This window comes from Triticum dicoccoides, chromosome 2B (genome assembly GCF_002162155.2).
Source record: "Triticum dicoccoides isolate Atlit2015 ecotype Zavitan chromosome 2B, WEW_v2.0, whole genome shotgun sequence".
NCBI lineage: Eukaryota > Viridiplantae > Streptophyta > Magnoliopsida > Poales > Poaceae > Triticum > Triticum dicoccoides.
Window position 1 is genome coordinate 624,521,766 of NC_041383.1, and position 68,296 is coordinate 624,590,061.

The window sequence follows — 68,296 nt, forward strand, 5'->3', positions numbered from 1 at the left end:
GGAGCAATGCATCTCTGGAGGAACTCCTTCACCACCTTGGGTGCCGTCACACCGAGCGCCCTCAAGTTCCCGAAGCGACACCAGACGAAGGCGAGCTGGGGGCTCGTGAGCGTCTCATGGCCCCAGCCCGAGTTGGGGACAACGGGCAAGGTTGGCTCCGAGAGCAGGGGGTTGGGCATGACATCCACGTACAAACACCGCTCTCGGAACCCAGTCACAGACGGAGGAAGGCTGAAATCAATCCCCGAGGCTGTCGCTTCGGGAGCGGCGAGGAAGCTCACGCACCCCGAGCATTGGGTGGGGTCGCTGAGGAGCAAAGAGAAGAAATGGCGCAGCAAGGCAACTGAAGGAGGAATGCCCACCATCGCCTCGCAAGCAAAAGCAAAAACGGCAAGGAGAGCAATGGATTCGGGACCCAAATGCATCATATGGATCTGATAATGAGAAAGTACAGCATTGAAGAAATCGGAAAAGGGGGGAACCAGTCCCGCCCAAAGGGCGTCGGCGAAGTACCGGACCTCGGTGACTATTCTGTCAATGGAGAAGTGAGACGCGGGCCAGACCGTCATCCTCCCACACTCGTTGAAGATGGTGGCGAGGGCGGAACTGACCTTGTCCAAGGCTTCCAGGTTGAGTATGATCGACTGATCGACAGCAGGAGTCGCTGACGGCGGCGAGCGGGGCGAGGGCACAGGCTTCTTCCCTTTCCCCTTCTTCGTTGGCGCCATGGCGACAGGAAGGGGGAAGGTTCGAGATTGGATTGGAAGCGGAGGTTGGAGCTCAAGGGGAGGAAGAGCAGGAGACACGTGAGCGGCGAGAAGAGGGATGACTGTGTGCAACCGCGGGTCCGCCTAGCTGGGCGCAAAATAAGGAAGCATGGGGAAACAGGGACGCCCGCGTCCAATCAACCGCCACGCGGCGCCCAAGGCCGCAGGCTGTTGGGGCCCGCGGTGCTTCGCACTTGCCCATTCGCTTCTCTGCTAAGCCTAGTCCAGGCGCGCCTTGGGCCCGGGGGCTACTGTCGGCGTTCTGGGAATGGGGGTACCTAGACTTGCCTGCATGCGGCCTACGGCGTGGCTCAAGGAGTGGCCCAGTACGGCCCATCTTCATCAACACATGATCAAGACCCTCGCGAGGGGCCAAGCCTCACGGGGCGGACGACAGGAAGCTTCCTCGGGCACAGCCTCGTCAGGATGGCTCGCGAGGAGGCGGAGAGATCAAGGCAGGGTGCCTCACGAGGTGCCCATGACGCAAGCCATGACGATCGAAGCCAGGCGGGCGCCGGCCTGCGCAGAGTCCTTGTTTCCTCTTTGGTGCAAAGGAGGCAAGCGCGGGCGAGAGTATCAAGCAAAGGCAACCATTTCAGTGCAACGAGACCAAGACCAGCAGAGCGGCAGGATGGAGGTCATCGTGGAGCCCAAGCCGGCGTCACCGTCAGAGTCTTTGGCAGGCGAGGACCGACTTTAGCCAGGATAAGTGTACTAGATGTTCCCCTTCAAAATGGCCAATTGTTGGCGCCCTTCCCGCTCAATATTTGGGAAGAGGACCAGGGCCTCGCTCTATAAATAGGGCTAGCCACCACAGAAGAAAGGGATGTGGATTGAATCCTTCCCAAGAGGCATCACCTCCACAAGAACTCCTCCCCTCGCGTGGCAGTTCTTCCTTTGTATTGTTCATCATCAGCCCCTAAGGCAATCCACCACACCACAAACTAGAGTAGGGTATTACACCATAATGGTGGCCCGAACTAGTATAAACCTCGTGTCCCTTGTGTTGTTCTTCGTGTAGTTTAGATCCTTGCGAGGCGACGACACGTGAGTAGGTAGGAGGTTTGATCTCTGCGCGCACCCCAGAGTTCGAACCTTAAGGGTCTGCCGGAACCCGAAATCCGATAGTTACAGAGTTGATCTACCATGAGATCGGATGAATTCGGATGAACTAAACCCTAGATGGGTAGGATGATGGTTCTAGCCTCTACGGACTAAGCCCTCTAGTTTATATAGACACCAGGGGTGCCTAGGGTTACATATGTCGGTTGCCATCAGGAGACAAATACGCCGGCTATGCTAAATCTTCCTTGGAGAAGACGAAGTCTTCGGAGGTTTCCTTCTCTATTATGGAGTTATCTGAAGCTCGACCTTCCTTAACAGAATCCAGAGTAGCCCACCAGGCCGGCCCATGAGAGATAGGCCGGCAGCCCGAGGACCCCCTAATCCGGGACACCCTTAGCGACCAAGTTTGAAGTAGAGAGCTGGGCGGCTGGCTCATGCCAGTGAGCAAATAGGAGAAGACCCCAAGTCTAATCAGGTGTTCGCGCGGAGATGACTACTTTAAAATGGTGAAAACATATTTGTCAAGGTGAAGTGTTAAAATTAGAGTTAAATACATGGGAGGTGCCTCAACTTGTCTTGCGCGGTCAGTTTAGTACCTAAAGTTGCGAAATACATGAAACTGGTGCTCGAACTTGTCCGACCATGCAAATACGGTGCCTCCTTTTGTATCCGTAGGTACGTCTAGCCCACGTGGCGTGCCAGCATGGCGGTGACCCACCTGTTAGTGATTGAGAGCGAGGAAAGTGCTGAGTACTATGTGCATGAGGATTTTTTCATCGTATTTTATTTAATCACATAAAAAAGACCTCAAATAGTGTATGCTAGTGAGAAATAACATGGAAAATAAACCATCATGCAGCGGTTTGGAACCTGACACTTCGATCAACTAAGACTCGATCTGTCCACTCGGCCAAAACATGCCATGCGTTCACCTTTTAGTTAGAAAGCTATGTAGATGCTTTCCACGTATCTCTGCAATTTTCCTAATGTGTTATCTACAAGGTTTTTTTTAGTTCCTGTTTAGTTTCATGGCATGCAAATTTTCCCATATAAAAAAATATGCAATTATTCTTTATTTTAAATTCTATATCATTATTGCGCACTTTAAAGAGGTAGACATGAATTTTTTCCAAAAATTTATGGGGATTGAAATAGTTCAACTATATTAGAAATTATCATGTAAAGATATGTATGTTCATTCTGGACCACACGTACACACTATTATTGTTTATCTTTATTGTATTTTTAAAATACCTAATTACTAACAAATTGATAACTTTCTATTCTGTAAACTATTCAACATGCATTAAATAGTATTGTGTTGAGTTTTTTAATACAATTATTCAAAATGTAATAGAATAATTTTTTAATACATGTTGAACTGTCTTTAAATACACATTGCCAATTTTTAAATGCAAGCAGAACATTTTTCAAAAACATGTTATAATTTTTAATACATGTGGAACATTTTTCCAAAAACATGTTGAACATTTTTCAAATGTACTAACTTACTATAATTTTATGGAATTGTAAATTTTTATTACATTTCTTTTTTTCTGAAAGGTAAAAATAATATGAAAAATAAAAATAAAGAACTTGAAAAAGATAAAAATAAAACTTGTGCGGGTCAATAGAAGCGTCATATATAAAAAGGATCACATGAAGAGTTACATAGCAACCAAAGTGGATTTTTGGAGCACGGTGGCCATTAAGCACGCTTCTAAAACTGGCACTTAAAAGTGTAAAAAGAGTTGATTGTTTTCACACAAAAACCTATGTATGTGCTCTAAGTGACTTTCAAATTTTGTTCAAAATTATTTGGCTTTTTTATCTCGCACATAAAAGCTTAGATTTTGATTAAAAAACACAGAAATGTTACACTTCTATGTGTGCATGTACAGAAAATTTAGAAATCCTTTAGCTGTAAAAGTCCATTTCTTTGAACTTCATAAAAAAGGGCACAATATGCCCATGCTCCAAAGTTACGTTTTGCATACCAATGAAATATACAGAGTTCGATATCTTAAATATGAACTGAGCAGAGTATGGTAAGGTGGAGAGTGTCTGCTTGTAATGCATTCGGTGATCACGAGGGCTCATGTTTGATCATGCATCACACATCTTTTTTCAATGTGATTAAATAAAATATGTGGGGGTTTTGTAAAAAAAAATCCTCACGGTAGGGCCACCCAGCGCCTTCCCAACTCTGAGCCACTCGCAGGTGGGCCACTGCCACGATGGCATCCCACGCTGGCTGGACGCACGTCCTGATACGGATGGAGGCATCGTATTTGCACGTCCGGACAAGTTAAAGCACCAATTTCGTGTATTTTGCAACTTTAGACACTAAACTGACCGCTCATGACAAGTTGAGGCACCTTCAGTGTATTTAACTCTTAAAATTATACTTCTATTAAATATTTATATTGGACTACAGTGTTAGACTTGGAGTACACATGCAGTTAGCTGTTTAAAGCTCATTATTATGATTATATAAAGGCAGGGCGGGTATCCAAAATAGAATGCGAACAGCCTGACGAATGCAGCCACGTACCTCCTCGACCATAGAATTTTACATGCGGATACGCTAGTAAACGACAATGCGCTCGGCCTCGATGTAGCTAGCGCCGAGGGCGCGCCGACCACGTCCCACTCGTCCCCGAGATATTCTATACACTCCTTCGCAGTGCCAGCTAGGCAGCTCGCCATCCTCGGGGGGACGTCGCGTCTCGGTTTTGGTCCAATTTGTACGTATGCATGCACTCGTCTTCCCGACCGCAACAGGCCACCGGCTCGCAACCGCTCACTGGCTGAAGATCCAATCCCGGATTACTCTTCTCCACTAGCAGGCGATTCAAAGTTCTTCACTAGTCACTACCATGGATACCCTGGCATATAGTAAGAACTGAACTACTAAGAAGTAGAGTTAACAATGGTTAGCACGACTGAGAAACACATGCGGGAAGATGAACCGCTTCTGCGCTACGGAACAAGCAGCATATCCCGTCGGATCGCTGACTGCGGCGAAGGATTCGAAGATACTGCCGCGGGTAGCCAATCGTTGCATCTCCTTTTGCTTATTATACTCGTGTCATTCTTGGCGCCGTCCCATCATTCCTCGAATCGTCCTGGGCGCACGGTGTATATATAGGCATGCTGATACCACGTACCAATGCCCGCTCGTATTGTGGAAGCGAAGAGGCCGTGCGTGCGGCAGAGGCGCGAGGTAAGGAGAGCTCCATCGGTCCAATGGCCGGCCGCGGCGGGGCGTTCGCGCTCGTTGCGCTGTGCATGCTCGAGCTCGCGCTGTTACATGGCGCCGGCGCCGGCGCTGGGGAGCGGCTCGTGCCGGCCATGTTCGTGTTCGGAGACTCGACGGTGGACGTCGGCAACAACAACCTGCTGCCGGTCTGCAAGCCCGAATGCAGGGCCAACTACCCGCAGTACGGCGTCGACCACCCCTCCCACGCGCCCACCGGCCGCTTCAGCAATGGATACAACCTCGCTGACCAGATAGGTGCCGTCAAAAATTTCCCCGTTCATGATCCATTGAGCATCAACGACTGAGCTAATTTTTGGCTTTTTGTTGAAGGGGGATAACCCCGGTCTCTACATCAAATGATGCACACAGTTAATTTTTTTATTTATTGTGATTCATTCACTATTGGCCAAGTAATTATACAAGACAATCAAGTTTTTTTTTAAAAAAAGGGAGGATGACCCCGGCCTCTTCATCTGGGAGATGCATGCGGTCATTTTATTTATTATTTTCGAGAACCTTACAAAATAGAACAACAATATGCCTGAATCCAACATCTTGGCAACATCTGCCCCTACTTCTATCCATATGATAAAGGGGTGCAAGCCGGGCCATATACCCAGACCTCTCACATAAGCCTAACATCTAAAGCCGGAGGCCCCGACCAAGCCATCTACCGGGTCCGGGGCACAAACCGGTCCGACGCACTCACATGTGTCGTCGCCGTCATCTTCCATTGGTCCATATTCAGAGCAGATTGAGGTGTCAACCTTGAAAGGTCCTCCGCCATCGACGCCACCACGCCACCAAACGACGACCTCCACCTACGCGAGCCTTAAAAGGTCCTCCGCCATGGACGCCACCACGAAGCCAAACGACAACCTCCACCTGCGCAGGTCCATCTCCAAGCAACGACGTGGATCCATGCTAGGATAGGTCCGCACCACAGCCGTCGCCCATCACCCTCAAGCACCACCCAACCCCAAGGTTACCAAAGCGGCGCCTTCAAGAAGTGAACGGCGCCGTGAGCGCCACCGCCGCCCAACAAAGTTAGGGTTTTCGCCCAGGAGACCTAGTGGAAGGGGAAGTGAGAAGATCAGTCCATGCCGACGCCTCCAATGAGGGGAACGGCGCCCTAGACGTCGCCGTCGGCGCGGCCGGCCATGGCCGGCCAGGGATTTCGTCCGAACTAGATCCCCGCCACCACCAGTGCCTCCTGTACAGAACCGGCGAACAAGAGAAGCGCGGCCCGACCAGGCTGGCCAACATGCCGGACAGGGGAGGCGCCAGATCGCGCTCACCGACCGCCGCGGAAGCCGCCGCCAGCCGCCAACGATCACCGGGATCCCGCCGCCCGCGCAGCCAGGACGCCAGATCCACCGCCCGCACGGCTGCTTGCAAGAGTCTGCCGTGCCTCGCCAAAAGAGCCGCCGCTCCAGATCCTGAACTCCTCGTGCGGGAGCAGGGCAGCTGAGACCCTGCCGCCACCATCCTTGGCGTCCCGGGCTTGCCCGGCGGCTGCCTCAGACGGTGGCGAGAAGGGGGGCAAGGTGGGGAGGGGGCCGCGGCGGCGCGGCTAGGGTTTCCCGGCCGCCGCCGGGGGAGGCGACGCAGGGGTCGCGTTTGCGTGTGTGCGGGTCTTTACCCCAAGCAGAGATGCTTGACGCACCGTCCGTTTTATGGAGTTGACCAGCTTGTTGTATATGTATATACCCCGTATAATATAGGGACTGTCTATTTGACGTGCAGCTAAATTACTTGGATTCAACGAGAGCCCACCCGCTTTCCTCTCCCTCCAGGCCGAGGGCATCATTCCACGTATGAATGACGGCATCAACTTTGCATCGGGAGGGTCAGGGCTGCAGAACCAAACGGGCGAACATGTACGCACACCGTCTAGACTTTATTTGGCCCCAACTAAATGGCTCGATTCCTGCATCAGTAACCACGTAAGAGGCTGGCTTCCTCTGTGCAGTGCGGAGGAGTCTACAGCATGGCCGACCAACTGGAGGAGTTCACGTTGGTCGTCAAGATGATGGGGAACAGCTCGTACGACCTCATCTCCAGATCACTCTTCTTCATCAGCGTCGGCAGCAACGACCTGTTCGAGTACGCCCATGCAAAGAACCCGCCCCCTAACCGCAACGATACCGCCTTCCTGAAATGCCTCGTCGACTCTTACAAGACCTATTTGCAGGTGCGACCGCGTGTTTTCCCGTAATATAAGAGCGTCTTTTACACTTGGGCGAGTATGTGCACTATCTGGTGCTGCTGGTCAGAACCTCGTAATCAGGGACGTTGTTTTGTTGCAGGAGCTGCATGCGCTCGGGGCGAGGAAGTTCAGCATCGTCAGCCCGTCGCTGGTGGGGTGCTGCCCGTCGCAGAGGGCGGCCGCGCTGCAACATCACAATGACTTCGACGAGCTCCACTGCTTCCGCCCGGCGAACAACCTCTCCAAGCAACTCTACGCATTGCTAGCCTCGAAGCTCCAGGAGCTCGGCGGTGATCTGGACGGCATGCACTACTCCATCTGCGACTCGGCGGGGATGGCCGAGATGGTCTTCACACCCGGCGGCGCGAAAGGCATGTCAGCAATACCCTTTTGTCATGCGGTAACGTGTCGGGATATTTATTTTAATAATGTGTCGTTACCTTTTTTTGGCAGACCCAACGGTGGTGGATACGGCCTGCTGCGCCGGCCCAGGGCCGTTCGGGGTGGGCCTGTGCAACACCTCCGCCACGCTATGCCCCAACCGCACCAACTTCGTGTTCTGGGACAGCTTCCACCCGACGGAATATGCGTCGGGTTTGGCCGCGTCTGCGCTCTTCATCGACAACGGCAAATTCGTCCGCCCGATCAACGTGGGGCAGCTGGCGGCGCTGTAGCGTGGAGAATCGCAAGCGATCTATCTGGCGACGGACGACTTGGTACTACCGACTACGGAATAAGTAGTGGTGTGGAACTACAGAGACTTTTTTTTTATGAAGGGAGACAACAAAGACTCAGGGTCTGGAGTTTGATTGGGGGATGAGTATAGACTATAGGGGGTTTGTTGTCCACGTCCAAGAATTTGGTGAAGCCGGCGTGCTTGTTGTTATCCGAGATCGTTCTGTAGGATTTGTTTCCCCTTTATTCACTAGTGTGTGTTTTTTTTCACACAAGACATAAGCACGGTTTGCACGAATGATTACGATTGGCAAGAGCAATGAGCAATGTGACTATTTGAAGTATACTATGACAATGTCCGTGCGTTGCAACTGGACATAAATATATCGAAATGACTCCTCTAAAAACGGTTGTGGCAACGCTCGATTTCCAGAGGGGCACGGACCAAAATCTCTCCCCTCCTTGAATTTAAATCTAGAGTTTCGTAATTAATTTCACCCCCCCCCCCTTCATTATAACTATCGGAGGCCACTAATTAATACACACCCCTTAATTTTAACTGTGGAACCTGCTAATTAATTCCCTCCCCCTAATTGCCCCTTTATTAATAGTTTCCAGCCTCGTCATGATACTTGGCCATGTAAATGATGAACCAGGCTTTAACTTTGCTTTAAGAATCTGCCCATCTCCGTAATATTTACTTCTCAGTACCCTTGCACATAAACTATGAGGCTCAGAAATCAGCCTCCAGATTTGCTTTGAAAGCATAGGCTTATTAAAACAGTTTGAATCTCTGAAACCCATTCCACCTCTATCCTTTGGGACACAAAGTTTCCACCGTGAACCAATGCATCCTTTTGTTACTGACATCGTCACCCCACCAACACTACAAAATTGCATCAGAATTCCTTGGCAAATTTTCTTTGGGATCCTAAATACACACATCACAAATGTCGGCAATGCTTGAGCCACGACCTTTAGAAGCACATCCTTTCCTCCAATGGACAAAGTTTTCTCCTTCCATCTTTGCACCAACTAACAAATCCTATTAATCAAATATTGGAAGTTATCACTTTTATCAGCCCTATCATCATTAGCAAACCTAAATATTTATCTGACAGAGCTTCAACCATGATGTTCAACACAGTGCACACTTCCACCCTTTTTTCGACAACAATATTTGGAGTGAAATAGATATTACACTTACTTTCACTAACCATTTTTTCGGCGTACTGGGAACAAGAGTACCGAGACTTGCCTGCCTGCGGCCCATGGCGTAGCTCCATCGACGGCCTGGTACGGCCAATCTTTAGCGACGATGAGAAAAGACCCTCGCGAGGGGCCAAGCCTCGCGAGGCGGACGACGTCAAGACCTCCTGAAGGAGCAGCCTTTCCAGGCGGCCTCCTAAGGAGCGGAGATTTCTATGCAAGCACTCACCTCACGAGGCTGAGGTGACATCAGCCGTGACGACCAAGGACAGATGTCGGTGTCAAAACCGGCGGATCTCAGGTAGGGGGTCCCGAACTGTGCGTCTAGGCGGATGGTAACAGGAGACAAGGGACACGATGTTTTACGCAGGTTCGGGCCCTCTTGATGGAGGTAAAACCCTACGTCCTGCTTGATTAATATTGATGATGTGTGTGTTACAAGAGTGGATCTACCACGAGATCAAGGAGGCTAAACCCTAGAAGCTAGCCTATGGTATGATTGTTGTTCGTCCTACGGACTAAAGCCATCCGGTTTATATAGACACCGGAGAGGGCTAGGCTTACACAAAGTCGGTTACAATGGTAGGAGATCTACATATCCGTATCGCCAAGCTTGCCTTCCACGCCAAGGAAAGTCCCATCCGGACACGGGACAAAGTCTTCAATCTTGTATCTTCATAGTCTTGGAGTCCGGCCGATGATGATAGTTCGGCTATCCGGACACCCCCTAGTCCTGAACTCCCTCAGTAGCCCCTGAACCAGGCTTCAATGACGACGAGTCCGGCGCGCATATTGTCTTCGGCATTGCAAGGCGGGTTCCTCCTCTGAATAATTTATAGAAGATTGTGAACACCAGGATAGTGTTCGGCTCTGCAAAAATAAATTCCACATACCACCGTAGAGAGAATAATATTACACAAGATCAATCTGCTGACGTATTCTGTGGCGTGACGTCACACCACTTCCAAGCCTTTACTCGAATTGTTTTTATTGTTCCACCTCAGCGCATTTAGCGAGGCTGTTTCCTTGGCACGTCTTGTCGAAGCAGAGATCGTGTTACCCTTATTCCGGGATTCCCATCAATACGGGCGTGGGTAACCCAACCGCGCCCGTTGCCACGCCCCCTCCATCGAAGGCGGGTTCCAAACGGTCACGGGGACGACTCTTGGTATTCTTCCTCTTTATAATGAGACCAAGGCCTGTTCTTTTTATTCAATCCTCTATCGAATCCGCCCCTCTCCCCGAGTTCCAACACCCAGGGCTCCAAATTCAGGTACCTTCGATCTTCGACAATGTCCGGTCCTAACCTACGAGGCCGGTGGATGCCCTCCTCCGTCACGGAGGAGGACGTGCTAAAGCTGAGAGATGCCAGGTACTTAACCTACGAAATTTCGCATAGGCTGCCTGCCCGAGGGCAAGTTATCCCAACTCCCGAGCCTGGCGAGAGCGTCGTGTTCGTGTCTCACTTCCGTCGGGGTTTAGGCTTCCCGACGGATCCCTTCATGAGGGGGCTCATGTTTTACTATGGGCTGGAATTCCACGACCTGGCTCCGGAGTCCATCCTCCACATCTCATCATTCATTGTCGTCTGCGAAGCCTTCCTCCGTACTACCCCTCACTTCGGCTTGTGGCTCAAAACGTTCAACATGGAGCCGAAGACGGTTGAGGGGCGTCAGGCAGAGTGCGGCGGGGAGGTTATAAGCAAAAGGGCCGAAGCTCCATGGCCCAAGGGCTCTTTCCAGGAGGAGCTCGGCTTGTGGCAACAGGAGGGGTTTTATATCACCGCTCCCCGGGGCAGCAGGCAGAAGCCGCCGCCCGTCTTTCGCTCGGGCCCTCCACATCAGCTGACGTCATGGGTCAACAAGGGGCGTGACTGGGGGCCGCCCAAAGACGTCCCCCTATTGCAGGACCGGATTCGAGGCCTCCAAGAAAGGGAGATCAATCTGGTCGCAGTGGTGCAGGTCATGTTGATCCGGCACCTACTGCCCTGCAAACGTCGCCCCCTCCGCCTGTGGGAATTTAATCCGGAGGGGCCACGAGCTCTTCAACACTTCATGGGTTTGACTCCCATGGAGATGTATAAACTGTTCTTCGGATCGCAAGAGACGCATCCGGAATTGACCGAGGACGCTGGCCTAAGCTGCAATCGCCCAGATACTCAAGTAAGTAGCCCCTTGTCCGGACACACCGTCCATTTATTTATCGTGAGCTTGCCTTTTAACCAGCTATCCCTGGACAGGAGTGGATAGCGCAAGCAAAACTGATACGGTGTCCGGCCCCCCTCCCTGAGACCACGCAGGATCCCGTGTTAATCAAAATGTTGGAGGTCGCACCTTCGAATGAGGGCGAAGGGGGGCACGGGGAAACTGTCACCTCTACCAAGCAGGTTTTTAGTAAGGGAGGAATCGAGAGTCCCTCCCTCCAGGGGGAGAAGAGGAACGCTTCCGAAGACCCGGAGGCCAAGGCCTCAAAGCGGGAAAAGAATCTGTACCGGAAGGTCCTATGCCAGAAAGCGCCCCGGCCGTACTGTCTCCTCGGAGGAATCAGCCCTCTAACGAGCCGTAAGTGAAAAAGGGGGATTTTATAATTATCTGACACCCCTGCTTAATGTCTAAAGGTAACCGAAGTTTTTACCTTGTAGTTCGGATCTCAGCCCATCTCAGCACAGCTCATCTTTGGGATACCTTCGTCCGGAGATGATGGAAAGCGAAACGCCTCCATCTGCCGCCCCATCGCGTGGGGCGGACGACCCTGAGGTGTCGTCGCGGAGGGTCACCCCGAGTCCGGCGGGGCCGGAGAGTTCGGCGCCCATTGGAATACGGCCGGTGGAGCTGCAGGATTTGCTTAAGAGGGCGTCCATCTCAGAAGATCACCGCACATTAATGGGTGGTGTGATTGATAGGATCTCGTCCGCCGAAACCGGCTTGTATGAGGCCGTCGGAAGTTTACTGACGGGATTTGAGGTACGCAAAAAATGACATACCTGTTGACAGTTTTGCACATGAAGTGCGCCCTGTATAGATAGTAGCCCCTGAGACTTGGTATGCTGTCGAAAACGACAGCGTGCCTAGGATCATAATCTCAGTTATTAATTGTCGCCTTTCCCATGCAGGTGGTGAAACGTTCGGTGGCCAGCCGGACTGATGAATTTGCCGAGCTGAAGAAGTAACTCGACACTGCGGATGCGGACATCTCGCTGGTCAATAGATGACTTGATGAGTCACAAGGTATGTGGTTGCTCCGCGGTTGCTTAGTAAGGGAGCTGACGCCCATTCCTTACAAATTGTATGCTAGATGCAGATGGTGCCGCTGCTGTGGAAGACCTTCGAGCAGAACTTGCTCGGGCCAAGGAGCAAGCCAGAAAAAGCGAGGCGGCTGCCTCAAAGGCAGCAGAAGAGCTAGAAGCCGAGAAGGCTGCTCACTGCCGAAGCAGGGAGGAGATGGCCGGAATGGCCGCGAAATTAAAAGTTGCTACCGACCGCCAGGAGGTTCTTGAAAGAGAACGTCGAGCGAAACAAGAGGACCTGAAGAAGGCCGACGCCGAAGCCAAGGATGCCCGTAGTGCGATGAGGGCTATGAAGGAGGAACTGCGTCAAATCCGAGACATTGTGGCTGGAAAGCCCTTTATGCTGCGCAGGAAGTTCACGGATCCGAAGTATGCTCAGCTTGGCCGATTGTATGGTGCGGAGGATCCTTATCTGGACTTGGCAGCGAGTGCGGCGGACGCAGTCGGGCACTTCCAAAGCCAGAAGGGTCACGAAATGGAAGAGCTTTTCTGGTCTCAATTCCATAGTCCGGAGCGTCAACTTCCGCTGGGTGATCGGCTGGTTGAGTGGGCTGAGCTAAATAGATTGTCCGGACTTGCCATGACGGATGTGGTCACTCATCTGTGGCCGGGAAGACCCAAGCCGAAAAGTTATTTTGGCTTGTTGCAGCAATTCCTTGGGGCAGTGCCGCATATTAAGGCGATGAAGCGGTCGACATGCATAGAAGGTGCACGGATGGCTCTCGCCCGTGGTAAGACATACTGGGCGGAGATGGATGCCACCACTGTTGCATCCCGGGGTTCGGACAAAAGTCGATTCCCCACCGAGCACTATTTTGAGGAAGTCCTGCCGGGCGCTCGTATAATAGAGGCACAGTGCTCGAAAGATGTTATGTTTGAATGATATGTATGATTTCTGAGATTATATTTATAATGCAATAACTTTTTATACTTGTGTGCTCAAGTATTGAACTATCTCCTGTGCGGCCGTATATGTATGAATAACCTGAAAGTTGCAGTCTTTGGCTTCAGCCCCCACGCACATGGTGCGGGGGTGTTTGCAAAAATAAAAAGGCGCTTTTTCACACTTAATACAACGTCTTGGTCCTTTTAGGGAGGTGATAGCGTAGCAAACTAGGCAACCGGACTATAATGCTTTATCACTTTCACTTAGCCATAGGAGCTCGAATGTGGGGCTACTATATAGCCCCTTGCGGCACCGTTCCTCTCCGAACTTCGGGGCGCGTATGTGCCTGACCGGGAAGCGGTTCTTCGTCAAAGCGGAGGAATTCTAAACATTCCAATGGTCGATCAAGTGGTTGACCAGTCTCTCGCTATATCATGACAGTCAGTTTTCGGCTTTCTCTACTGAGGCGCTCGCCCGGCCGAACCGGGGCACAGTCGCAGTAGTTCTCCTGGTGCCGCGTTAGCCGATGATACGGAACGTAAGGCAGCAAAACATAGGAGCCGGGCAAACCCAACATTTGACCAAAGACATGATTCGGAGCTGATGCATATAAGGCCTAACTCGAGACGCCGAACACTCCCTGAGGTGTTCGGTCTTTTTGATATTGGGCAGAATAATGCCCTAAGCCCCTAGTGTCCAGGTACGGGTGGGAACTTCTGGCGCGGCCGATGCCAAAACGCCAGCCTCCTTCTCGGCTATGGTGGGAAACCGGGGGATGTGTATCAACAAGAGACATTAAGAAAGGTTTACACAGGGTCTTAATCTGAAAAGAATCCTTGCAACGGGTCCCTGCTGCACGTCTGCGCCTGTGTCTCCGTTGTGCTGTATCCTGGACGGGTGTAGCACGTGCTTCATCTGTAAAAGAGAATGACTTAGTTTCGAAGAAATATCGTGCAAAAAATTGTATGAAATAAAGTATAATTTGGAGGATGAAGAAAATTGAGCTTTATTGGCTCTCATCATTTATACGCGCAGCCCCTTGTAAAGGGGATATGCGGCTGGAAGCCCCTTGTTAAGTTAAACCGGACTCGCCTAACCGTGTCCGGGGTCTGAATGACCTGTGGTTAGGGGCCTTGACCTGCAGGGTCGGAGTGGCTGTCAAGGCAGTCCCACGCTCTCTGTTGTCGAGGGACACTCGTAGTTGCTCTTTAAATGAGATTATGCCGCGTGGACCGGGCGTTGTAAAAATAAGAGGCGTGTAGTGTGGTATGGCGTTAAAGCGGGCGAAAGCTTTGTGCCCCAATAGTGCTTGATGGCCACTGTGAAATGGGGTGCTGCGAAGAATCTGTCTTTCGCGACGGAGGTTGTTGGATGAACCGACCACGACCTCTAGTGGTACAGAGCCCGTATGATTGGCTTGAAGGCCTGGCATCACTCCTTTAAGGGAAGTGCTGTTATGTTGAATGTTTATATGGTCTAACCCCATTCTGCGGATGGTCTCCTGGTATGGCAGGTGCCGCACTCTGTTTTCGTGTTATCACATGAAGTGAGTTCACTGTTTTGACTTCTAGTGGGAAAGTCTTCTGTTGTTTGGAGTGCTGCTTTTGGGGTTCGTCACTTCCACTTGGTGTATCGAGCCCCTTGTGTTCGGCATTAAGTCGGCCGGACTGCTTGAAGACCCAACAATCTCTGTGGGTATGGTTTGCAGGCTTTCCGGAGGTACCATGTATTTGACATAGCCTGTCCAGAATCTTATTTAGGTTCGATAGCTCGTCGCTGTTGTCCTTGAGGGGCAGTGTTTTGTTATTCGGCCGAGAGCTTTTGAATCCGGCGTTGACCGCCGTACTATTTGGGCCATTTTCCTTGTTCCGGCGCTGATCTTTTCTGCGTCGTGATTTCCCATTTCCATCCCTGACTTCGGATGTACTCGGGTCGCTGGTGCTACATCTAGCCAGCCAGCTGTCCTCGCCTGCACAAAAGCGGGTCATGAGGCTTGTTAGTGCGGCCATTGTTCTTGGTTTTTCTTGGCTGGGGTGTCTGGCGAGCCATTCGTCTCGGACGTTGTGTTTAAAGGCTGCTAAGGCTTCAGCGTCCGGACAGTCAACTATCTGGTTCTTTTTAGTGAGGAACCTGTTCCAGAATTTGCGTGCTGACTCTCCGGGCTATTGAGTTATGTGACTTAAATCGTCTGCATCCGGAGGCCGGACATAAGTCCCCTAAAAATTTGCTCGAAACGCATCCTCAAGCTCTTCCCAACTTCCGATAGTATTTTCTGGGAGGCTTTTAAGCCAATGCCGAGCTGGCCCTTTGAGCTTGAGGGGTAGGTATTTAATGGCATGGAGATCGTCTCCTCTGGCCATATGTATGTGTAGGATATAATCCTCAATCCAGACTCCGGGGTCTGTTGTTCCGTCATATGCCTCTATGTTTGTGGGTTTGAATCCCGCTGGAAATCCATGATCCAGCACCTCATCGGTGAAACATAGTGGGTGTGCGGCGCCCCTATATTAGGGTGTGCCGTTGTCTTCAGATGTTCGGCGGGTTATGTTGCTTCCTGGAGTCTTCCATTTTGGTCCATAAATAGATCGTACTGGGTAGTCTTTTTTCCGAGGATCTTGATGCTGATCGTGTGCCGGCTTGTGTGCGGCGCCCCTTGTTGCTCTTGGCCTGTCATCTGGTCGTCTATCCGGCCAGGCGGCTTCTTTCTTTTTTGACTGCGGGGGCTCTAAGGCCTCCCCGTCAAATTCGGGCAGCAGCTTGCGCTTCGGGTAGCTCTTTGTCTGGTGACTGGTGCCATGTTTATCTGCGCTGTTGAGTACTTTGCTCCATCTCATTCTGAGTGCGTCCTCCGTTGTTTTGAGCTTCCGCTTTTGCTTCTTCAAGCTTCTTGCCGTGGCGACGAGCCTTGTGTGCAGATTCGTGTGTTCTGGTGATGTGAGATCATCTTCGCCGGGGATGGGTTGCTTGTCCAGTTCACGTCCGGCTGGCTGCTTGGTGACGTGTGCGTCGTCCACTGCTTCGCCCTGCTCTAGGGCCTTGTCCGTATGGGTGCCGTTTTTATCGAGGCCGGTCTTCGGGCGGCGCTTGTGTCGCCGTTTTGGTTGTTTGTTGGGGGAGTTATCCTTCACCGCATCCCGTTTTTCTTCATTGTCGCTTCCTTTTGGTGTACCCACCATGTATACGTCGTGAGTAGGGGTGGCTTTCCAGTGCCCGGTGGGCGCAGGTTCTTGGTCGTCTCCGGCATCGTCGTCCATACCGTCGATGTCTTTGAAGTCGTAGTCTAGCATGTCGGTTAGATTGTCGACAGCGGCTACCAAGTGGGTGGTGGGTGGGTTTTGAATTTCTTCGTCGTCCGCATCCCAACCGTCCTGACCGTAGTCCGGCCAGGGCTCTCCCGATAACGAGAGATACTTTAGCGAACTCAAGATGTCGCCAAAAGGTGAGTGTTGAAAGATGTCCGCTGCGGTGAACTCCATGATCGGCGCCCAATCGGATTCGACCGGAGGGAGCGCGGGAGGTTCGGAGTCCGGCAAGGAGTCCGGCACCTCGGAGTCACAAGCTTCATGAGGGACAAGGTCACTGTTCGGCTCCATCACCGTAGAGGTTGCAGCCCCCGAGGCGGTGTCTAGCCATCCGTCCTCGATCTGCGCAGCCAGCTCCGAATTGAAGATCGGAGCGGGTTCTAGTGCGGCCTCCAGGGTATTGTCCGGCTGCAGTGCTAAATCATGCTCGCCGTGACAGTGCGGCACGCTCGGCTATGGCTCGGATCCGTCGAAGATCAAGTCCTTGCGGATGTCGGCTGTGAAGTTTAAACTTCCAAATCTGACCTGACGGCCAGGGGCGTAGCTTTCGATCTGCTCCAGATGGCCAAGCGAATTGGCCCGCAGTGCAAAGCCGCCGGATACGAAGATCTGTCTGGGGAGAAAAGTCTCACCCTGGACTGTGTCGTTGATGACGATCGAAGAAGCCATCGAGCCTATCGGTGATGACACAGAGGAACTCTCAATGAAAGCACCAATGTCAGTGTCAAAATCGGCGGATCTCGGGTAGGGGGTCCCGAACTGTGCGTCTAGGCGGATGGTAACAGGAGACAAGGGACACGATGTTTTACCCAGGTTCGGGCCCTCTTGATGGAGGTAAAACCCTACGTCCTGCTTGATTAATATTGATGATGTGTGTGTTACAAGAGTGGATCTACCACGAGATCAAGGAGGCTAAACCCTAGAAGCTAGCCTATGGTATGATTGTTGTTCGTCCTACGGACTAAAGCCATCCGGTTTATATAGACACCGGAGAGGGCTAGGGTTACACAAAGTCGGTTACAATGGTAGGAGATCTACATATCTGTATCGCCAAGCTTGCCTTCCACGCCAAGGAAAGTCCCATCCGGACATGGGACAAAGTCTTCAATCTTGTATCTTCATAGTCATGGAGTCCGGCCGATGATGATAGTTCGGCTATCCGGACACCCCCTAGTCCGGAACTCCCTCAACAGGCGGCAGGTTTCCTCTTTGGTGCTAAGGAAGCAAGCGCAGGTGTGGAGTACCAAGGAATCAACCAAAGGTTGCCGCTTCGTATAACAAGACCAGGACCGCTAGAACGGCAGGATGGATGTCATCCCGAGCCCACCATGACGTCACGATCAGAAGCTTTGCAGGCGAAGACCACCTTTCGTCAGGATCAGATGTACTACGTGTGCCCTTTCAAAATTGGCCACTGTGGGATCCCTTCCCGCCTAAGTTTTGGGGGAAGAGGACCGAGGCCACTATAAATATAGCCTAGCCACCAACATAGGGAGGGATCGAGTTCTTGATCGGACCCCCCGAGACCGAATCCCTAGAGCTCATCACAAGAACACGCCGCTTGGGGTTGTTCTTCCCCTTGTACTAGTTCATCCTCAGCCTCCGTGAGGCTAATCCACCACAAAGCAGGAGTAGGGTTTTACACCGCAAGGTGGCCTGAACCTGGGTAAACTATCGTTTCCATTTCCTTTCCATTCATCGAGATAGGTCATGAGAGCAGTGAGTCGATCGGCTTGAGAGGTCGAGTTCTTCGCACACGCCCCTGAGTTCGAACCTTCCTTGGGTCTGCGGAGCCCGGAATCCGACATTTGGCGCGCCAGGTAGGGGCGTGTCTAAGCCTCTCCCCCATTGGTTGTCTCGTCACCGCTTTGTTGTTCTCATGACGGAAGCTCCACGAGCTGGCGCCGAGCAATGGGTCACTCGCACCATCTAGGTGGCATTCCCGGCCACGAAGTCCGTCGTCACTCCCACTTGCCGCAGCAGGGGTAGGCATCGGCCACAACAGTCATCGGCGTTGTGGGCTGTTTCCATCCCGCCCACTCGACGCCGCGACCGAGCGGCAGCAAGATCCTCGAGCTACGCCGTGGTGTCGTCCCTGTGCACTTGCTGGGAGCAGGTAAACACGCGGGCCGTGCTCGTTGTGGCCCGCGAGCTGCTGCGTTGCAGGCTGGTTGAGGGTGGTCGCGACGCCCTGGTCTCCCGCGTCGCCGAGCTGGTCGATGCTGCCTGCAGGGGCACAACGCCTTTCCGCATCACGCCGGCTTCGCGGATGCCTCAGGAGGCTCGCGCCCACGCCGGCCACATCTACTCGCCCCTCCGGGAGGAGCCTAGGGGCCCCGTGGAGGCAGCTCGGCGTATGGCGTCGCCCACCCGACCCAAGGGGCACGTTCCCATGGAGCAGCTGGGGTAGGCGGTTTCCACTTCAACAACAGCGAGGAGTCGCTCTCGGGCCAGCAGGCCAGGGCCTCGGATATGGCGGGCGGCAGAGCATGGGGCACGGGGGCTGGTCTCGGGCCAATAGCACCTAGGGTCCTGGTACCACCAATGGCGGGTGTGCCGCACGAGCAAGGGAGAAGCCCGTTCATGCTTCCTGCACTAGCCCGGGTGTCAGGATCGCCAAGGTCGCGGGGGACGGGGACCCCTCACGAGTCGGCTCAGCACCACACAAACACCTTCGACCACAAGGGGCTGGCGCATCCCCCATGGCAGCCTCCCAAGTGGGGGAAAGGAAAGGGGGGATTCGACCTCCCCCTTCCTTCCCTCTTCCCCCTTTCCTTCCCCCCTCCGACAAATATGGTAAGGGGGCGCCACTTGGGAGGAACCCCAAGTAGGATTCAACCTACTTGGGGTGCCTCGTGGGTGCTCCCTCCTCCCCCGCCTATATATATGTGGGAAGGGGGCGCATAACCACGACAATTGCTTAGCCGTGTGCGGTGCCCCCCTCCACCTTTACACCCTCGGTCATATTTTCGTAGTGCTTAGGCGAAGCCCTGCGGAGATAACTTCACCATCACCATAACCACGCCGTCGTGCTGCCGAAACTCATCCACTACCTCGTCGTCTCGCTAGATCAAGAAGGCGGAGGACGCCACCGAGCTGAACGTGTGTTGAACACGGAGGTGCCGTAGGTTCGGTACTTGCTCGGTTGGAGCACGAAGATGTTCCACTACATCAACCGCGTTACTAAACGCTTCTGCTTACGGTCTACGAGGGTACGTAGACACACTCTCCCCTCTCGTTGATATACATCTCCTTGATAGATCTTGCGTGTGCATAGAATTTTTTTTGTTTTCCATGCAACGTTTCCCAACAATATGACAGTGATGATATGTGTCATATAAACGGAACAGTGGAAGTTGCATGGCAATATATCCCGGAATGGCTATGGAAACATCATAATAGGTAGGTATGGTGGATGTTTTGAGGAAGATATAAGGAGACTTATGTGTGATAGAGCGTATCATATCACGGGGTTTGGATGCACCGGCGAAGTTTGCCCCGACTCTCAAGGTGAGAAAGGGCAATGCACGGTTCCGAAGAGGCTAGAAATTTGCAAAAAGGTGAGAGTGTGTATAATTCATGGACTCACATTAGTCATAAAGAACTCACATACTTATGGTGAAAGTTTATTAGCCATCGAAGCAAAGTACTACTACGCATGCCCCTAGGGGATAGATTGGTAGGAAAAGACCATCGCTCATCCCCGACTGCCACTTATAAGGAAGACAATAAAAAATAAATTATGCGCCAACTTCTTAGCATAACTAGAGACTATACCTGCATGCTTCGGAAATCACAAACATTAGCACCAATATTCTTACTAAACCACAATCATTCACTGGTACCTCCCCCGTCATCTCAATATCTCAAAACTATTGCAATGAATCAAACTTATCATATTCAGTGATCTACATGAAAGTTTTTATTATATCCCTCTTGAATACCTATCGTATTAGGACCAATTTCATAACCCGTGCATATTGTTATTACTATTTATTAAACTCACAATAAGATATAAGTGAAGCATGAGAGTGCAACTATTTTTTTAAATAAAACCACCGCTGTGCTCTAATAGATATAAGTAAACCACTAGACCAACTGTCTAGCTCAAAACGATTTAAAAAAACTGTCGAGCTCAAAACATATAAATGAAGCACATAAAGTATTCTAACAAATCACGAATAAATGTGTATACCTCTTAAAAGGTGTGTCCAGAAAAAAATGATTGTGGCAAACTAAAAAGCAAACAAAGCAAAGACCACTATAGCACACGACGTTCCAAGCAAAACTCATATCATGTGATGAATAAAATATAGCTTCAAGTAATTTACCGATGGATTGTACATGAAAGAGGGGGCGCAAGGGAGGAAGAAGATTAGGTTGAAAGGGGATGCGTTGACTCGATCTAATGGTCACTCGCGGGACAATATGACGGTGAGTGGTCCGGCCGACCGCCGCCTACCGTTGCGAGGACTATATCTCGCATTAAGTGCATTCTTCCATCTCGTTCAAGCTTTCCTCAAGCACTGTAGCGACTAGGCCGACTATTTTTTGTCTTATTTTTTCCTTCACTGCGTACGTTCAATCGAGTGAGTTCGCTGGTTTGCTCGCATCGTGTTTTTTTGTTTTTCTTTTTGTTTTCTTCATCCGTTCACTTTTTTTTCTGTTTCCTTTGCTTTTTTGTGAGTTTTCTTCCTTTCTTGCCCTGTTCGCACCGGTATCCCTGTTTACTCTTTGTTTTTATTTGTTTTTTTCTTGGCTTTGATTGGTTTTTATTTATTCTTTCTTGGTTGTCATCAGTTTTCTCCCTTTCTTTTTCGGCTTTCACTGGATTTCTTGTTTTTCCTTTTTCTATTTGTTTCTTTCCTCGGTTTCCATTGTTTTTTTTGCTTTTCTTTCTTTGGTTTTTATTTATTTATTTCTTTGTTTTTTATTCTTTTTGCATTTGTTTCTTTAGTTATTTGTCATTTTATTTCTATTTGGTTTATTTTGTTGCTTTTTTTGTTTTCATTTTTTTGCTTTTCTTTGTTTCTTTTGGTTTTCATCCTATATTTCTTGTATATTTTAACAACATCTTTCTAATACATATTTAACATTTTTCAAATACAAATTTAACATTTTCTTAACGCATGGTCAACATTATTTATAATACACATTTTAAACATTTTTCAAATACAAGATTAAGATTTTTTGAATACTTGGTAAACATTTTCCTATGCACACTTTAAAAAAAATTCAAATGCTTGATTAATTTTTTTTAATATTTCTTTTAATACATGGCCCACATTTCTTCTATACACATTTATCATTTTCCCAATTCTTGATTAACAATATTCAAACAACTATTCAACATTTTTCAAATGCTTGTTAATATTTTTATAAACATGATCAAATTTATTCATCATTTTTTAATACATGCTCAACACCTTTTCTTTACACATTTAACACTTCCCGAATGCTTGATTAAAAAATCTTGTTCAATAAATTTTTCAAATTCTTGATTAACATTTTTTACAGATGATAAAAAAATTCACCATTTTTTAATACATGTTCAAAAACTTTTCTATGGACGTTAAATATTTTCCAAATGCTTGATTAACATTTTTCAAATATTTGTTCAACATTCTCCGAATTCTTGATTAACATTTTTCCAATACTTGTTCAGCATTTTTCAATACTTGTTCATCATTTTTCAAATACTTGTTCAACATTTTCCGAATGCTTGATCAATATTTTTCAAATACTTGTTCAACATTTTCCAAATACTTGATTAAGTAAATTTAATACTTGTTCAACATTTTTGAAATGTTTTTTGTAGAGTATTCTCTTTTTATATATAGAATACTTTAAAGTATAAAAAAATACAAAAACAAAGCAAAATAGAAAAACAGAAAACGTAAAAGAAAACAGAAAAAAGGAGGCTGTGGCCGCCCGCGTTTCTGGGCCGGCCCATCTCGGCCTCCCGTTCAGCGAGTGTTCCTCCCCTCTCGCTGAACGCGAGATATAGGGGGCGCCCGCCTACCGCAGTCTTTAAAGAAAAATGTTGACATGCTTTTCGGTTCAGCATAGTCGGGCTCCTTGTCAGTTGCAGCGGCCTGCGCCAGGGGGATTAGCTAGGGTTTAACGAGCCGCAGCGACCACCATGACGGCCACAAACGCGGCGACGGCGGCGGCGTCGGACGCGGAGGCCAGGAGCATACTCGAGCGGGCCGCGGCGGCATCCTTCCCGCCTCTCCACGCCGTCCACCACCTCCTCTCCGTCGGGGTTCGGCTCCTCGCCCATCTTCTATCTTCCCCTCAAAATTACGGCAGCCTTCTGAACTAGTAGAGGGTAGAAATCTCGACAGCTTTATAGATTGATGTTGTTCCTAAGTAGCAACAGGACTAGAGTTTTCCCTTCGGAGAACAGCTCAGTCACTTTTTTCCCCCTCTGCGATGAACTTAGCTACTTGAAGCAAAGTAGAAGAAACCCCAAATTCAGCCGTCAAAGCCCCAAATTCAGTGTCTTTGACGGCCCGGCGGTTTTCGTTAGTAGATGCACTACCTGCTTGCTATACAAACTTTGCTGCTGAATCCTCACTCCTCTCATATTCAATGTGCGGTACTTCGTTTATCTCCCCCAATATCTGTTTGTGTAGCTGTTAAGTGAGATTAATGCACCAATGTACAGTTTTATAGAACCGATGAGCATTTGCTAGGAAAACGGTTGATTATTTCAGCAGTTTCGCTAAGATAGATGGGATTCCGAAAATTGTGTCACCTCCCTTGATTGATTGATTCGAACTAGAAGTAAGGAGGAATATAGAGAACTCTGACTGTGTCTAAGGTAAAGTGAACCAGAGAGAAACAGTTGTTCTTTATCGTGTATGTAAACATGTGTGCGATGTTGACAGGGTATGGAGCCTTTTCTGACCGTTGGCTCTCATTCCATTGCATTGTTCTGCTGATCTGCCTGTTAATACATAATTCAGAACTGGAGAAAAATCATCAACGTTACTGTCATGTTGCAGGTTTGTGTGCGATGCATCTTTCGCATGTTTGGAGCCTTTAGCCATGCCTGCTCATGTGCGTCTCTTACGGTCTCTTTCTTCCATTCATTTCTTGAAGAGCATGATGATTCCGCAAAAGGCGGGTCTTGCTCATGTTTGTCAACGGATGAAGCATGCTGCTCTATTTGCTTTGGAATATTGCTACCCACCTGCCATAAGGATGAGGGTGTAGTACTGTTTGATGACATTTCTCGTATCGACATAATTACTTCAATGGTATCTCAAGCAATACAAAGAGAGGGTTATCAAATTGATGGGTTTTCTTTAGAAATTTCACTGCCTGCAGTTGTAGCAGCGAATGAACGTGCCATCAGGTAAACCATCCCTACTTGAGAATCTCTGCTTCAGTTTTTTTCTGCAGCACCTTTAATTCAATATATGGCAGTAGTAATTCAGGAGATGGCATTATATAGTCTATACTAACCATATCAATAATCTAGAAGGTTGTATTCTCAATTGAATATATGCAGATATTTGACACAACCAATGTTAAAAGAACTTCCAACTCTGTTCACGGCAGTGAGCTAAATTTGGTTTTGGTGGATACTGATAATTACAATTAAGATCATGTCTTATCCGCTCTCAAATGTGCATGGGTATTTTTGTGTGTGTTTCATTCTAATCTTAATGTTCTTGTAATACATGTGATGATTCTAAACTGTTGTTCTCATAATGTGTTCTCCTTTTCCCTCTTAATAGGTTATATATGAAAGAAAAATATGGCAGTGAAAATTGGTTCAAGGACGAAATATTTTCTCAACAAACGATGTCAGTGAAGGAGGGTCTGAGACTGCTGATAGTACCATCGCTCGAGAAACAACTGGTAGGATCTTCTGTGATTGTCTTTTGTCTTGGAGCGTTGTGCAACCAACAATTGCTTGACTAAATAAATACGTGCAGGGTGTTAAGCACGGTGACAATTCATTTCGAATTCGCTTAACATATACTCATGATGATGCTTCACTGAAGCTCAAACGTTTATTGCCAAATGACAGTAACCGTAAAAGGAAAGCAGGTAAGTCCTTTAAGTGTTCATTTACTAACAAGGTAACTTGATCATCCTTCTGGATTTATCAGATTTTTCATTCATATAATGATTTGGCTGATGTTGTAACAGAGTCAAGAGAAGGAAATGATACTAGAAGGAACTCAACATATGATGATAAACAGACATTAAGTGAAACAGATTCATTCATCCACAAGTCCCTCGAGGGTATTCAAGATCAAGAATTCTGTAGTTTATTTGAGTTGCCTCCTGAAAAGGTGCCCATTGTACTATTGCAATACTGCTTTACCCCCAGAAATTGGCCATATTATACTGATTTTTTTAGATCAACTTAATTGATTCCCCCTTCAGGTGTCCAAACCTTGCCATCTTGTGATGACCTTCCTAAGGTCGCCCATATATATTGGCGGAAGATACTTGAAGGTATGTTCAAGTAATCCTTGGTTTTAACCAGTGTGGTTCATTACCAGAAATGTCAATTATAGCAGAACACCAATTTTTGCTGTCAGTAAGGACTAATTCCCTAGTAGCAAACTTATGAGATGCCTTCTTGATCGATAATCACTGCTTTCTTGAAGGTTACTCCATCAAGAACTATGTAGTTCTGTAAACTCACTTTCCAACCTCATTAAAGGTGATGAAAAGATTCAAATAGTTGTTATGAATAATACAAAATGTTGTGTCAAAATCAAATAGTTTTCTTTTAAAGAGGCTACGCTGTACCTTTGTGCCATAATATCAGTTGCATGCGCCTTGGTATTTGTTTCCCTATGCTCAATATACATAAACAAACTACCTGTGTGTTTGCTCTTCAGTTAAACTTGTTGATGTTCAAAAAAGATTCTGAATCCCTCTTGTTACTAATTGCCATTGTCAGCTTTCAAGAAATGTCAGTCAGTCATGTTGGATAATTGATGATGAAAGAATGGGGGAAGCATCAGTTGAGGTAAAACACACTGCATCAGAGTCAAGTCCCAACCCAACAAAACTGAACATCATTGCACCTTTTTTGTAGGAGATAATTAAAGAGAGTGTATGTGCCATCTCCAGAGGTGATGGCTACAAGTTCCATGCTGCTGGAAGAGAAGATATCGATGTAATGTTGTAGTTTGGAACTGTATCTGTTGGTATATGGTATGCTGAATGTCTCACATACACAGGTACGGATGCTTGGATCTGGTCGTCCATTTCTAATTGAAGTCCTGAATGTGCGATCGATTCCATCTGCGATTGAAATTCAACAAATTTCTGACAAGATTAATAGCTCCGAAAAGAAACATGTAAGGAATCAAATTCATGCTGGATTGACGTTGCAGGTCATAGTTACACACAGATTACATGTCATATACTTATGACTCGAATTTTCTAGGTCAGAATTAGAAATCTCAAGTTGGTAGACAATGAAATATGGGCCATGATGCGTGAAGGGGAAGCAGAGAAGCAGGTGCTCTATTCAATTGATGACAGTATCATTTAGCTGAAATGATAGTGTCAGTTATTCTAATCATTTACATTTTCTTGTCGCATCACATCACATTACCTTACACATTGCCTTGTCTTGCAAAACAACACAATCCTTACCTGATCATCAAGGTTTACTCTTGCTTTATGTGTGCAGAAGCAGTATGCTGCCCTCATATGGACTTCTAGTCCTCTGACGGATGATGACCTGCAGAAAATTTCTGTTATTAAGGATATGGTACAGTATATTTGCTTACTAGTAAACCCAGCGAGCTAGTTTGATTTTGTTCTCTTGTTGTTTTATTGGATAAGTTGGGGTTTTGCATGTGACCATGTGTCGGAGTGAAGCTTTGGGTTATTTTTACCTAAGCAAGTACTATTACTGAGGCAGGTGGCGGGGAATAAGCCTGTTGAGATATGAGATGAACTTTGTCAATATTTGTTTTTTTTTCTGTGCCAGGATTGATATTCTTTGCTAGCGTATCCGTGCTTTTGGTAAGGCAGTTTGTTTGTCATGAGTATATATGTGATGAATTGACTGGGACTTTATCCGGAGTTTATTCACCTATTTTCTGTTGATATCTTGCTACTCGGGTACACTAAGCCAACACTCCCTATGAAGTACACATAATGGCATCTCTTTTTTTCCCGCCTTCTAGGAAATTGTACAAAATACCCCCGTAAGGGTTCTTCACCGAAGAAGCCCGTTGGAGCGGAAACGGATTATACATTGGTGAGAGTTGAGACTGATTCCAGCTTTATGTAATCTGTTTCATTGTTCTATTTTTCTTCTTTCAAAAATCACTTTGTGTTTCATTCATCTGTCAATCAGGATGGAGATTGAGAAAGTTGAAGGCAGCTCAAACTATTACTTGTTGCATCTCTGCACTCAGGTACCATCTTGCCAAAGTTAGTAGGTTATTTGTCTCCAAAGTTAGTATCTGTCTATAGACATTCTGATTTTGTATGTCCTAACTGCTGGAAAATTGCAGCATTTGCTGGATGCTTGTGTAAATATCGTCATTAGAAGTGTAGAATAGTTTTCTATTTCCTGTTTGATCGACTGTGATGTGTTTACAGGCAGGAACATACATTAAGGAGTTTGTGCACGGTGATCTTGGACGCACAAATCCGAGGTAACCATCCTTCTTGTCTATATTTAGGTTCCTTGCCATTTATCAGGCATCTCTGGCGCCCTTAAAGAAACATGTAATGCATGTTCAACCGTGAACGTCTCCTCTCAAGCCCCATTCACCATCTTTAGATAAACAACAAATGAATTTACATCCCTGGAGTACAATTTTATTAATTTCTGATGAGCTTCTTTGTGCATGCTTGCGCTCTTGCTATTGCAGTATTGGTTCCATGCTACGTTGCAGAGCCGAGATACTGCAACTCGATGTCACGGACGTTAAGATGGACTTGCTGCAATAGTATGCTGCTGCCACATGATACCATTTGGGGCAATTATATTGGTAGAAGAGGCGCGCTGATAAGCCAAGATTCCCGCGGGAACCGCTGGCAAGTGCGCTAGGAATGACGAATCGTTTTTCTTTTCATCGAGTGTGTAACTGGATGTCAATTGGAAAATGTACAGCAGCCAGGGGAAACCAGCAACAATTTTGAGAAACTGGGGGGAATTTGGCCCCGTTCAGCTCTAATGTTTGCCTGTGCCCAGCAACAATTTAGAGAAAGTTGAGAAACTGAACCATTCGGCCCCAATGCTTTATCTGTTTTGCCACCACGTGTTGTGCTGCTAAACATTTGTATTCCCAGATTTTTTTGACGGAGCTACGGCGGGCTTATGCCGGCCTGAACCATTTCAGATGATATTCATTGAGCAGCATCACATGGACGACAGAACAAATTTGATATTGAGAATTTACTGCAGTGAGGCTGATACTCAATTTCTGGTGTACCTTGTTTCTCCATTTCTTCTACTACCTATGTACCAAAATATAAGACGTTTTTTGCAAACTTTTCGGTTTCTCTTTTTTTTGAGGTTTGACGCGCTTTCTCTTGCTCAAAGTAGTGTGTTTCATTGGTCTGGTAGGAGCAAGATTTGGAAGGGCGCCTGCAGACTTGGCAAGCTGGCATCCTGTGACGGCTGTACAATACTTGGCCATCCTGCCGCTTCTGCTCTGCATGCATCTTCATGCCGTGACGAGACACGAAAGGAACTTTGCTTTCTGTCCTAAACTAAAAGCGGGAGGTTAACAAAAATGGGGAAATGTGCAAGACATCCTATGCCGCTATGCGTTTCTTCCCTCCCTCGCGTGTGTGCTTCTTTGGAATAACTTGTCCCGGCCGATGTGCTTTCTCCTCCCGGCCTAGCCTCGCCTACCTTGCATGTCCAGTTGTCCACACCAAAGAAAACTTCCTCCAGGGAGCCAAGTTTTGCTCCGTGCCATCCTCTATAAATCGCTGCTCACCCACGCCCAGACAAACCACACAGCTTTCCTTCCCTTTCCCAGCATAGTTCTTGGGCCTTCTCCGCCAACTTCAGCGAGCCTGGTGGTGAGCTCGAGTCCCTCGCCATGGCCTCCACCAAGCTCAGCTTCAAGAGGATGGACAGCGTCGCCGAGACCATGCCCGACGCGCTGCGGCAGAGCCGCTACCAGATGAAGAGGTGCTTCCAGCGCTACGTGTCCAAAGGCCGCAGGCTCCTCAAGAACCAGCAGCTCATGGAGGAGCTCGAGAGGTCGCTCGACGACAAGGTCGAGAAGGAGAAGCTCGTCGAAGGCTTCCTCGGCTACATCATTTGTTCCACCCAGGTTAGTTGTTATTTCGCTTTGAAATTACCCAATTCACTTCTGTTGGAGAGCCTATTAAATTTTTTCTATCATTATTATGCTTGCAGGAAGCAGTAGTGCTACCACCGTTCGTCGCGTTCGCCGTCAGAATGAACCCCGGCATCTGGGAGTACGTCAAGGTTCACGCCGATGATCTGTCGGTCGAAGGAATCACGCCGTCCGAGTACCTCAAGTTCAAAGAGACGTTATACGATGAGAAATGGTATGTGCATTTCCTGATATGATCTAAGCTTCAGATGGATGAGAAATGCAATTTGATTCTATCTATGTACTAGTTGTGAAACTGAAGAAGAAAATTGTTTGTTCATGTGAATTTCAGGGCCAAGGATGACAACTCGCTCGAGGTTGATTTCGGCGCTCTTGACCTCTCAACACCTCGTCTGACACTTCCCTCGTCCATAGGGAACGGGATGCAGTTCGTCTCCAAGTTCATGTCTTCGAAGCTGAATGGCAAGCCTGAAAGCATGAAGCCGTTGCTCGACTATTTACTCACTCTGAACTACCGCGGAGAGGTAAGGATATCAGCCACTCACACCACACAGATTATCGAAATTAACAGACTGGTCAGACTTATGTATCCTTGCAAACATGCAGAAGCTGATGGTTAACGACACAATCGACACGGTGAACAAGCTTCAGACAGCGCTGCTCCTCGCAGAAGTTTTTGTCAGTGGGCTGCCAAAATTCACACCATATTTGAAATTTGAACAAAGGTAATGTACTGCCAAATTAAGCGGCATAAAAATCTAGGGTGCCAAAAATGCCTAAGGTTTATTTACAATGGTCCTGCAGATTTCAAGAGTGGGGATTGGAGAAAGGGTGGGGTGAAAATGCCGAGAGGTGCAAGGAGACGTTGAATTTCCTATCTGAAGTTCTCCAGGCGCCGGATCCTATCAACATGGAGAAGTTCTTCAGCAGGGTTCCATCCATATTTAACATTGTTGTCTTCTCTATCCATGGTTACTTTGGCCAAGAGAAGGTTCTAGGCTTGCCAGACACCGGCGGTCAGGTATCAATATCATCAAATCGTAGGAAATAATACTCTGATCAGCTTATATCATACTCTGAAGGCATGGTTTCTCCATAACAGGTTGTCTACATCCTGGACCAAGTCAGGTCCATGGAAGAGGAGCTTCTGCAAAGAATCAAGCTGCAGGGTTTGCATATAACACCAAAGATTCTTGTGGTAAATCTATTTACACTGTGATCATAGCCGTTCCTGCTATCTCTGTATTTGTAGAACTTGATAAACTAATGTCTACTCTTGTGCTGAAGCTAACAAGACTGATACCAGATTCCAAAGGCACAAAGTGTAATGTGGAGCTTGAACCAGTTGAAAACACAAAATATTCACACATACTACGTGTGCCGTTCAAGACTGAAGATGGGAAGGATTTGCGCCAGTGGGTTTCCCGGTTCGACATTTACCCTTACCTGGAGAGATATGCTCAGGTTTGCCACCTACGAATTATTAATCATCAGCACTCTTGTCTCTTGTGTTAAGGAATCTTGAGTAAAATTTCAACGCGATGCAATTTCAGGATGCCTCTACCAAAATTCTTGACATTCTAGAGGGCAAACCAGACTTGATCATTGGCAACTACACCGATGGCAACTTGGTGGCGTCCCTCATGTCGAGCAAACTAGGAGTCACACAGGTGAGAAAATATCTAATCAAATAGGATTCCTCAGGATTTATTTTGCCACCAATCACAGCTTATGTTACACCCTAAATGATCTTCCTGACAGGGAACGATAGCGCATGCTCTCGAAAAGACGAAGTATGAGGACTCGGATACCAAGTGGAGAGAGCTGGACCAGAAGTACCACTTCTCCTGTCAATTCACTGCTGATATGATTGCCATGAACACTACTGACTTTATCATCACTAGCACATACCAAGAAATCGCTGGAAGGTCTGTATACTGAATCTTATTGTAATAACTTCAGTGCTCGAAGTACTTACTCCTAGAACTTCTTAACATAAATAAGTGTGATGCAGCAAAGAGAAGCCTGGCCAGTATGAACACCACTATGCATTCACAATGCCCGGCCTTTGCCGCTACGCCACGGGCATCAATGTCTTCGACCCGAAGTTCAACATTGCTGCACCTGGCGCCGATCAGTCCGTCTACTTTCCCTTCACACAGAAGCAGAAGCGGCTGACAGCTTTACACCCACAGATTGAGGAGTTGCTGTACAGTAAGGAGGACACAGATGAACACATGTAAGTTCCTTACAAACACTGAAACACACATACTTTCATTTGATCAGATGAAGTTGCTAACTGTTGTGACGCTGCCAAATCAGAGGGTATCTGGCAGACAGAAGTAAGCCAATCATCTTCTCGATGGCGAGGCTGGACAAGGTGAAGAACATCACCGGACTAGTCGAGTGGTATGGTCAGAACAAGAAGGTCAGGGACCTCGTGAACCTCGTCGTCGTTGCAGGTCTCCTGAATGCTGCACAGTCCAAGGACCGGGAAGAGATAGACGAGATCAACAAGATGCACAATTTGATCGACAAGTACCAACTGAAAGGACAGATCCGCTGGATCAAGGCTCAAACTGACCGTGTCCGTAACGGAGAGCTGTACCGTTACATTGCAGATACAAAGGGTGCATTTGTTCAGGTATACAATGAGCTACAAAACTAATTGCTCGATCATGAACAATATATGCCTGCATCCTCTGAAGTGGATGAAACCTCAACTCTAGCCTTTTCTTTCTTTCTTGAAATAAAACCTCAACACTAGCCTTTTCTTTGGTTTCAGCCTGCTCTCTATGAAGCATTTGGGCTAACAGTCATCGAGGCGATGAACTGCGGGCTGCCAACCTTCGCGACAAACCAAGGAGGGCCGGCAGAGATCATCGTCGATGGGGTCTCGGGTTTCCACATAAACCCAATGAACGGCAGGGAGGCAGGCACCAAGATTGCAGACTTCTTCCAGAAGTGCAAGGAAGACCCAGGCTACTGGAACAAGATGTCCACTGCCGGGCTTCAGCGCATCTACGAATGGTAGGCATCGACTTTTATCCTACCTCAGGAATGGTCTTCCTATCACCTGGTAAGAATACTAACCATGTGTACACGATGGCAGCTACACATGGAAGATCTACGCAACTAAAGTGCTGAACATGGGGTCAATGTATGGCTTCTGGAGGACTCTGAACAAGGAAGAGAGAGTGGCCAAACAACGCTACCTGCAGATGTTCTACAACCTTCAGTTCAGGAATCTGGTGAGTCTATTTTTTTTGAAGCAAGGAATCTGGTGAGTCTATGATCTGATATACATCTGATGCAGTGGCCAGTGCACAATGCAAACAAGATGATAGCCAAAGGAGGTCTGGCGATCAATGACCATATCATCTTCTTCTTTTTTTCAGGTGAAGACCGTCCCCAGAGTAGGGGAGCAGCCTCCGAGAGCCGCAGCCACGACAGGCGCGGCGGCAGAGCGTAACCAAATCGTGGCAAGGCCGAGAGAAAGGCAAGTGTGCGCACTCTTACGAAATTTACTGAGGAAAGACCGGGGAAGCAACTGACTGACCCGTTTGTTGTTTGGGGTTTGGGTGCTGCTGCAGAAAGCCGCAGGGTCGGGTCCAGAGGTTAGTCACTGCTCGGTTCTTCTTCCTTCCAGCAATGCATGAAACTATCTGTAGAACAATACAGTGAAAAGTGCTATATTAGATCGAGCATGCGTGCTGACCTTTGAATGCTTCCTTTATTTGTGTTCTCAGGATGATGACCAGCCTGCTCGGGCCGAAGCCGCCGACTTATGAACAGAACGGCTACAAATGAACTATAATTGTACTCTGGAGCAAGATGCTCGCAGCTCGATTCATTCCATTTATGGCATAGTGTGAAGTGATTGGTGTGGGATTTGTATACGTGTGGTGTGTGGATCTTTATTGCATCGGTTGTTGTTTGGAAACATGTAACAAAGATAAAAAATGCCCATGGCAACAACTGATAATAATACAATGATTGAAGATTTGTTCTACGCCGAGAATCTACTTGGCACAAGGTTTCAAATTTTAACAAACTTAAATGAGATATCAATTTGCCTTGTGCAATCATTATCCGCCCCGCGTAAGCACTCCAACTTACAATGTATGAATACAATTGCTTCTAAAACATGTTTAAACATAGAAATGGAAACTCCTCGGAATCGCTGAAGACAACAAACAGAAAATACTTCTATACAATCAAATTCTACCGGGAGACAGTTGTAAATCAATGTATTGACCAGCCAAACACATTTTGCAAATTCGACAATGCCACTCAGATTTTCACCATACTTTCGGTTCAGATGGATGCAAGAAACCGTAGCACCCTTCTAGGCCAGAGCCTGTACAAAACTGCAACGGTCCATGATGCATCACATGATTCCAATTTCTTCCAGCGCAGAGCAGCTTGCCCCCCACCAGATCCATGATCCATCTGAGCAAACAGGGAGACCTGCGCCGCCGCCTCACAACCACCCCCGAAACCAAAACCATCGTCACGCCTCCGCATTTTCTATCCCACCGCCTAGCCCTCAGATATGAAATATTTCAGGAAGGATTTGTTTTCAGGCAAAAGCTGCATTGTCAATATTTTTTAGCAGCAGCAGCAGTACTACAGAGTGTAACCTCAAGTGCTTGATATCTCGATTCATCACCATTACTACTCCCTCCGTCCGGAAATACTTGTCATCAAAATGGATAAAAGGGGATGTATCTAGACGTATTTTAGTTCCAGATACATCTCTTTTTATCGATTTTGATGACAAGTATTTTTGGACGGAGGGAGTACTTTTCGCTACAATCACAATGACCAGATGAAAAATTCACAAAGATTACGGAAGACATAGACAGAAGAAAATGGCATAATCATCCTGTATTAGCCCAACTGTTCAAAATTCAAGTACTAACATGCCCCAAACATAACTAAGTACAACATGAACTTGGACAAAATCTCTCTAATCAAAAGCAAACCCTCAGAATATACATTGCATCGATTTGTTGATTATTAGCTGAGAAGCTTGAGTATTTGGTTCAAGCTATGCCACACATCATTTCACTCCACGGACAAAGATACTGAGGCAGCTGCAGTTCTGTTCCATTGGATGCCTGCGTGTTAAGGCACGTTATTGTTCCATGAATTATGAAAGCCACAGGCGCCTACTAAAGCCATGGAAACTCACCTTAGAATCCATATCAATCGGTAAGAAACTGGGACTGTATCCTCACTCAGTTGCCTGCACATGATAATCACAACTCAGGTGAGACAACAAACCCCTAGAGTAGTCATAATTCATACACCACCCTTCTGCTTTCCAAGTTAAATTACAGGAAAATATCCAGAATCATCACTTCGGGATTAATTTCTGTTGGAAAATATTTTCATTAAAGATACTCCCTCCGTCCCATAATGTGAGGGAGTATTAAATAAATGTGATGCAATTGCCGATTGTTGAGGTTTGCCCCCATTCTCTTTCTATTCTTTTGCAGATGCCGGTGATGTATTGATTACCGTCAGTTCTTTGTCGACAACATTTATGCAACATAATTACAAAATAACATGTTATAATGCTAAAGGCAACAGACTCAATGAACCAAGAAAATATGGGGCACAAATAAGAAATATATTTGAAAAACAAGTAGCATATAGGATTATATGAACAAACCTTGTTCAGAGGGTTGTCTGGGGATTTCTTCCATAGCTTCCATATCATATCTTTGTACTGTTTCAGTGTTAGGCCTGGCTTTTCTTCCTTCAGCCTAGGGAGCTCTGCCTCTTCAAATGCCTATCATAAAGATAATTCGGAATGTACTTAAGCAACAGATCTCCAATGAGCATAAGTTCCAACCATAGCATACCACATGAAACTAAATGACTCATTAAGAGTACAATAAATCGCATCCAATTTTCTCAAAAAAATAAAAAAATATCGCATCCAATGTAGGATTTGCAAAGTAACATGGCACATAATGCAGAATACTCTTGTAAGTGACATGATTAAAATTCATCTACCAATCAGAAGTTTGTGTTTGAACTCTGAACTAAGGTAATCGCAAAATCGTAAGATTAAATGCATTAGTACATCAAAATACTGTCTGTGAGAGTGGCAGTGGAAGTGGTAAGATGTTGCCTCCCAAACTAGCTAACTGGCCCTGTGGATGAATTTCCCCTTATGCTCCTCGGCCTATGGGTTTTTAGTAATAAACCAGTAACTACCATACAAGATACTCCACTCATTATGTTCAGGGAGCAATTAGCTCTAGGATAGCAGATATCAACTCATTGCGTCCTCTCTTGAGAGATTATAGAAATTTGATTGCTCACCGTCTCTAATCGTGTTCATGGAACATCCAACAATTGTAAACAAGTACCATAGGGCTCATCCGCACAGTTAGTACCAGAAGAAGTCACTATTGGGCATTCTCACAATTCATATCGAAACTATAACTATCATTGTCAGCAGACCTAATGCGCATGGAACAGTAAAATCATACCATGGTTTGGTTAATCGTACACTGCTTAGCACAAAAATCCTTTTTTTTTCGTGATTATAATGTAACCATCATCAATTTTTCAAACTTGCGCAGCAGTTCAGTAAGCAAATCTAAACTTTGGACAAACACTAAAATATGTACCTTGAATGATGCCTTGAGGCGGCGCTCAGGATGCCTGTCTGCCGGCAAGGCCGCGTCTGTGTCAACAAGCGACAACCGCACGATGGCCTCGTCGACGCCCGAGGCCTCGATGATGGAGTCGTCCCTGTTGGTGTTGGCGACGAGGACGACGCGCTCGTACTCCTCCTCCTCGGCGGTGCGCGCGGCGCGCTTCTTGGCGGCCTCGGCCTCGCGCTCGAGGCGCAGGCGCTCCTCCTCGCGGCGGCGCACGAGCTCGGCCTCGGTGACCTTGGGGGCCGGGGCGCCGACGCGGTTGGCCTTGCGGGCGTCCGTCTTGGACACGGCGGAGGCGACGGCGGCGGCCTCGGCCTCGGCGAGGCGGCGGTTCTCGGCCTTGCGGGCGGCGGCCTCGGCGCGCTTCTCGGCCTCCTCCTCGCGGCGGCGCGCGGCGCGGGACTTGGACCCCTCGGCCTCGCGCCAGTACTCCTCCTCCTTGGCGCGCTCGGCGCGCTGGCGGCGGTCCGACTCCTCGGCGGAGCGGCGCTCGCGGGCGGCCTCCGCCTTGGAGTTGACGCCCATCTTCTTCGGCATCGCGGGCGGCGCTCGGGATTCTGCGCTCGATCGGCGGCGCGGCGCGGCGTGGGGAATTTGGGGGAAGTTGATGGTCTGGATCGGGATTTCGGGAAGGTTTGGCTGTCTAGGGCTCGGGTCTGGGGTCCTCTATGCGTGAATGGCGTACTCTGTACGCGTGTTGCTTATCAGGTTCTTTTGCAGTAGGAAACGCGTTCCAGAGTCTTCTAGATGTACAGCTCGTATGGACGCGCAGAGTCGTCGAGGATCAAATAAGTTTTTTCTTTTCAAAAAAAATCATTTGAACTTATTAAAATTTCAACGATGTTTAACTGCCATATTTTCTAAATTCCAATAATAACTTCTAGTGAATCTTTTTTTTAAGAAAACTTTCAATCTATTCATCTTTAATCATGGTAGTACAACAAACATCAGAAATAATAATAATCTGTCAAAAAACATCAGAAATAATAAAAAGTGCATTCATGTCCGTAGACCACCTGGCGAGGACTACAAGCACTGAAGCGAGCCGAAGGCGCGCCGCCATCATCGCCCCTCCCTTGCCTGGGTCGGACAAAACTTGCTGTAGTTGACAGTCGAGAAGTCGTCGTGGTAAGTCCTCATAGGACCAGCGCACCAGAACAACAATTGCCGCCGTTGAAGAGCAACGTAGATCAGAAGGAAATCTGAAGACACACAGACGTAGACGAACTACAACCAGATCCGAGCAAATCCACCAATGACAGATCCGCCAGAGACGCAACTCCACATGCCCATCGACGATCCTAGACGCACCATCGAGATGGGGGCTAGGCGGGGAGAACCTTATTTCATCTTTAAGGAGACGGCCTCCGTTTTGTCTTTCCGAGCAGGATACAAACCCAAACAAAACTCAAAGCAACATCTAAAAACGAAGCCCTTTCGCTAGCAATGGCCAAGATCAACCGCGCTGCCATGGCCCTAAGGCCACCAAAAACGAGGCGGACCGGTGGCGACAACCTTTAGTGAATCTTATTCCTTGATGTGGCACCTAGAAAACAAAGGTCACCCCACCCCCACCCCCAAAAAAGTCACCACTCTACTAGCTCATTGTATCATGTGATTTGTTTTACAGGAGTTCATCCCATTTTATATTCTTGTTGTGGCGAGTCTAAAGGTCCATCTAAAATTCACATCTTTGGTTGTTTTCTTATGATAAGTTGATGACTAGATATAACCTTAGGAAAGGGCACAAAACTAACCCATTTAATGGTGGTGGTTTTTTGTGGCGAGGATCTATACGTCTCCATCATATCTATTTTCCCAAACTCCTTTTCCCTTGTTTTGGACTCTAACTTGCATGATTTGAATGGAACTAACCCAGACTGACATTGTTTTCAGCAGAATTGCCATGGTGTTGTTTTTGTGTAGAAATAAAAGTTCTGGATTAACCTAAAAATTTATGAAGAATATTTTTGAAATTAATAAAAAATACTGGCACAAGAATTATCCAGAGGGGGCCACCCAGAGGCCACAAGCCCTGGGGGCGTGCCCACCCCCTGGGGCGTGCCCTGCAGGCTTGTGGGCCCCCTGGAGCCCCTCTGATCTCAACTCCAACTCCATATAACCCTATTCGGGGAGAAAAAATTCAGAGAGAAGAGTTCATCATGTTTGACGATACGGAGCCGCCGCCGCCTCCTGTTGTTCATCGGGAGGGCTAATCTGGAGTCTGTTCAGGGCTCCGAAGAGGGGGATTCATCGCCATCATCACCACCAACCTTCCTCCATCACCAATTTTATGATGCTTACCGCCGTACGTGAGTAATTCCATCGTAGGCTTGCTGGTCGATGATGGGTTGGATGAGATTTATCATGTAATCGAGTTAGTTTTATTAGGATTTGATCCCCAGTCTCCACTATGTTCTGAGAATGATGTTGTTATGACTTTGCTATGTTTAATGCTTGTCATTAGGGCCCGAGTGCCATGCTTTCAGATCTGAACCTATTATGTTTTCATGAATATATGTGTGTTCTTGATCCTATCTTGCAAGTTGTAGACACCTATTACGAGTTATGATTCGCATACCCCAAGGTGACAATAATTGGGATTCTTTCCGTTGATTACCGTAGTTTGAGGAGTTCATGTATTCACTAAGTGCTAATGCTTTGGTCCGGTTATCTATTAAAAGGAGACCTTAATATCCCTTAGTTTCCGTTAGGACCCCATTGCCACGGGAGGGTAGGACAAAAGATGTCATGCAAGTTCTTTTCCATAAACATGTATGACTATATACGAAATACATGCCTACATTATATTGATGAATTGGAGCTAGTTCTGTGCCACCCTATGTTATGACTGTTGCATGATGAATGCCATCGACATAATTATCCATCACTGTTCCATTGCCTATGAGCTTTTCACATATTGATCATTGCTAAGTTACTTTTCCGTTGTTACTGTTACAATCATCACAAAACTGTTACAATTACTTTTGTCATCGTTACCGTTACTTCCATACTACTTTGCTACTAAAAACTTTGTTGCAGATATTAAGTCTTTCAGGTGTGGTTGAATTGACAACTCAGCTGCTAATATTTGGAAATATTCTTTGGCTCCCCTTGTGTCGAATCAATAAATTTGGGTTGAATACTCTACCCTCGAAACTGTTGCGATCCCCTATACTTGTGGGTTATCAAGACCTTTTTCTGGCACCATTGACGGGGAGCATAGCTCTATTCTCTGAGTCACTTGGGATTTATATCTGTTGATCACTATGAAGAATTTGAAAGATACCAAAACCAAGATCTATCCCTCTAATACGAGGGGAGGTAAGGAACTGCCATCTAGCTCTGCACTTGATTCACCTTCTGTTATGAGTAAATTTGTGACACCACCACATGCTATTCATTCTGATATGTCGCAAGTAATTGATGATGCTACTTCTGCGATGCATGATGCTTATGATGTTACTATTGTTGTGGAACGCAGTAATAATTCAAAAATTTCCTACGTGTCACCAAGATCAATCTAGGCGATGCTAGCAACGAGAAAGAGGGAGTGCATCTTCATACCATTGAAGATCGCTAAGCGGAAGTGTTCCAAGAACACGGTTGATGGAGTCATACTCGCGGCGATTCAAATCGCGGAAGATCCGATCCAATTGCCGAACGGATGGCGCCTCCGCGTTCAACACACGTACAACCCGGGGACGTCTCCTCCTTCTTGATCCAGCAAGGGGGAGGAGAAGTTGAGGGATAACTCCGGTAGCATGACGACGTGGTGGCGATGGAACTCGTGGTTCTCTGGCAGAGCTTTGCTAAGCACTACGGAGGAGGAAGAGGTGTAGGAAGGAGAGGAAGGGCAGCACCAGGGCGTTTCCGGGTGCGGCTTCCCTCTGTCTCCCTCACTATATATAGGGGGAAGGGGGAGGAGGAGGCGCCCTAGGGTTTCCCCTAGGAGGGGGCGGCGGATAAGGCAGATTGGATCTCCCTAGGGAAACCCTAGGGAGACTTGCCCCCCAAACCAATCAGGTGGTGGCTGAAGGAAATATGCCCTAGAGGCAATAATAAAGTTATTATTTATTTCCTTATATCATGATAAATGTTTATTATTCATGCTAGAATTGTATTAACCGGAAACATAATACATGTGTGAATACATAGACAAACATAGTGTCACTAGTATGCCTCTACTTGACTAGCTCGTTTATCAAAGATGGTTATGTTTCCTAGCCATGGACAAAAGAGTTGTCATTTGATTAATGGGATAACATCATTAGAAGAATGATGTGATTGACTTGACCCATTCTGTTAGCCTTAGCACTTGATCGTTTAGTATGTTGCTACTGCTTTCTTCATGACTTATACATGTTCCTATGACTATGAGATTATGCAACTCCCGTTTACCGGAGGAACACTTTGTGTGCTACCAAACGTCACAACGTAACTGGGTGATTATAAAGGAGCTCTACAGGTGTCTCCGAAGGTACATGTTGGGTTGGCGTATTTCAAGATTAGCATTTGTCACTCCGATTGTCGGAGAGGTATCTCTGGGCCCTCTCGGTAATGCACATCACTATAAGCCTTGCAAGCAATGTAGCTAATGAGTTAGTTACGGAATGATGCATTACGTAACGAGTAAAGAGACTTGTTGGTAACGAGATTGAACTAGGTATTGGATACCGACGATCGAATCTCAAGCAAGTAACATACCGATGACAAAGGGAACAGCGTATGTTGTTATGCGGTTTGACCGATAAAAGATCTTCGTAGAATATGTAGGAGCCAATATGAGCATCCAGGTTCCGCTATTGGTTATTGACCGGAAACTGTTCTAAGTCATGTCTACATAGTTCTCGAACCCGTAGGGTCCGCACGCTTAACGTTACGATGATAGTTGTATTATGAGTTTATAGTTTTTGATGTACCGAAGGTTGTTCGGAGTCCCAGATGTGATCACGGACATGACGAGGAGTCTCGAAATGGTCGAGACATAAATATTGATATATTGGAAGCCTATATTTGGATATCGGAATCGTTCCGGGTGAAATCGGGATTTTACCGGAGTACCGGGGGTTACCGGACCCCCCCCAGGGGGTTAATGGGCCTACATGGGCCCTAAGGGAGAAGAGGAGGGCCGGCCAGGGCAGGCCGCATGCCCCCCCTAGTCCGAATAGGACAAGGAAGGGGGGGCGGTGCCCCCCTTTCCTCTTTCCCCCTTCCCCCTTCCTTCTCCAACAAGGCAAGAGGGGGGAGTCATACTCCCGATGGGAGTAGGACTCCTCCAGGCGCACCCCTAGGGGCCGGCCGCACCTCCCCCCTCCCTCCTTTATATATGAGGGCAGGGGGGCACCTCATGACACACAAGTTGATCTTCGTGATCGTTCCTTAGCCGTGTGCGGTGCCCCCCTCCACCATATTCCACCTCAGTCATATTGTTGTGGTGCTTATGTGAAGCCCTGTGTCGGTAGAACATCATCATCATCACCACGTCGTCGTGCTGACGGAACTCTTCCCCGACACTCTGCTGGATCGGAGTCCGGGGATCGTCATCGAGCTGAAGGTGTGCTGAACTCGGAGGTGCCGTACGTTCGGTACTTGGATCGGTCGGATCGTGAAGACGTACGACTACATCAACCACATTGTTATAACGCTTCCGCTTTCGGTCTACGAGGGTACGTGGACAATACTCTTCCCTCTCGTTGCTATGCATCACCATGATCTTGCGTGTGCGTAGGATTTTTTTTGAAATTACTACGTTCCCCAACAGTGGCATCTGAGCCTAGGTTTTATGCGTAGATGTTATATGCACGAGTAGAACACAAGTGAGTTGTGGGCGGTACAAGTCATACTGCTTACCAGCATGTCATACTTTGGTTCGGCGGTATTGTTGGATGAAGCGGCCCGGACCGACATTACACGTACGCTTACGCGAGACTGGTTCTACCGACGTGCTTTGCACACAGGTGGCTGGCGGGTGTCAGTTTCTTCAACTTTAGTTGAACCGAGTGTGGCTACGCCCGGTCCTTGCGAAGGTTAAAACATCACTAACTTCACGAACTATCGTTGTGGTTTTGATGCGTAGGTAAGAACGGTTCTTGCTCAGCCCGTAGCAGCCACGTAAAACTTGCAACAACAAAGTAGAGGACGTCTAACTTGTTTTTGCAGGGCATGTTGTGATGTGATATGGTCAAGACGTGATGCTATATTTTATTGTATGAGATGGTCATGTTTTGTAACCGAAGTTATCGGCAACTGGCAGGAGCCATATGGTTGTCGCTTTATTGTATGAAATGCAAACACCCTGTAATTGCTTTACTTTATCACTAAGCGGTAGCGATAGTCATAGAATCAATAGATGGCATAACGACAATGATGCTATGATGGAGATCAAGGTGTCACGCCGGTGACGATGGTGATCACAACGGTGCTTCGGAGATGGAGATCACAAGCACAAGATGATGATGGCCATATCATATCACTTATATTGATTACATGTGATGTTTATCTTTTATGCATCTTATCTTGCTTTGATTGACGGGAGCATTTTAAGATGATCTCTCACTAATTATCAAGAAGTGTTCTCCCTGAGTATGCACCGTTGCGAAAGTTCTTCGTGCTGAGACACCACGTGATGATCGGGTGTGATAGGCTCTATGTTCAAATACAATGGGTGCAAAACAGTTGCACACACGGAATACTCAGGTTAAACTTGACGAGCCTAGCATATACAGATATGGCCTCGGAACACGGAGACCGAAAGGTCAAACGTGAATCATATAGTAGATATGATCAACATAGTGATGTTCACCATTGAAACTACTCCATCTCACGTGATGATTGGACATGATTTAGTTGATTTGGATCACGTGATCACTTAGATTACTAGAGAGATGTCTGTCTAAGTGGGAGTTCTTAAGTAATATGATTAATTGAACTTAAATTTATCATGAACTTAGTCCTGGTAGTATTTTGCAAATTATGTTGTAGATCAATAGCTCGCGTTGTTGCTTTCATATGTTTACTTTGATATGTTCCTAGAGAAAAATTGTGTTGAAAGATGTTAGTAGCAATGATGCGGATTGAATCTGTGATCTGAGGTTTGTCCTCATTGCTACACAAAAGAATTATGTCCTTAATGCACCGCTAGGTGACATACCTATTGCAGGAGCAGATGCAGACGTTATGAACGTTTGGCTAGCTCAATATGATGACCACTTGATAGTTTAGTGCACCATGCTTAACGGCTTAGAATCGGGACTTCAAAGACGTTTTGAACGTCATGGACCATATGAGATGTTCCAAGAGTTGAAGTTAATATTTCAAGCAAATACCTGAGTTGAGAGATATGAAGTCTCCAACAAGTTCTATGGCTAAAAGATGGAGGAGAATCGCTCAACTAGTGAGCATGTGCTCAGATTGTCTGGGTACTACAATTGCTTGAATCAAGTGGGAGTTAATCTTCCAGATAAGATAGTGATTGACAGAGTTCTCTAGTCACCATCACCAAGTTAGTAGAACTTTGTGATGAACTATAGTATGCAAGGGATGACGAAAACGATTCCCGAGCTCTTCGTGATGTTGAAATCGACGAAGGTAGAAATCAAGAAAGAGCATCAAGTGTTGATGGTTGACAAGATCACTAGTTTCAAGAAAAGGGCAAAGGGAAAGAAAGGGAACTTCAAGTAGAATGGCAAGCAAGTTGTCACTCCCGCGAAGAAGCCCAAAGCTGGACCAAAGCCTGAAACTGAGTGCTTACACTGCAAAGGAAATGGTCACTGGAAGCGGAAATGCCCTGAATATTTGGTGGATAAGAAGGACGGCAAAGTGAACAAGGGTATATTTGATATACAGGTTATTGATGTGTACCTTACTAGTGTTTATAGTAGCCCCTGAGTATTTGATACTTGTTCGGCTGCTAAAAAATTAGTAACTCGAAATAGGAGTTACAGAATAAACAGAGACTAGTTGAGGGTGAAGTGACGATGTGTGTTGGAAGTGGTTCCAAGATTGATATGATCATCATCGCACACTCCCTATACTTTCGGGATTAGTGTTAAACCTAAATAAATGTTATTTGGCGTTTGCGTTGAGCATAAATATGATTTGATCATGTTTATTGCAATATGGTTATTCATTTAAAGTCACAGAATAATTGTTGTTCTGTTTACATGAATAAAACCTCGATGGTTATACACCCAATGAAAATAGTTTATTGGATCTCGATCGTAGTGATACACACATTCATAATATTGATGCCAAAAGATGCAAAGTTAATAATGATAGTGCAAGTTATTTGTGGCACTGCCGTTTGGGTCATATCGGTGTAAAGCGCATGAAAAAACTCCATAAAGATGGATTTTTGGAATCACTTGGTTATGAATCATTTGATGCTTGTGAACCGTGCCTTTTGGGCAAGATGACTAAAACTCCATTCTTCGGAACAATGGAACGAGCTACTGACTTGTTGGAAATAATACATACTGATGTATGCAGACCAATGAGTATTAAGGCTCGTGGCGGGTATCGTTATTTTCTGACCTTCACAGATGATTTGAGCAGATATGGGTATATCTTCTTGATGAAACATAAGTCTGAAATAGTTGAAAGGTTCAAAGAATAGTGAAGTGGAAAATCATCGTAACAAGAAACTAAAGTTTCCGCGATCTGATCGTGGAGATGAATATTTGAGTTACGAGTTTGGTCTTCAATTAAAACAATGTGGAATAGTTTCACAGCTCACGCCACCTGGAACACCACAACATTATGGTGTGTCCGAACATCGTAACCGCACTTTATTGGATATGGTGCGATCTATGATGTTTCTTATCGGTTTACCACTATCATTTTGGGGTTATGCATTAGAGACAGCTGCATTCACGTTAAATAGGGCACCATCTAAATCCGTTGAGACAACACCGTATGAATTATGGTTTAGCGATAAACCTAACCTGTCGTTTCTTAAAGTTTGAGGTTGCGATGCTTATGTGAAAAAGTTTCAGCATGATGAGCTCAAACCCAAACCAGAGAAGTGTGTCTTCATAGAATACCCAAAAGAGACTATTGGGTACACCTTCTATCACAGATCCGAAGGCAAGATCTTTGTTGCTTAATATGGATCCTTTCTAGAGAAGGAGTTTCTCTCGAAAGAAGTGAGTGGGAGGAAAGTAGAACTTGATGAGGTAACTGTACCTGCTCCCTTATTGGAAAGTAGTTCATCATAGAAATCAGTTCCTGTGATTCCTACACCAATTAGTGAGGAAGCTAATGATGATGATCATGAAACTTCAAATCAAGTTACTATAGAACCTCGTAGGTTTTCCAGAGTACGGCCTGCACCAGTGTGGTACGGTAATCCTATTCTAGAAGTCATGTTACTAGACCATGATAAACCTACGAACTATGAGGAAGCAATGATGAGCCCAGATTCCGCGAAATGGCTGGAGGCCATGAAATCTGAGATAGGATCCATGTATGAGAACAAAGTGTGGACTTTGGTGGACTTGACCGATGATCGGCAAGCCATAGAAAATAAATGGATCTTCAAGAGGAAGACGGACATTGATAGTAGTGTTACTATCTACAAAGCTCGACTTGTCGCAATTTTTTTTCCGACAAGTTCAAGGTGTTGAATATGATGACATTTTCTCACTCGTATGGATGCTTAAGTCTGTCCGAATCATGTTAGCAATTGCCACATTTTATGAAACCTGGTAAATGGATGTCAAAACTGCATTCCTTGATGGATTTATTAAAGAAGAGTTGCATATGATGCAACCAGAAGGTTTTGTTAATCCTAAAGATGCTAACAAAATGTGCAAGCTCCAGCGATCCATCTATGGACCGAGGCAAGCATCTCGGAGTTGGAATATACACTTTGATGAGTTGATCAAAGCATATGGTTTTATACAGACTTTTGGAGAAGCCTGTATTTACAAGAAAGTGAGTGGGAGCTCTGTAGCATTTCTAAATACTATATGCATGTCAGGACCCCGATCCTAAGTCACACCGATCTAGCATGTAACACTTCATATCACTTTGCGGCCTCACGCATGGTATTCCCACGGGTGCCACCTTACCTGGCCCGGGACCGTTTGCGCCTTTTGGCTCACGGAAATGATAGTGCCGCTAGCATCCATATGACAAAGAACCCGGGCTGACATGGCTAGTCGTGAACCCAAAGTGGCACTAACTTATATGGACATGCATACATGACCCAACAACGAACGTGTCGGTCATCAGCGAGTGAATCCGGGCTGTAGCAACTGGGCTAGAAGGACTCCGGTAAACCGGGCTGTAGCGGGCTAACAGGACTCGGGTACTCATCGCGTGACATTTCCCCGAAGGGACATACACAGGAACGAAGAAGGACACATGCCGACCAGCCTAAGTGTTCCAGAGCAGTAGCAAGCTACCATGGCTCAGTGGAAGCACTAGGAGACATTTCCCGGTAAGAGAGGCTACTAAGGATAAACAACTAGATAGTCAAATCCCACACATACCAAGCATTTCAATAGCATACACACAATATGCTCGATATGTGCAAATACAACATGGCATCACAACATGACTCTACAACTCAAGTATTTCATTCAATAGGCTCCAAGGAGCGAGATGTTACAATCATGGGTCTCACGACCCAACAATCAGAGCATACAAGTCAAAGCACAAGCGGAAGCTTAACATGTCTGGGTACAGACATCTATAAATGAGAAAGGCTGAGAAGCCTGACTATCTACCAGATCCTGCCGAGGGCACAAGATCGTAGCTGAGGTAACAAGCTAAACGTCGAAGTCCACGCGAAACTACTAGTGAGACTGAAGTCTCTCTGCAAAAACATAAAATAGGCAAACGTGAGTACAAATGTACCCAGCAAGACTTACATCAGATCTAACTACATATGCATCATTACCAACAAAGGGGATGGTGGGGTTTAATTGCAGCAAGCCAGCTTTGACTCGGTGGCTATCCTGAACTACGACTGCAAGCGACTCTTTGAGGTGGCGCACACGAGTCCACATATTCACCATATCAATACACCACTATGGATCCGCTCCCGTCTCCCTACGCGAACGCCATCCATAGCACTCACGCTTATCTTGCGCATTTTAAAGTATCCACTTTCACTTGTCTATGAACTGTATAGGCAACCCAGAAGTCCTTTACCACGAACACGACTATTCGAATAGATGATGTTAACCCTGCAAGGGTGTACTTCTTCATACATGTTTCCACCACTTAGCGTCTGCACACGACATGTGCTCGGCAGACTTCAAGCGAAAGCCGACGTGGGTGTAGACCACGACCTACCTAAACACTCAAGTCTCTAGTCCAGGTTTATCGCCTATTCGGGTTCCATCCGCGAGGAGATCCGGCCGGGGTTTCGCTCACAGCCCCAAACGATGTGAACAGGGTTCCCGAGACACCAAACGGGCGCCCGGTACACCGTGCCACGGTGTATCTACCGCATCACAGCCCACCCCTCGGGTCAGCGCTGCCCACGGCCTCCAACACATATCCTACAAACACCAGAAACTAGTTGCAACTCCTGGACAGAGGACAAGGGTGAATAAGAAGTCGAGCGGGGTCATATTTCAGGGCCCAATGCATGGTAGTAGCTGAATCATGGATCACAAACACAGAACTCAGTTCCTAAGGACGGTTTCAATGAGACAACCCACCATGTACTCCTACACGGCCTCTCACCGCTACCTTTACCAAATCGTGTTCACACACTTAGCTCACACACAACAGGACATGTTCACACACCTCTGATTCATTCCCGATGAATCAGACCTGACTCAACTCTAAGCAGTAGCAGGCATGAGAAACAAACATGAATGAGTAGGCACAACAGGGCTCAAACAACTCCTACTCATACTAGTGGGTTTCATCTATTTACTATGGCAATGACAGGTCATGCAGAGGATAAAGGGGTTCAGCTACCGCAACAAGTAACAAATGACTCGTTGTTGTCCTAATGCAGTAAAAGAGAGTAGGGCGAGAGAGTAGGATTGTATTGGAATGAACAAGGGGGTTTTGCTTGCCTGGCACTTCTGAAGATAGTATAGTTCTTCATTGGTGTCATCGAACTCATCGTCGGAACCACATCTACCGAGAGGGGACAAGCACCGACAAACAAACAAGAACACAATCAATGCAATGCACAATATGATGCATGATCATGACATGGCAATATGCTGTGGTTTGGCTAATGCAACTAGCAGCAAGTTAAATGGAGTTGGTTTGAATCTAAGATTCAAATTCAAACTCCATATGTGGATATTCAAATGCCATTCATATCATTTATCCTAAACAGTAGTCATAAGTTGTTCTAACATGCATGAAAATAGTACAGATGGATAGAGTGGATTTTTCTGATCATTTTTCATATATAAATCTTTGCATTTGGAGCTACGGTTGATTTTCTATGAATTTTAGAAGTTTTGGGCATTTCTGGAATTTCCTAATTAGTTTTAAACGAGAAAATGATTAATGACATCAGCATTGTGTCACTACTGCGTCAGCAGGTCAGCCGAGTTGACCGGGGTCAACTCTGACTGGTGGGACCCGCGTGTCATTGACCCAGGAACTAAACCACGGTCAAAACTAGCGCTGACTGGGGTTTGACCCTGTGGTGGGGCCCGCTGTCACTGTCTGTTAGTGTGCTAATTGAGGGATTAGCCGCTAATGGTAACGCCATGTCATCATCGTCGGACTTAGGCCGGCGACGACCAGATCGGCGGCGGAAGTTCGCCGGAAACTCGCTACGGGGCTCGGTTTTGCGCGTGGTTTGCGTCTACGGGTAGCTGAAGGTGCACCGCATCCAACGGTGGCGGCGGCTGGGGCTGGGCTGGCCGGAGCTCACCAGAACAGGGCTCGCGGCGGCGGCCGGAGTTCGGGCGTCGGCGGAGACGACGCTACAGCGAACGGCAGGAGCAGTGGGTTGGGGTTTTGGGCTTTTGGCATCACGCTGAGCACGGTGGTATGCTCAGACGCGATGTGTGTGAGCTCTAGCCACGGCGGCGACACAGCCGGCGGCGACAGGTTCTCGGGATCGACAGAGGCGATGGCTACGCGGTGAAATCGAGCACGGGGAGAGAGAGGGGAGGCGTAGAATCTCACAGTGGAGAGGAAGAGGTGGTCAGCGAGCTCGGAGGCGACCGGAGTTCAACGAATCGGGCGACGGCGACCGGCGAGTCCGAGGTAGGAGACGAGCTCGAAGCGTCTCTTCAAGGCGTCCGGGCTCGTGGGACTGGGCGTAGAGGTGCGCCGCAGCGAGGCGGTGCTCGTGGGCTAGCTGGCTTGGCGTGGGGAGGTCGGTGGCCACGACGAACAGCGACGGTGGCGATGGCTCCGTTCGGTGGAGAGAGGAGCGGGACAGAGGAGGGGACGAGGTCGGGGGAGAGTGAGAGAGGGTCGAGAGGGCTGCATGGCGTCGCGAGAGGCGGATTAGGACGAAGGAGAGGCCTCCAGCGCGAAGCAGGAGGTGGCCGGTGTCGACGCGCGTGCGTCCAGCACGCAGCTGCTTCGGGGCGAGGGGGAGGAAGATGACTGGCAGCTGGGCTGCACGGTAACGGGCCGCGCAGGTGGACTGGTATCCCTGGTGGGCCTCAAGGTAAGTCCAGGTAAGGTTGCTCTGTTTTATTCCTGTTTTCTATTTTCTGTAAAATTTAGGGCTTTATTAAAAATTGCTTAGGCACACTCAAAAATCACAAAACTGCTCATGGCCACTGTTTGGAATATATCCAACATGGAACATTTCAGTTTAGGATTATTTGGACATTTTAAATATTTTATCGAATTTAAATGCCCAAATTCAAATAGAGTATGATTTAATTCAGATCCCAAATATGTCATGGAAAAATGTGCATCACCTCTGGCTACTGTTTCCAGCATTTTCCAAGAATGATGAACATTTTTGAAAGCCATTTGGAATTACTGGAAATATTTTGGTTGAACCTAGTGAATTCCTTTAATGCTAGGGTTTAGGCAATCCCCATTTCAAGTTTCAAATAAATTTAGACATGATGCATGAATGATAAAGCAAAGACAAACAAGGCCTGAACCGGGGATGTGACAACTCACCCCCACTAAACAAGAATCTTGTCCCGAGATTCAAGCGTAGAGTAAGATGAAAGGGAAGCGCAAACTAACACTATCTTCACGATCCAGGTTGCACTTCAAATGAACGTTGATTCGTTCACCATCATTGTCTTGAAGTCTTGCTCTAAGAACTCCAACTAACATGACAACGAGAGGAAAGGAAAGACCCTAAAAGAATCGTTCTTCTCGAAGGTTGAACAACTCAGGATTAACTCACGGAATGAGACATAGCAACATCTCTCGAGCTGAGAGACGAAGCACACCTCTAGAGGAATGGAGTGGAACAAATGATGGAGGTTTACTAGGTAGACTATAATTCCACACTTAAGAAGGTGGTGAACGGTTGTCAGCGCAGCGAGGAGTTAAGTTGACATAAAACCATAACGAGACATCTTAGAGGAGGTGACTCATAGGATCACCCCTTAAGTGGCAAAAAGAATTACCTTTGATTCAAAGATCATTGAGACTCTTTACACCAACTTAGGGCAATTCTCGAGCGATCGTTTAGAGGGGTTCGGTAGAATGGCATACCCGGATTAGAATGGATGATGTGGATTACCTTGTTGAAAACCACACAAGGGATGATTTTAGTAATTGAGGAGAAGCTCAACAGTAGAGAGTGAGTCCACTATTTGAAAAGTTATAGCATAACCGAGGAAACTGAGAGCAATCCCAGTTAGTGCCGATGGTAACACCTAGCGCTTGTGCGTGCTCTCAAGAACTTGAGCATTTCCATAATCATCAAGGTTTTACCAACATCCATGTCAAGGGTGCTGAAAACACAACATACTACCATGATGAATAGCGATGGACGATGCAGATGCAAAGGAGGATAACACTTTCTCGGATTTCACCTTAGCGAGGCCAAGGGGACGAAATCTAGATGATCGACCGAGAGACATTTAGCACTCCGCTTCTAATGTTCTCCCTGATGTACTAGTGTATCCCATTCCTTGAAATGGTCTGGTATCTAGAACATCAAGTAAAGGTCGTACTTCGGAAACACAAAAATCATAAGGCATAGCTAGGGAGTAAATCCTACGAAGTCCTTATGGGGAGGTGGCCAACTTCCTCAATCAAGATACTACAATAATAGGTCTTCCGGCTGGGTGTGTTGGCCACGACATCCACTTTACCGGTTATCGAGAGACCAATATTATAGTTCTTGGGAAATGTTCCAACCATCATATCTGCCTGAGATTGAGATCTGGCTGGTGTCAGGATATTCCAGACTCATCAAGTCTAGAAAGAAAAAGAAAGTTCGCAACACAAATCGATGAGATGACGTTGCGAGATTCTCGGGAAATGAACTACGATAGCAAGCTCCAAAACATGAGCTGGTTCTGCTACACACATGTGAACACGTTGTCCCAGACAAACATTATCACATGGTAGTCTTACAATAAAACACTACCGAGTTTAGGTGGGGAACCATCATTAATGACATCGAAGTCTCCACGCGTGGAAGTCCAAAGAGTTCACCTTGGACAGACTCCTTTATCTTTGAACAACTCAATCAGTGGCTTGGTGTGCTAGGATATACATATGGAATGAGGATGATCAGTCTAACAGACCACAGAATTCTTCGCACGTGCATGACTGACTTGGGATGATTCCATAGGAGGTAAAACAAGCCTTCTCAAATTCATGGCGGCAACTTGCATCAAGTGCACATGAATTAGAGGGACTCACTTCTTTTTTCCAAACATATGCTTCATGAACGAGTCATGAAGATAATGCTTACACAAGTTTCCAACACTAGCTTAATGTTCAACAAAATCATGGAGGAGATAAGGATGTTGTCAATGGGCTCAACAACAATTCATCCAGGTTTCCATATTAGTGGAATTCCACAATTATGTGAACAAGGTGATAGCATTGGTCAGACCCGAAAGATATAATGGTGTATGCTCGAGGAACAACCATGAGTAAGACAACATTACGAATATCGTTGGTTCTGATTTGATTTGACGATAACCCATACTCAAATCAATGGTTTGGGTAAGATAATAGATCCAACAATTGATCACGAGGATCAACCAATAAAGATATCATCTTTCTTCAACACACATACAAGATATCCCTTAAAATGAACTAAGTCGGACAAGCTTTTATCTTCCAACTCTCCAAGTTGTTGTTCAGTTTACCAACTAGCTCAGGGTATCCAACACAGAATTTTGGAGAAGGGGGTGGTTTATGAAAAACCAACTTGATCACGAACCCAACATAGCGGTCAGGTGACAACCTGGTAATACTTCCGAGAAGATATTCGGAAAATTACGAACCACCAATATGTTATTAAGCTCGAAAACAATCTTGTTTCCGAAGCAAGATGATGTGATCAATTAAGCAAGGGATTGAAACCCTAACTCATTGATCGAAGAGTGCACCAGAAATAAGGACTAGGTAGCACGAACAGTCTTAGAATGATGATTCAAGAACCAACACGCTAAGAATGAAATTATTGTCCTTTAACTACCAAGCAACAAGGTTGCTAGGAGTATTGATTTCACACATCACGATTCACTTGTCGACATTCCGGTTGCAACAACCCGGGAACCGAGAAATGAATAATGATGGAGAGAAGTATCACTGTGTCAAGAGTTCATAGGATGGTGTGCAATTCCCATGACATTCTTGATATGAAGATGGTAATACTCCAAGGTAGAACAGAGCAAAAGCAAGATTAGCAATTTGATCTGTGGAGTACGACTGCTTTGACCCAATCCTGGAAATGGGCAAGGTACTGGAGTTTGTTTCTCCTAGTCATTCCGGAATAGAATGGCTTGACGGACCACAAGAGTAATAGGAATGCACGCATACTCTTGACTATCAAATGATAGACGAGGGTTGGAAGACAACTAAGAGGGACAACTCAAAGAACATATAATTTTCTGAGTTGTGGATGCATAGATTAGTATGTCGAACCAAGTTCAACATGTTTCTTCTGGATAACCCATGCAGAGAGGTAGGACTGGCAGAGTCATGATTTATGAATGGAGAACTCCTCAAGAGTACTCTAATTGTGATCTTTTGATCCAATAAACATCTGCCATAAGCGGTTCATAGTATTTGGAAGAAGGAAATACCACGAACCTCGAGGACTATCGCAAAGTTACTAATATCCTAAAGAAACTAGCAAACACTATCAACATGAAGTAAGTAGAGTGAATCTCGGGTTCAAGAACCCAGGAATAGAATATCTACTACTAAGTAGCATCACGGGATGCTTTCAAGAATAAAGGCCAGAATCATCACACTAGGACACAAATCATGGCTAGATTACTAGATGATCCCCTAGGACACCTAGGGTCATAATGATAATTCCAACATATATGTTGAGGCAATAGAATACCTCAACTCAGCAATTAGTGTGATTAACCTGGCCCGAAGGAACATAAAAACCAGAGGGAAAGGATTTGCAAGTGCATCAGATTGTTTAGAAACCTGGGATGACTCGGACAGCATAACGGCTGTAAATGCTCAAAAGTTTGGAGACATACTACAGAAATGGTGGCATAGCCACTTAGAAGCACAATATCAAGGTTTCGAGATCATCAGTTAACATACAGAAGTGGTAGGAACTGGATTGAGGCTTACATCCAACAATCTTACAAGTCTACAGATTAGTAACACCTGATCCTGATAGAAAGAGGAGATAGCCTAGATCTTAATCCCCGTAGAAGAGAAGAGGATGACTCAGATCATAAGGCCATGAGGTATAAGGAGTAAAAAGAGCCTTACTTTCCATCCCACAATCAATTCCCTTACATAACTAAAGCATTTCTAGACACAACTTCGACCAGTTTGGCTTGGTAATCCTACAGGCAGTCAGGCTCTGATACCAAAGCTGTCAGGACCCCGATCCTAAGTCACACCAATCTAGCATGTAACACTTCATATCACTTTGCGGCCTCACGCACGGTATTCCCACGGGTGCCACCTTACCTGGCCCGGGACCGTTTGCGCCTTTTGGCTCACGTATATGATAGTGCCACTAGCATCCATATGACAAAGAACCCGGGCTGACATGGCTAGTCGTGAACCCAAAGTGGCACTAACTTACAGGGACATGCATACATGACCCAACAACGAACGTGTCGGTCATCAACGAGTGAATCCGGGCTGTAGCAACTTGGCTAGCAGGACTCCGGTAAACCGGGCTGTAGCGGGCTAACAGGACTCGGGTACTCATCGCGTGACATTTCCCCGAAGGGACAGACACAGGAACGAAGAAGGACACATGCCGGCCAGCCTAAGTGTTCCGGAGCAGTAGCAAGCTACCATGGCTCAGTGGAAGCACTAGGAGACATTTCCCGGTAAGAGAGGCTACTAAGGATAAACAACTAGATAGTCAGATCCCACACATACCAAGCATTTCAATAACATACACACAATATGCTCGGTATGTGCAAATACAACATGGCATCACAACATGACTCTATAACTCAAGTATTTCATTCAATAGGCTCCGAGGAGCAAGATGTTACAATCATGGGTCTCATGACCCAATAATCAGAGCATACAAGTCAAAGCACAAGCGGAAGCTTAACATGTCTGGGTACAGACATCTATAAATGAAAAAGGCTGAGAAGCCTGACTATCTACCAGATCCTACCGAGGGCACAAGATCATAGCTGAGGTAACAAGCTAAACGTCGAAGTCCACGCGAAACTACTAGTGAGACTGAAGTCTCTCTGCAAAAACATAAAATAGGCAAACGTGAGTACAAATGTACCCAGCAAGACTTACATCAGATCTAACTACATATGCATCATTACCAACAAAGGGGATGGTGGGGTTTAACTGCAGCAAGCCAGCTTTGACTCGGTGGCTATCCTGAACTACGACTGCAAGCGACTCTTTGAGGTGGCGCACACGAGTCCACATATTCACCATATCAATACACCACTATGGATCCTCTCCCGTCTCCCTACGAGAACGCCATCCATAGCACTCACGCTTATCTTGCGCATTTTAAAGTATCCACTTTCACTTGTCTATGAACTGTATAGGCAACCCAGAAGTCCTTTACCGCGGACACGGCTATTCGAATAGATGATGTTAACCCTGCAGGGGTGTACTTCTTCATACATGTTTCCACCACTTAGCGTCTGCACACGACATGTGCTCGGCAAACTTCAAGCGAAAGCCGACGTGGGTGTAGACCACAACCTACCTAAACACTCAAGTCTCTAGTCCAGGTTTATCGCCTATTCAGGTTGCATCCGCGAGGAGATCCGGCCGGGGTTTCGCTCACAGCCCCAAACGATGTGAACAGGGTTCCCGAGACACCAAACGGGCGCCCGGTACACCGTGCCACGGTGTATCTACCGCATCACAGCCCACCCCTCGGGTCAGCGCTGCCCACGGCCTCCAACACATATCCTACAAACACCAGAAACTAGTTGCAACTCCTGGACAGAGGACAAGGGTGAATAAGAAGTCGAGCGGGGTCATATTTCAGGGCCCAATGCATGGTAGTAGCTGAATCATGGATCACAAACACAGAACTCAGTTCCTAAGGACGGTTTCAATGAGACAACCCACCATGTACTCCTACACGGCCTCTCACCGCTACCTTTACCAAATCGTGTTCACACACTTAGCTCACACACAACAGGACATGTTCACACACCTCTGACTCATTCCCGATGAATCAGACCTGACTCAACTCTAAGCAGTAGCAGGCATGACAAACAAACATGAATGAGTAGGCACAACAGGGCTCAAACAACTCCTACTCATACTAGTGGGTTTCATCTATTTACTATGGCAATGACAGGTCATGCAGAGGATAAAGGGGTTCAGCTACCGCAACAAGTAACAAATGACTCGTTGTTGTCCTAATGCAGTAAAAGAGAGTAGGGCGAGAGAGTAGGATTGTATCGGAATGAACAAGGGGGTTTTGCTTGCCTGGCACTTCTGAAGATAGTATAGTTCTTCATTGGTGTCATCGAACTCATCGTCGGAACCACATCTACCGAGAGGGGACAAGCACCGACAAACAAACAAGAACACAATCAATGCAATGCACAATATGATGCATGATCATGACATGGCAATATGCTGTGGTTTGGCTAATGCAACTAGCAGCAAGTTAAATGGAGTTGGTTTGAATCTAAGATTCAAATTCAAACTCCATATGTGGATATTCAAATGCCATTCATATCATTTATCCTAAACAGTAGTCATAAGTTGTTCTAACATGCATGAAAATAGTACAGATGGATAGAGTGGATTTTTCTGATCATTTTTCATATATAAATCTTTGCATTTGGAGCTACGGTTGATTTTCTATGAATTTTAGAAGTTTTGGGCATTTCTGGAATTTCCTGATTAGTTTTAAATGAGAAAATGATTAATGACATCAGCATTGTGTCACTACTGCGTCAGCAGGTCAGCCGAGTTAACCGAGGTCAACTCTGACTGGTGGGACCCACGTGTCATTGACCCAGGAACTAAACCACGGTCAAAACTAGCGCTGACTGGGGTTTGACCCTGTGGTGGGGCCCGCTGTCACTGTCTGTTAGTGTGCTAATTGAGGGATTGTCCGCTAATGGTAACGCCACGTCATCATCGCCGGACTTAGGCCGGCGACGACCAGATCGGCGGCGGAAGTTCGCCGGAAACTCGCTACGGGGCTCGTTTTTGCGCGTGGTTTGCGTCTACGGGTAGCTGAAGGTGCACTGCATCCAACGGTGGCGGCGACTGGGGCTGGGCTGGCCGGAGCTCACCGGAACGGGGATCGCGGCTGCGGCCGGAGTTCGGGCATCGGTGGAGACGACGCTACAGCGAACGGCAGGAGCAGTGGGTTGGGGTTTTGGGCTTTTGGCATCGCGCTGAGCACGGTGGTATGCTCAGACGCGACGTGTGTGAGCTCTAGCCACGGCGGTGACATAGCCGGCGGCGACGGGTTCTCGGGATCGACAGAGGCAAAGGCTACGCGGTGAAATCGAGCATGGGGAGAGAGAAGGGAGGCGTAGAATCTCACAGTGGAGAGTAAGAGGTGGTCAGCGAGCTCGGAGGCGACCGGAGTTCAACGAATCGGGCGACGGCGACCGGCGAGTCCGAGGTAGGAGACGAGCTCGAAGGCGTCTCTTCAAGGCGTCCGGGCTCGTGGGACTGGGCGTAGAGGTGCGCCGCAGCGAGGCGGTGCTCGTGGGCTAGCTGGCTTGGCGTGGGGAGGTCGGTGGCCACGACGAATAGTGACGGTGGCAACGGCTCCGTTCGGTGGAGAGAGGAGCGGGACAGAGGAGGGGACGAGGTCGGGGGAGAGTGAGAGAGGGTCGAGAGGGCTGCGTGGCATCGCGAGAGGCGGATTAGGACGAAGGAGAGGCCTCCAGCGCGAAGCAGGAGGTGGCCGGCGTCGACACGCGTGCGTCCAGCACGCAGCTGCTTCGGGGCGAGGGGGAGGAAGATGACTGGCAGCTGGGCTGCACGGTAACGGGCCACGCAGGTGGACTGGTATCCCTGGTGGGCCTCAAGGTAAGTCCAGGTAAGGTTTCTCTGTTTTATTCCTGTTTTCTATTTTCTATAAAATTTAGGGCTTTATTAAAAATTACTTAGGCGCACTCAAAAATCACAAAACTGCTCATGGCCACTGTTTGGAATATATCCAACATGGAACATTTCAGTTTAGGATTATTTGGACATTTTAAATATAATATCGAATTTAAATGCCCAAATTCAAATAGAGTATGATTTAATTCAGATCCCAAATATGTCATGGAAAAATGTGCATCACCTCTGGCTACTGTTTCCAGCATTTTCCAAGAATGATGAACATTTTTGAAAGCCATTTGGAATTACTGGAAATATTTTGGTTGAACCTAGTGAATTCCTTTAATGTTAGGGTTTAGGCAATCCCCATTTCAAGTTTCAAATAAATTTAGACATGATGCATGAATGATAAAGCAAAGACAAACAAGGCCTGAACCGGGGATGTGTCAATGTAGATGACATATTATTGTTTGGAAATGATATAGAATTTCTGGATAGCATAAAAGGATACTTGAATAAGAGTTTTTTCAATGAAAGACCTCGGTGAAGCTGCATACACATTGAGCATCAAGATCTATAGAGATAGATCAAGGCGCTTGATAAGATTTTTCAATGAGTACATACCTTGATAAGATTTTGAAGTAATTCAAAATGGAACAGTCAAATAAGGAGTTCTTGCCTGTGTTGCAAGGTGTGAAGTTGAGTAAGACTCAAAACCCGACTATGGTAGAAAAGAGAAAGAGAATGAAAAGTCATTCCCTATGCCTCAGTCATAGGTTCTATAAAGTATGCTATGCTGTGTACCAGACCTATTGTATACCTTGCTCTTAGTTTGGCAAAGGAATACAATTTTGATCTAATAGTAGATCACTGGACAGCGGTCAAGAATATCCTTAGGGAGGACTAAGGAGATGTTTCTCGATTATGGAGGTGATAAAAGAGTTCGTTGTAAAAGTTACATCGCTGCAAACTTTTACACTAATCCAGATGACTCTAAGTCTCAATCTGGATACATATTGAAAGTGGGAGCAATAAGCTAGAGTAGCTCCGTGCAGAGCATTGTAGACATAGAACATTTGCAAAATACAGACGGTTCTGTATGTGACAGACCCGTTGACTAAACTTCTCTCACGAGCAAAACATGATCATACCTTAGTACTCTTTTGGGTGTTAATCACATAGCAATGTGAACTAGATTATTGACTCTAGTAAACCCTTTGGGTGTTTATCACACGACGATGTGAACTATGGGTATTAATCACATACAGATGTAAATATTGGTGTTGAATCACATGCTGATGTGAACTAGATTATTGACTCTAGTGCAAGTGGGAGACTGAAGGAAATATGCCCTAGAGGCAATAATAAAGTTATTATTTATTTCCTTATATCATGATAAATGTTTATTATTCATGCTAGAATTGTATTATCCGGAAACATAATACATGTGTGAATACATAGACAAACATAGTGTCACTAGTATGCCTCTACTTGACTAGCTCGTTTATCAAAGATGGTTATGTTTCCTAGCCATGGACAAAAGAGTTGTCATTTGATTAACGGGATAACATCATTAGAAGAATGATGTTATTGACTCGACCCATTCCGTTAGCCTTAGCACTTGATCATTTAGTATGTTGCTACTGCTTTCTTCATGACTTATACATGTTCCTATGACTATGAGATTATGCAACTCCCGTTTACCGGAGGAACAATTTGTGTGCTACCAAACGTCACAACGTAACTGGGTGATTATAAAGGAGTTCTACAGGTGTCTCCGAAGGTACATGTTGGGTTGGCGTATTTCGAGATTAGGATTTGTCACTACGATTGTCGGAGAGGTATCTCTGGGCCCTCTCGGTAATGCACATCACTATAAGCCTTGCAAGCAATGTAGCTAATGAGTTAGTTACCGAATTATGCATTACGTAATGAGTAAAGAGACTTGCCGGTAACGAGATTGAACTAGGTATTGGATACCGACGATTGAATCTCGAGCAAGTAACATACCGACGACAAAGGGAACAACGTATGTTGTTATGCGGTTTGACCGATAAAAGATCTTCGTAGAATATGTAGGAGCCAATATGAGCATCCAGGTTCCGCTATTGGTTATTGACCGAAAACTATTCTAAGTCATGTCTACATAGTTCTCTAACCCGTAGGGTCCGCACGCTTAACGTTATGATGATAGTTGTATTATGAGTTTATAGTTTTTGATGTACCGAAGGTTGTTCGGAGTCCCGGATGTGATCACGGACATGACGAGGAGTCTCGAAATGGTCAAGACATAAAGATTGATATATTGGAAGCCTATATTTGGATATCATAATCGTTCCGGGTGAAATCGGGATTTTACCGGAGTACCGGGGGGTTACCGGAACCCTGCCGGGGGTTAATGGGCCTACATGGGCCCTAAGGGAGAAGAGTAGGGACGGCCAAGGCAGGCCGCGCCTCCCCTCCCCCTAGTCCTAATAGGACAAGGAAGGGGGGGGGGGCGCCCCCCTTTCCTCTTTCCCCCTTCCCCCTTCCTTCTCCAATAAGGCAAGAGGGGGGAGTCCTACTCCCGGTGGGAGTAGGACTCCTCCAGGCGCACCCCTAGGGTCCGGCCGCACGTCCCCCCTCCCTCCTTTATATACGGGGGCAGGGGGGCACCTCATGACACACAAGTTGATCTTCGTGATCGTTCCTTAGCCGTGTGCGGTGCCCCCCTCCACCATATTCAACCTCGGTCATATCGTTGCGGTGTTTAGGCGAAGCCCTGCATCGGTAGAACATCATCATCGTCACCACGCCGTCATGCTGACGGAACTCTTCCCTGACACTCTGCTGGATCGGAGTCCCGGGATCGTCATCGAGCTGAAGGTGTGCTGAACTCGGAGGTGCCGTACGTTCGGTACTTGGATCGGTCGGATCGTGAAGACGTATGACTACATCAACCGCGTTGTTATAATGCTTCCGCTTTCGGTCTATGAGGGTACATGGACAATACTCTCCCCTCTCGTTGCTATGCATCACCATGATCTTGCGTGTGCGTAGGAATTTTTTTGAAATTACTACATTCCCCAACAGTGGCTTGCCTCCCAAGCCAGGTGGAGGCGCCCCACCTCCCCAAGCAACGTGGTAAAGGGTGTGGGGGCGCACAACCCCTTAGGCTTCGTTCAGTTATTGGGGTTTCCTTCCCTGTGAGGAACCAACCCCTGCAGGGATTGTGTCGGGGGGATGAACACCGGGCAGGCAACGGAACCCGGATCCTATTCAAAAACGCCGGGGCCTGCATCGCCCCTCAAAACGGGCACGCGCCTGGCCGGGTCGCTCGACCTGGCAAGGCCCACAACCCGGCCAAACTCTCCGACTTGACAAGGTACATCAACCCGGCCTCAGCAACTAGCACAAGACGGCCGAACCCGGCATGACCAAGGCTTCCCCAGTAAGCCAACCCTACTCGTGGCGTCCACGGCAACCCAGCCACGGGTCAGTTCCTGTCCCATCCAGGTTGTACGATGGGACGAGACGACAGTCACCGATGACCAAGACAACAGTGTTTCCACCCATGCCTGTGGTCAGCCGGAGCATGGCAAGAGTGCCCCTCACCTACCCGCTGACCAAGGATGGCGTGGCAATAGTGCTCCCGCCCTCACCGCTGACGATGGCAAGCGACAGCCTGACGGAGAGCGCTGTACACGACTCGACTGGCCACACCCTGACGATCGACAAGACGGTGCACAGTTCCCCTAGGCCCCGGGGCCCGCGCCTAGGGGAACCCGGCGAACCACAAGCCCTCAAGCTGGACCCAGCCCGGTGTCCCGGACACCAACAATATGGACCCACCGACTCGGCATATTACCATTGTAACCCTGGGTGGGTTGGTCTATAAAACCCCCAGGACAGAGGCAACAAGAGACATGTAATGCAAAGCTGCCTGTGAGAAACAAACAGAGCTGGCAAGCATAGGACTAGCCACCCAACAGCAACATCGGGGAGAAGGAGCAGCCCAAGCCTCGGCCAGCTTACTTCCTCCTCCATATAGCTCCAGGAGCAACATTGTACTATCGATCATCCAACTACGCTCGGCAGGACTAGGGGTATTATCTCTCCGGAGAGCCCCGAACCTGGGTATGTCCGGCGTCCCGCGCCCGCTCATGCCAACCTCGCCTCTGGAGCCCACCAGTGCCCTCGAGCCTCCTCCTCTCTTTAGCCATCCCTTGGCATCTGCCGTGCGCCCACCACGACAATTGGCGCCCACCGTGGGGCAGCTCGAGGAGCTGGCCGGGAGCATGCTTCAGACGGGGCCCTTCTCCTACACCGACGAGTCTGTCGTGTTGGCGGACGACATTGTCGGCGCGCTTGCCGCCTCCTTCGCCGCGCTGCGCATCTCCGATGCGTACGCGACCGACGAGTACCCCAGCAAGGTGCTCAGCTACTCTGACTCTCCGCTCTCCCTCGGCGGCGGCATTGCCGCCGTGGCAATGGACGTCCATGTGGAGGTCTACGTCACCGGCGACGGTGCCTCCTCGTCGTCGAGCAAGACGAGGAAGGCTGCGGAAGCCAGGGCCGCCGCGGAACGGACCGAGCTGTCTGATCCGCTGTGCGCCACGATGCAGAGCCTCCGCATCCCCATCGGCACCAATGTCGACGCCACCAACATCGCCGAAGCCCGAACCTAGGTCGAGGACAGACGCCAGTAGATGCTGGACCTGTCCGAGATGCTAGTCACCACCAGACGTCGCCTGGAGGCCGCTCAGATGGAGCACGATGCCGCTCACGGAGTTACGCCCGCCGTGTCCGAGCCAAGACGGGTCGCAGATGCTCGCCCCCGGGGAGGAGCGATCGGCCGGGCCTTCGATGCCGTCCGGACCGTCTACGAGACCCCATTGAAGAACATGCGCGCTGCGGAGGCAGCCGCGGTCGGCCTCGACCAACTCGCGGGCAAGGAGCTCAAAGAGCGCATCGGGCGGATGCGTGAGCTCCTCCACGCCGCCAACACCGAGCAGGATCGCCTGCATCAGCTCGCCAAGCCGGCGGGGTCCGGCTCCGCCCACCTTGGCGGACCCGGCGAACTTCTACACACAGCTTCCTCGCCTCCCGGCGAGGCGCACTCCGGCTAAAACCGGACTCGACGCAACCCGGTCGCCACAGCCGCCGACGTCCTAGGCAACAAGTCTGCCCCGAAGAACCAGCATGGACCCAACCAGCCTGGCGGACGTCCGGCTCCAACCGACCCAGCCCCTCGGGGCCTGGCCGCCAGTCGACTCGGCCCGCGCGCCATCGACGATGCCGACGCGCGCCACCGCCTCGATCAGCTCGCTCGCTCTTTGGAGGTGGAGGAGAGCGGCGCTATCGGGCCGGCATGCTTAGGCCCATGCAGCCGGGAGGAGCCCTTTCCCAAAGGGTTCGTGCTCCCCCGCGACACCCCCAAGTACAACGGGACCGTGAAGCCATAAGACTGGCTCACCGACTACACCACGGCCATTGGCATCACCGGTGCCAATCATCGTCTAGACGTGCACTATGCACCGCTCATGCTCCAGGGGTCGGCCTGCACGTGGTTGAACAGTCTGCCGATGGGCAGCATCAACGCATGGGTCGACTTCGAGGATGCCTTTGTCCGCAACTTCACGGGGACCTACAAGCGACCCGGTCGCCCTAGCCAGCTCGCCATGTGTGTGCAGGGGCCGACAGAGATGGGTCGCGAGTACCTCGCATGTTGGACCGAGCTCCGAAACAGCTGCAAGGGCGTCCATGAAGTCCAGACGATCCAGTACTTCACCAGCGGGTGCCGAGACGGCACCCTCCTCAAGCACAAGCTCCTACGCTCTGAGCCGGCCACCATAGCCGCGCTCATGGTGACAGCGGACAAGTACGCCAATGCCGACTCCGCCATGAAGATCCAGGTGGCACTGGATGAAGCCGGCAAGGCGAAGCCGGTTCCTCCCCCGAAGCCGGCCGGCGAAAGCAGCCGGTAGCAGTATCACCAGAACAACAAGCGCAAGGCTGACCAGCCGGCGCAGCGTCACGACAACCGTCTCGTCGCGGCCGTCGAGCCCGCGGCGGACCCAGCGGCAAAGCGCCGGCAGACCGGCAAGATGGCATGGCAGCCCGCCATGAGTTTCGAAGAGATGCTCGACGCCCCATGCAAGCACCACAGCGGCGCAAGACCCTCCACGCACACGCTTCGGCAGTGTGCCATTACCAAGCGCATCCTGAGGGGAGATGTCCCGCCTCCCCCGGCTCCGGCTCCATCTCCAGGCGCAGGACAGTCGCCTCCGCCTCCACCAGCGCCTCCCGCCGGTGGCGCGATGCGGAATGACGCCTACCCGGACCAGAACGCGGCCTACGTCGTCTTCACCAGCCTTGGCAACGACAAGCACGGTGAGCGCCTTCTCTGGCAGGAGGTGAACACCTTCGTCCCGGCCAAACCAGAGTTCATGCATTGGTCGGATCGGCCGATCACCTGGACCAAGGAGGACCACCCAGCGGTCATGCCGAGTCCAGGTGGATACACCCTCGTCCTCAACCCCACCATCGTCGTGCGGTGCACGTGCAAGTTCCCCTGAGTCCTCATCGACGGCGGCAGCAACATCAACATCCTCTACCACGACACGATGACCAAGCTCGGCCTCAAGGCCGAGGACCTGGAGCCAACCCGGACGATCTTCCACGGCATCGTACCCGGCCTCTCCTACTCTCCCATTGGCCGGGTCCGGCTTGATGTCCTATTCGGCGACAACAGCCACTTCCGACGCAAACTGATCTGGTTCGAGGTGGTGGACCTGTCCAGCGCGTATCACGCGCTGCTGGGCCGGCCCACGCTCGCCAAGTTCATGGCGGTTCCCCACTAAGCATACCTGAAGATGAAGATGTCGGGTCCCAAGGGCCTGATCACGATCACCGGTGATTACCGCAAGTCCCTGGAGTGCACCTGAGACAGTGCCAAGTTGGCTGAGTCGCTGGTCATTGCCGAGGAGCGGCGCCAGCTCGACGGATTGTCGCCTTGGCGAGCGAGGCTTCCGCCGCGTCGATTCCGACCATGGACCCGGCCGACGAGGCTGCCTTCAAGCCATCCAAGGAGACCAAGAAAGTGAAGCTCAACCCTGAAGACCCCAGCTACAGCAAGTACGTTGTCGTAGGCGCTCGCCTCGACAGCAAATAGGAAGGTGAGCTCGTCGACTTCGTCCGTGAGAATCAGGATATCTTCGCATGGACCCCCAAGGACATGTCGGGTATCCCGGCGAAGTACGCCGAGCACAAACTTCACGTCCGCAAGGACGCCAAGCCTGTCTGTCAACCCCTCCGATGATTTTGTGAAGAGAAGAGAAGAACCATTGGTGAAGAGGTCGCCAAGCTTTTGGCGGCCGGCTTCATAATGGAAGTGTTTCACCCCGAGTGGCTGGCCAACCCAGTCCTCGTCCTGAAGAAGAACAAGACCTGGCGCATGTGTATCGACTACACCAGCCTCAACAAGGCGTGTCGAAAGGACCCGTTCGCTCTCCCGCGGATCGACCAAGTCATTGACTCGACCGCCGGGTGCGAGCTCCTGTCCTTCCTGGACGCTTACTCCGGCTACCACCAGATCAAGCTGGACCCAGCTGATGCCCTGAAGACGTCCTTCATCACGCCTTTCGGGGCGTACTGCTACATCACCATGTCGTTCGGCTTGAAGAACGTCAGCGCCACTTTCCAACGCTGCATGCAGAAATGCCTGCTGCCGCAACTCGGCCGCAATATCCATGTGTACATGGACGACATCGTGGTAAAGACCAAGCAACACCTCACGCTCCTCGACGATCTGAAGGAAACATTCGCCAACCTCCGCGATACAAGGTCAAGCTTAACCCGGAAAAGTGCGTCTTCAACGTCCCGGCCGGAAAGCTACTTTGCTTCCTCGTCTCGGAACGTGGCATCGAGGCGAACCCGGAGAAGATCAAGGCCATTGAGCGCATGTGCAAGCCGGCTCAGCTGCGTGACGTCCAGAAGTTCACCGGGTGCTTGGCCTCGGTTAGCCGGTTCCTAAGCCGGCTGGGTGAGAGGGCACTCCCCCTGTACCAGCTGATGAAGAAGACGAGTTCGTTCGAATGGAATGGCAAGGCAGATGAGGCCTTCCAGGACCTCAAGCGCATGCTCTCCACCGCACCAGTCCTGGCCGCGCCGACCGACAAGGAGCCGCTGTTGCTCTACATTGCCGCGATGTCGCGGGCGGTCAGCACGGTGCTGGTGGTCGAGCGACCAGAGAAGGGCAAGATCCAAGTCGTCCAGCGCCCAGTCTACTACCTGAGCGAGGTGCTCTCCATCTCCAAGCAGAACTACCCGCATTACCAGAAGATGTGTTATAGCGTGTACCTCACCGCCAAGAAGCTGAAACAATACTTCCAAGAGCACGTCGTCACCGTCGTCAGCACGACGCCTATCAGAGAAATCATCGGGTGCCAGGACGCGTCTGGCCGGGTCGCCAAGTGGGCGATCGAGCTAGCCGGTCACACTATCCCCTACGAGCCCCGCACCATGATCAAGTCTCAAGCCCTGGCCGATTTCCTCGTCGACTGGACTAAGACCAAGTACCTGCCACCGCCTCCCGACTCGACGCATTGGCGCATGCACTTCGACGGGTCCAAGATGCGACTCGGCTTAGGGGCCGGCATCATACTGTCGTCCCCGATGGGCGACCGGCTCCGCTACGCACTCCAGATCCACTTCGCCGCCTCCAACAATGTCGTCGAGTATGAAGTCCTTGTGCACGGCCTCCGGCTTGCCAGGGAACTCGGCATCCGGCGCATCCTGTGCTACGGCGACTCGGACCTGGTGGTGCAGCAGTGCTCCGGCGAGTGGGACGCCCGCGACTCCAACATGGCAAGCTACCGCTTGCTCGTCCAGAAGCTATCCGGATCCTTCGAGGGCTGCGAGTTCCTCCACGTCCCGTGTGCGGAGAACGAAGCAGCCGACACGCTCGCCAAGATCGCCTCGTCACGACAAGCCATCCCGTCCGGCGTCTCCCTCAAGCGCCTGCGCAAGCCGTCCGTCAAGCCATCGCTGGACTCCGAGTCCATTCACGACGATCCGGCCGCTCCTCAACCCGGCCCGGGGGCTGCTCAGCTCAACCCGGCCACCATCACCCCGGACCCGATCGTCACCAACTCCGACCCGAGGGCTGCTCAACCCGGCTCGGGGGCTGCTGACTCGGAACCCACCCTGGTGGTCGTCTTCACCGTGGTGACAGCTCCATCCTGGGCCCTCCCAATATCAGAGTTCCTGGAGAACGGGGTTCTCCCCATGGACGAGACCGAAGCTCGGCAAGTTCAGCACAGGGCATCCTCCTACAACATCATCAACAATGAGCTCGTCAAGCGCAACTCTACCGGCGTGTTCCAGCGCTGTGTCGAGCAGGATCGCGGCATCGACATCCTCCTCGACATTCACCAGGGCGAGTGCGGGAACCACGCCGCGTCACGATCCCTGGTGGCCAAGGTGTTCCGCCACGGTTTCTATTGGCCCACGGCCCTCGAAGACGCCGAGTCGCTCATTCTCAAATGTGAAGGGTGCCAACGCTTCAGCAAACGTAGCCACCAGCCGGCGTCAGCACTCCACACCATACCGATCGCCTGGCCCTTCGCGGTCTGGGGACTCGACATGGTGGGACCCTTCAAAACCGCTCGACGCGGCATGACACACTTGCTGGTGGCAGTGGACAAGTTCACCAAATGGATCGAGGCAAGAGCAATCAAGAAACTGGACGGGCCTACAGCCGTCCGGTTCGTCAAGGACATAGCGGTACGCTACGGCATGCCGAACAGCATCATCACCGACAATGGCACCAACTTCGCCAAGGGCGCGCTCGAGCAATATTGCTCCGTCTCCGGCATCCGCCTCGACCTGGCCTCCGTCGCGCATCCACAGTCCAACGGGCAGGTCGAACGGGCCAACGGACTCATCCTGTCCGGCATCAAGCCGCGACTCGTCGAGCCACTCATCCGCTCACCCAGCAGCTGGCTCGACGAGTTGCCGGCTGTTCTCTGGAGTCTCCGCACCACGCCGAATCGGCCGACCGGGTTCACCCTGTTCTTCCTCGTCTACGGAGCCGAAGCCATCATCTCAACAGACGTCGAGTTCGACTCGCCGCGTGTCGCGATGTACAACGAAGCCGAAGCCAGAGAGGCACGCGAAGACGGCGTCGACATGCTCGAAGAAGCGCATCTTCTGGCACTTAGCCGCTCGGCTATCTACCAGCAAGGCCTGAGGCACTACCACAACAAGAAGGTCAAGCCCCTCGCATTCCGCGAGGGCGACCTTGTCCTGCGACTCGTCCAAGAGCAGGCAGGCCACCACATCCTGTCCCCTGCATGGGAGGGCCCATTCATTGTAAGCAGGGCCTTGCGCGACCGCAACGCCTACTACCTCATCGACGCGCACAAGTCAAAGAAGTGCAAGAAGGACACCGCCGGTGAAGAAACGACCCGACCGTGGAACGCGGAACTCCTCCGCCCATTTTACAGTTAGCCGCACGAGTGTATGTATCGTCGCCTTTTGTAAACGCATGAAACTACGGGGTCCCCGAACGAGACTCGGGGGCTACCTTTTGCCGACCAATTTATTGCGTCCTTACTTTTTCTGCATCACTTTTCCACCGAACCCGGCCACCGGCTCGACTCGCTCGACCCGGGGGCTCGGGGGCAGGTCGGCTCAGTCGCCACCCCGCCGCCATACTCGGTGATTCCTGACAAAGTTGGGACACCGCGGTCCCCCACTTCGGCCTAAAACCGCAGATCCAGCTTTGGCTGTCGGCGGGCAAGCACAACGGACCAAAGATCCTCTACGATTCATACACTAAGTCAAAGGCCGCCGGGTCGATCAACCCGACACGTCACTCATCAAATAAGTAGCCGCACGACCAGCTGCTCACCAACCGGCCAAGCCGGATTGCCGCCAGCCGACCCAGTGGGTGTTTCGCTCGCGCTCAATGCTTCTAAGGACCCAAGTCCTGCGCGCCCCTCTCAAAGAATCGAACTCCTTGTCACGGACCGGAGCCTCGGCCGTTTGA

At 48.6% G+C, this 68,296-nt stretch overlaps 4 protein-coding genes across 5 annotated transcripts; 3 read left to right on the forward strand and 1 right to left on the reverse strand.

Moving 5' to 3' along the window:
* The first annotated feature begins 5,081 nt into the window (after positions 1-5,081).
* On the forward strand, positions 5,082-7,977 carry LOC119361056 (GDSL esterase/lipase At5g55050-like). Its single transcript, XM_037626440.1, has 5 exons — positions 5,082-5,349; positions 6,841-6,974; positions 7,067-7,288; positions 7,404-7,674; positions 7,757-7,977. Exons 1-5 carry the CDS (start codon positions 5,082-5,084, stop codon positions 7,975-7,977), a joined length of 1,116 nt encoding a protein of 371 aa, XP_037482337.1.
* A 14,750-nt stretch (positions 7,978-22,727) lies between these two features.
* Positions 22,728-28,084, forward strand: LOC119365224 (tRNA pseudouridine synthase Pus10-like). The gene is made up of 15 exons (XM_037630835.1): positions 22,728-22,926; positions 23,672-24,024; positions 24,410-24,533; positions 24,611-24,725; positions 24,828-24,973; positions 25,068-25,139; positions 25,594-25,662; positions 25,732-25,812; positions 25,877-25,996; positions 26,086-26,160; positions 26,335-26,415; positions 26,837-26,910; positions 27,010-27,070; positions 27,258-27,313; positions 27,533-28,084. The coding sequence occupies exons 1-15, from the start codon at positions 22,804-22,806 to the stop codon at positions 27,609-27,611; spliced, it is 1,629 nt and encodes a 542-aa protein (XP_037486732.1). The 5' UTR covers positions 22,728-22,803; the 3' UTR covers positions 27,612-28,084.
* A 522-nt stretch (positions 28,085-28,606) lies between these two features.
* Positions 28,607-32,979, forward strand: LOC119365225 (sucrose synthase 7-like). The gene is made up of 16 exons (XM_037630836.1): positions 28,607-28,951; positions 29,038-29,192; positions 29,310-29,502; positions 29,585-29,703; positions 29,783-29,999; positions 30,081-30,176; positions 30,266-30,442; positions 30,532-30,648; positions 30,740-30,906; positions 30,993-31,217; positions 31,301-31,622; positions 31,764-32,008; positions 32,091-32,229; positions 32,377-32,477; positions 32,572-32,595; positions 32,728-32,979. Exons 1-16 carry the CDS (start codon positions 28,715-28,717, stop codon positions 32,786-32,788), a joined length of 2,595 nt encoding a protein of 864 aa, XP_037486733.1. The 5' UTR covers positions 28,607-28,714; the 3' UTR covers positions 32,789-32,979.
* An 838-nt stretch (positions 32,980-33,817) lies between these two features.
* On the reverse strand, positions 33,818-36,358 carry LOC119365226 (coiled-coil domain-containing protein 124-like). 2 transcript variants are annotated; one of them, XM_037630839.1, is made up of 4 exons: positions 35,629-36,358; positions 34,659-34,778; positions 34,176-34,229; positions 33,818-34,085 (listed from the first exon to the last, which is right to left on the reverse strand). In XM_037630839.1, the coding sequence occupies exons 1-3, from the start codon at positions 36,196-36,198 to the stop codon at positions 34,218-34,220; spliced, it is 702 nt and encodes a 233-aa protein (XP_037486736.1). In that variant the 5' UTR covers positions 36,199-36,358; the 3' UTR covers positions 33,818-34,085; positions 34,176-34,217. The 2 variants fall into 2 exon arrangements, with proteins under 2 accessions (XP_037486736.1, XP_037486735.1); XM_037630838.1 differs by having other exon boundaries at positions 33,818-34,101; positions 35,629-36,356.
* Positions 36,359-68,296: the final 31,938 nt, after the last annotated feature.

Excerpts from the sequence above, each read along its gene's own strand:
- LOC119361056 (XM_037626440.1), top strand. The coding sequence starts at position 5,082 with ATGGCCGGCCGCGGCGGGGCGTTCGCGCTCGTTGCGCTGTGCATGCTC. Across the intron at positions 5,350-6,840 it reads CAACCTCGCTGACCAGATAG|CTAAATTACTTGGATTCAAC; the intron begins GTGCCGTCAAAA and ends TTTGACGTGCAG. Across the intron at positions 7,675-7,756 it reads CACACCCGGCGGCGCGAAAG|ACCCAACGGTGGTGGATACG; the intron begins GCATGTCAGCAA and ends TTTTTTTGGCAG.
- LOC119365224 (XM_037630835.1), top strand. The coding sequence starts at position 22,804 with ATGACGGCCACAAACGCGGCGACGGCGGCGGCGTCGGACGCGGAGGCC. Across the intron at positions 25,813-25,876 it reads CTGGAAGAGAAGATATCGAT|GTACGGATGCTTGGATCTGG; the intron begins GTAATGTTGTAG and ends TCACATACACAG. Across the intron at positions 25,997-26,085 it reads ATAGCTCCGAAAAGAAACAT|GTCAGAATTAGAAATCTCAA; the intron begins GTAAGGAATCAA and ends CGAATTTTCTAG.
- LOC119365225 (XM_037630836.1), top strand. The coding sequence starts at position 28,715 with ATGGCCTCCACCAAGCTCAGCTTCAAGAGGATGGACAGCGTCGCCGAG. Across the intron at positions 28,952-29,037 it reads ACATCATTTGTTCCACCCAG|GAAGCAGTAGTGCTACCACC; the intron begins GTTAGTTGTTAT and ends TTATGCTTGCAG. Across the intron at positions 32,478-32,571 it reads GTGGCAAGGCCGAGAGAAAG|AAAGCCGCAGGGTCGGGTCC; the intron begins GCAAGTGTGCGC and ends GTGCTGCTGCAG.
- LOC119365226 (XM_037630839.1), bottom strand. The coding sequence starts at position 36,198 with ATGCCGAAGAAGATGGGCGTCAACTCCAAGGCGGAGGCCGCCCGCGAG. Across the intron at positions 34,779-35,628 it reads GCCTCAAGGCATCATTCAAG|GCATTTGAAGAGGCAGAGCT; the intron begins GTACATATTTTA and ends TCTTTATGATAG.